We start from the raw sequence: 70125 nt of genomic DNA on the forward strand, positions 1-70125 counted from the left end.
AGCTGGGTTCCAGCTGGGTTCCAACCGGGTTCCAACCGGGTTAATGCCAGGTTCCAGCTGGGTTCCAACCAGATTCCAGCCTGGTTCAAACCGGGTTCCAGCTGGGTTCAAACCAGATTCCAGCCTGGTTCCAGCCTGGTTCCAGCTGGGTTCCAACCAGATTCCAGCCAGGTTCCAGCTGTGTTCCAGCTGGGTTCCAACCAGATTCCAACCTGGTTCCAGCTGGGTTCCAACCAGATTCCAGCCTGGTTCCAGCTGGGTTCCAACTGGGTTCCAACAAGATTCCAGCCAGGTTCCAGCCGGGTTACAGCTAGGTTCCAACTGGGTTCCAACCAGATTCCAGCCAGATTCCAGCCAGGTTCTAACCAGGTTCAAGCTGGGTTCCAACAAGATTCCAGCCTGGTTCCAGCTGGGTTCCAACCAGATTCCAGCCAGGTTCCAGCTGTGTTCCAGCTGGGTTTCAACCAGATTTCAGCCAGGTTCCAGCCCGTTTACAGCTAGGTTCCAGCTGGGTTCCAACCAGATTCCAACCAGATTCCAGCCTGGTTCCAGCTGGGTTCCAACTGGAATCCAGCCGGGTTACAGCCTGGTTCTAACCGGGTTCCAGCTGGGTTCCAACCAGATTCCAGCCGGGTTCCAGCTGGGTTCCAGCTGGGTTCCAACCGGGTTCCAACCGGGTTAATGCCAGGTTCCAGCTGGGTTCCAACCAGATTCCAGCCTGGTTCTAACCGGGTTCCAGCTGGGTTCAAACCAGATTCCAGCCTGGTTCCAGCCTGGTTCCAGCTGGGTTCCAACCAGATTCCAGCCAGGTTCCAGCTGTGTTCCAGCTGGGTTCCAACCAGATTCCAACCTGGTTCCAGCTGGGTTCCAACCAGATTTCAGCCAGGTTCCAGCCCGTTTACAGCTAGGTTCCAGCTAGGTTCCAACCAGATTCCAACCATATTCCAGCCTGGTTCCAGCTGGGTTCCAACTGGAATCCAGCCGGGTTACAGCCTGGTTCTATCCGGGTTCCAGCTGGGTTCCAACCAGATTCCAGCCTGGTTCCAGCTGGGTTCCAACTGGGTTCCAACAAGATTCCAGCCAGGTTCCAGCCGGGTTACAGCTAGGTTCCAACTGGGTTCCAACCAGATTCCAGCCAGATTCCAGCTGGGTTCTAACCAGGTTCAAGCTGGGTTCCAACAAGATTCCAGCCTGGTTCCAGCTGGGTTCCAACCAGATTCCAGCCAGGTTCCAGCTGTGTTCCAGCTGGGTTTCAACCAGATTTCAGCCAGGTTCCAGCCCGTTTACAGCTAGGTTCCAGCTGGGTTCCAACCAGATTCCAACCAGATTCCAGCCTGGTTCCAGCTGGGTTCCAACTGGAATCCAGCCGGGTTACAGCCTGGTTCTAACCGGGTTCCAGCTGGGTTCCAACCAGATTCCAGCTAGGTTCCAGCTGGGTTCCAACCGGGTTCCAACCGGGTTAATGCCAGGTTCCAGCTGGGTTCCAACCAGATTCCAGCCTGGTTCCAGCTAGGTTCCAACTGGGTTCCAACCAGATTCCAGCCAGGTTCCAGCCGGGTTCCAGCCTGGTTCCAGCTGGGTTCCAACCAGATTCCAGCCGGGTTCTAACCGGGTTCCAGCTGGGTTCCAACCAGATTCCAGCCTGGTTCCAGCTCGGTTCCAACCAGATTCCAGCCTGGTTCCAGCTGGGTTCCAACTGGGTTCCAACCAGATTCCAGCCAGGTTCCAGTCGGGTTACAGCTAGGTTCCAGCTGGGTTCCAACCAGATTCCAGCCGGGTTTTAACCGGGTTCAAGCTGGGTTCCAACAAGATTCCAGCCTGGTTACAGCTGGGTTCCAGCTGGGTTCCAACCAGATTCCAGCCTGGTTCCAGCTGGGTTCAAACCAGTTTCCATTCTGGTTCCAGCTGGGTTCCAGCCGGGTTCTAACCGGGTTCCAGCTGGGTTCCAACCAGATTCCAGCCTGGTTCCAGCTGGGTTCCAACCAGATTCCAGCCTGGTTCCAGCTGGGTTCCAACTGGGTTCCAGCCGGGTTACAGCTAGGTTCCAGCTGGGTTCCAACGAGATTCCAGCCTGGTTCTAACCAGATTCCAGCCTGGTTCCAGCTGGGTTCCAACTGGGTTCCAACAAGATTCCAGCCAGGTTCCAGCCGGGTTACAGCTAGGTTCCAACTGGGTTCCAACCAGATTCCAGCCGGGTTCCAGCCGGGTTCCAACCGGGTTCCAGCTGGGTTCCAACCAGATTCCAGCCTGGTTCCAGCTCGGTTCCAACCAGATTCCAGCCTGGTTCCAGCTGGGTTCCAACTGGGTTCCAACCAGATTCCAGCCAGGTTCCAGTCGGGTTACAGCTAGGTTCCAGCTGGGTTCCAACCAGATTCCAGCCGGGTTTTAACCGGGTTCAAGCTGGGTTCCAACAAGATTCCAGCCTGGTTCCAGCTGGGTTCCAGCTGGGTTCAAACCAGTTTCCATTCTGGTTCCAGCTGGGTTCCAACCAGATTCCAACCTGGTTCCAGCTGGGTTCCAACCAGATTCCAGCCAGGTTCCAGCCGGTTTACAGCTAGGTTCCAGCTGGGTTCCAACCAGATTCCAGCCGGGTTCTAACCGGGTTCCAACCGGGTTACAGCTAGGTTCCAGCCGGGTTACAGCCGGGTTCCAACCGGGTTACAGCTAGGTTCCAGCTGGGTTACAGCTAGGTTCCAGCTTGGTTCCAGCTGGGTTCCAACCAGATTCCAGCCTGGTTCTACCTGGGTTCCAGCTGGGTTCCACCCAGATTCCCGCCGGGTTCCAACCGGGTTACAGCTAGGTTCCAGCCGGGTTCCAACCGGGTTCCAACCAGATTCCAGACAGGTTCCAGCCGGGTTCCAACCGGGTTCCAACCGGGTTACAGCTAGGTTCCAACCGGATTACAGCTATGTTCCAGTCGGGTTCCAGCCGGGTTCCAACCGGGTTCCAGCCAGGTTCCAACTGGGTTCCAACCGGGTTGCAGCCAGTTTTCAACTGGGTTCCAACCGGGTTGCAGCCGGGTTCCAGTCGGGTTACAGCTAGGTTCCAGCTGGGTTCCACCGAGATTCCCGCCGGGTTCTAACCGGGTTCCAACCGTGTTACAGCTAGGTTCCAGCCGGGTTCCAGCCGGGTTCCAACCGGGTTCCAACCAGATTCCAGCCGGGTTCCAGCCGGTTTCCAACCGGGTTCCAACCGGGTTACAGCTAGGTTCCAACCGGATTACAGCTAGGTTCCAGGCGGGTTCCAGCCGGGTTCCAACTGGGTTACAGCCGGGTTCCAACCGGGTTCCAGCCAGGTTCCAACTGGGTTCCAACCGGGTTGCAGCCAGTTTTCAACTGGGTTCAAACCGGGTTGCAGCCGGGTTCCTGCCGGGTTCCAACAGGGTTCTAGCCGGGTTTCAGCCCAACCAGAATGATACAAAACATGGCTTTATGTTTGCAAACTGGACTGAAAGTTTTGCATGTGATTCATTTCTGGTTTTAGCTTCAGTTATTTTTGTCATTTTATCACATTAATAAGCAGCTGCAGGATTAGGTTGGAGAGTTTTAATCACTAGAAGGTTGTTGCTATGTTTTCAGTGGGATGGAATTAGAAACAAATAAAATCTGAATGAAACCAGACTCTCCAGTTTGCTGCAACCTAAATAAAAACAGCAGTTTTTGCTGTTTTTGTTTGAAAGTGACAAAATGAATCAACTGAATTATTCAAATATCATTCAGGTTGTTTTAAAAAAACATAAAAATAATTTTTTTTTTATTTTCAAAAATAAGTTGACAACTTTATTTTAATTAAATGAGGCACAAAATTACATTTAGATTCTACTCTCCAAAGGAAAGATTACAAGAAAATCTAAAAATGGGTATTTATTCTTACAAATAGTTGAGAATGTTGAACTCCTGGGTGGATTATACTGAACATATAAAAAGTTGATGCGACAGTGGTATTCCAGCATGAATTAAAGTAAAATCATGTGATGATAATTCCATCGTTTCAGATAATTTACTGAAAGAAAAACTGCATACAGTGGTGTGAGACAACATAGAAAATTTTAACATCTCAGTGATGTGTTTCGTGTCGCCATAATGCAAACAGGATGATGAAGATGTGGATGTTGCACCATTAACGTATGGAAACGTATTGGATGACTCGCTAACATCCACTGAAGTAGTTATTTACAAAAATACCATCCTCATTCATGAATATGCAAGAAAAAAGTGTGTAAATAGGTGTCCACTACTGGACCATTTTGCATGAAAGAACCTGAATATTCATACTTTTATTATAAATATTCACATTTATGCTCTTCTGCGACTTATTGTGCTGTTTCATTTTGATGATTTGGACATCAGAGTGAATGAAAAGCAGTCATATCAGTTAAATTCAGTCAGTTCACAGCATGTGTCATCTGAGGGAGCTTTAAAGCCCAGTGAACCCAGTTCAGTATAACGTGTTCATGTGAAGCTAACTCAGACCAAGTTGCTTCCAACAGATCAGCTGTTGCTGAGGCGAATGGAGACGGTGGAGAAGACATGCTTCCCTTTACCAGGAAGAAAAGCCTCCATCATAACCAGAACCAGGATGGACAGCCTGGACCAGTTACCCTAAATGGGAACTGGTCTGGGAACTGGGGATACCTGCTTAGAAAGAAGAAGAGAAAGACAAATGAATGGCCATACAGTTAATACATGGAGACGTAAGAGAAGCCCAGTGCATTGTGGGATGTCCTCCAGCAGCTGAACTAAAGGGGAGGCTAAGGGTCACCGTGGCAACCGTAACTCCAAGAAAGCTTGATGCCTTTTCAGGGTGTAAGCTTCCTGGGGGAGAGGCCTGATAGCTCACGGTTCTGCCTCCCGTTCTGCCCTCAGGAACCAAGTAAACATGCAGTCTGAGAGCGAACCGATCCACAAGCTCCCAACTGGTCAAATTCCTTCCAACTAAACTCAATCCTGAATTTAAGCCAATGGAGAGAAAATAAAAGACCTAATTCTCATCAGAGCCCCTTGCTGCATTGCTGCAGATCAGCTGGTGGCTTTTTGCTGCATATCTGGCAGAACCTGGTGATAAATATGAGACTTTTAAAATCCTGAAGTAACTAACTGTTCTGTAGTGATATCCTAAACCTGTGTTTGCTCAGGTGAGTCAGTCATGATGTGCAGTAAGGAGGGAGTTTAGTTTAAAGTAAGTTTGACATTTTACACAGAATGTTGCATCCTTCCCATGGCTGGATTATCCAACAGGCATTATGGGCCAGGAGCCAGTGCCCACGTCGGGCAAACACCAGCAGTTTGGACATGAAACAAAATATACATAAAAGCCAGATAGTTACACCACGGTGTCTGGAGTATTGCTAATGGTACCATTGGCTCAGAAATGTTGTTTCACAGAGTATCATTCACAATTTTCACAATGTTGCGGTGGGGAAGGGGGCCCTGGATCACTCTGGGCCCAGGGGTCTGTGCACTTTTAATCCGGCCCTGATCCTTCCACCCTGAAAGCCCTGGGGGTGCTCAGGGGTCCAGGTACAGCTGTCCTGGAAACGCGCACCTGAGGCATCACTGGATCAGAGGAAGACTGTGATCCCAGGAGGTCTGGTCTGGACACGCCATGTGGTCCACAGCGTGAAAAATCCACACTGAGCAGATCCACGCCGGACTCAGAGACCCAGAGACCCCTTCCCCGGACAAAGCAGCCCAAGCCTCAGAGATGAGATGGAGACTGACATGCTTAAAGGTGGAAACCTCCAAATCAGCTGCAGAGCTCGTGCTAGTGACGGACCTCCTCCTTCTCCATCATCATCGTCATCATCATCATCATCCCACCAGCCTCCTCCGCTGTTCAGCCGGTTTCTCCAGCAGCATCACCAGCAGTGGTAAACAAACAACAACATAAACAACAACATCCAGCAGGACCAGAGGGGAGCAGAGGAGACCAGGGGGACCAGCAGCAGCATGGAGGCAGGAAAAACCTCCTCCTGGTGGGGAGCAGCCCAGCGGAGGAGCTGAATCACAGAGAGGAGGCGCAGGAGGAGGAGGAGCGGATGGATGCCAGCCTAGGATCAGCCAGCAACAGCAGCAACAACAACCCTCCTCCGACTGGGACCAGCTCCGAGTTTAATCATTATTATGGGAATGGAAGAGGAGGGCCTTGCTTTGATCAACATGGCGGACAACAAAGCCCAGGGACTGGGCTAACAGCGGCGCACACGGTACACAACACCATGGATCAGGTCCACAACTCCCACGAAGGCTACAACAACAACAGCCCGTACAACCACTACCCGAACTACCGACCCGGCTACGGGAACAGTGGCTACGGAGGCATGATGAGCCCGTCGCGGCAGGGGAGCAGCCTGATGGGGCCTGCAGGCGGCGGCGGCTCGGCTGCCAACAGCCCGAGCAAAGCGGCTCTGACGGGCACCAGTTCCACGGCTGCAGGCGCTGCAGGCTTCCAGCGGTTCAGCGGACATGGTCAGCAGCAGCATCCGTCCGGGGCTACGCCAACTCTGAACCAGTTATTAACCTCTCCGAGCCCGATGATCCGCGGCTATGGAGGCGGATATCCAGATTACAGTAATCCCGCAACGCAGCAGCAGCCGGGCGTGGGACTGGCTAAAGACACGGGCTCCCAGTACGGTTCAGCTGCTCATGGCTGGGGAGGACAGCTGAGAAATCACCCGGCTATGAGTCCAGGGAACAACGGGCAGAGCAGCGGTAGATCTCAGGTAATTATCACTGTTTTAATTCAGGCTGCTGACACGCATTTAGCCACGGCTAGCCACTTAGCTTGTATTGCATCACTGTTAGCAGCATTGCTAACGTCACTTAGTGAGTACTTTTCTTTTTTTTTTAATTTGCATCGCTGACAGACTTCATTTACGCCAAACGACACACCAATTTGTGGTACTTTTGACCATTTATCAAACAAGATGCACCTGCAGTTTTCTATATGAACGAGAAAAGACAAATAAAGCTCACTCTAGTTATAATTTGTCCAGTTAAGTCAGTGTTTTCAATTCGGTGTCCAAGGTGACACCGTTTTTAGCTTGCTAGGCTAGGCTACGCTAACATTAGCCTGTTAGCCGTTTTAAGCCTATGGTTTTTAGCTTGCTAGGCTAGGATAGGCTAACTTTAGCCTGTTAGCCGTTATTAGCTTGCTAGGCTTACATTAGCCTGTTAGTCGCACAGGCCTGAAAAGCCTTCAGCTATATAATCCCTCCATTTCCAGCCATGCGTGTAAATGAAAACATTTGCAATATTTCATGTTTTGGGAAACTGATTTGTTGTGACAGGACTCGAAAGTCCAGTTGACAGTTCCAGTCCCTTCCCACACCGACTGAGCCCTTCTCATATGCTAATTAGCTTCTCTTCAGAAGTGATTAATGGCCGTCAGGATGTTTCCCACCGCTTTAGTCACCCTTTCTGCTGGCAGACAGCGGAGGGTGTGGATAACAGAAAGGTTTTATTTATTTCAGGTTTGCTTTGACCTGCTCGAGCTGCCTGTTATCCAGCCGCAACTTTTGTTTTTGGCAGAGAGCCCATTATGTCCCGATGTGCTCACAACAGCCCTGACCTTCACACATGCAGATTAGCCATGTGGCCATCAGGCATAACACTGGAGCTAAACACACAGGCTGATCCTACTCCTGGCTCCTGCAGCTGCTCCTGCAACAGCCAGCCGGAAGCCTTCTCTCCGGTCATCTCACCTCCATGCCAGGGACAACACAACTGGACGTCCAGGAGCTTTTCAGGGTTCAGAGTTTTACACACAAGGCAGCGATTATATTACTCGATTAATCCAGGATTATTTGAGATCATGCTGTGGATTTTTTTCTTTGTTTTAGTCTCAGTCTATTCTAAGTCTCCAGGTATTCTAAGTGAAATCAGTCATCTTGCTGAGCAAACTGCTGATATGAACCCTGAGATCTGCAGGAACAACAGGAGAAAAGTGAAGGTTCGGTCGCACTACAGTCCAAACAAGGATTAAAGTAAAGGTGGTTCTTGTTGACTGTGTAGTAGGTCTTTATGTATATATTTTCTGCTGTACATGGTCCTGGAGTGGTTAAGCGACCACTCCAGGAAATTTTCAGACATGTAAACGTTGGTCCAACTTAGAACCTGCAAAATGAACGTCCAGAACTGGACTAACCCATTCAGAACTGGACTGACCCATTCAGAACTGGACTAACCCATTCAGAACTGGACTAACCCATCCACATAATGTAGATAGATCAGATACCTTATGCATATAAACATTCAGCCAGACCTCGAGTCCCACATGCTGCTTAGTTTCTTAGTCTTCCCAGCAAAGCTACTCTCATGTTTGGCTGTTTTACCAGAAACCGTGGCTGGAAAGCAGCTCACTACATGTCAACTTGCTGTCACTTGTTGGAATGAGATGCAGAGGCTTTTATCAAAGTGTCATATTTGTGGGCTGCATTCACACCAGGATAGTCCGGTAGACTCTGTCCAACTGGGGATTCGGTTTCGGACCCAAACAAAGCAGGCTTGCTGAGCAACTGGATTTGGATTGGAAACAAAATGGTTGATGGGAATGTCCCCAAAATGAAACTTCTCTACAAACACAGATTAGATGTAAGCCTGGCACTGCCAGGAAGGGCTAACCTGAAAGGTGGTGGGTCAGAGCTGGTTGATGGTTTGCCTGGCTTGTGTCTGTCTGGCCAGCTGGTAGAATGTGGATCCATCCTTTAGCTTCCTTCTGATCAGTCGTATTGAACTAAAGCTTGTTCCAACTTCCACGAGAAGCCAGAACTATTTTCTTGTTCTCGAGGCCCCAAGAACAAAATGACGTCATTTTGTTCTCACAGACGCGTTTGAAGACAGTTCCGGACACATCGGGCTGGCAGAACTTTTTTCTTGCAAGGCTCCGAGAAGTATCGTGTGATTGGTCGGACATGTGAGGTGGGCGTCGTTAGCACGGAGAAAGCAGGAAGCGGAGTTGTGCTGAGTTACTGTTGCAGGTAAAACGGATTGTTTAAATATAACAGCTGATCGAGGTGGTAAGGAAGTACGAACATTTTTACATGTGGCATTAAAACACTCAGACCCTGCCGCGGACGAAGCTGCTCGTTAAATATGAAACTAGAAAAGCACTTGGAGAGCAGAAACCTCCGCCAAGCACAATGTTAAAGAATCCTTTTAAAACATTCCTGGATCCAAATGGTGATCCAGATCGCCACCAGAATTTAATCAGTTCTTCATTTTCACATTTCCAACAACTCAAATTCATTCATTCATTTTCTGAACTGCCTAATCCAATTCAGGGTCGCAGGGAAGCTGGAGCCTATCCCAGCTGGCTTTGGGCGACAGGCAGGGTACACCCTGGACAGCTCGCCAGTCCATTGCAGGGCCACACACGAACAACCACTCACGCTCACACTCACTGCTATGGGCAATTTACGGTGTGTTCAGACCAAACGCGTTTTGAGCGTCAAGAGCGGCAGGTTTCCATGTAAAGTGTATGGGGAGGCGCGGCAAGGGGGCGTCGAGCTTTCTCGCGTCGCGTTTTGAGCGTTTAGGGGCGTTGGCGTTCTGCCCGAAAATTTAAGAAGTTTTTTAAGCTCGTCGCACGTCAAAAGCCAGAGATGGACAAAGCTGAACTTTTGCCGCTTGATGCGGGGCGTCAACCAATCAGAGCGATCAGCTCGCAGCTCCTGGAGGATTCCTGAGGTGAACCCAGACACGGGGCTGAGATGCCATTACTCCGTGTAATATTTAGGATAACCATTCCTTGCCAAAAAGCTGAATGCTACTGATTTGGCAACGTAGCAGGACACGTTGCCTAGCAACGCTTTGTTTGGGGGCGGCAGCGGCTCTCTGCTGAGTGCGGCTCTTGTTGCATTAACACTGACTATTACTGCCCTACGACAACGTTCTCTAGCTTTATTTATTAAATAAAACCATGCCGTCTCTCTACTGCACCGCCATCATTCAAACTGACCGGAAGGAAAGCGCCGCCTTTCCCTCCTCTCTTTTCCGCCGCGTCTGCCGCTCGCTCCAGACACAAGCGGCAGGAGCGTTTGGGGCGTCGGACACAAAAGTGGCAGTTTGAGCGTTCACTCAAAACGCGTTTGATCTGAACACACCGTTAGAGTAGAGTGGATGGGTGGGAGGAAGCCGAGTACCCGGAGAGAACCCACGCATACACAGCGAGAACATGCAAACTCCACACTGAAAGGCCACTAACTAAACCAAACCCCAGCCAAGGATCGAACCAGTGACCTTCTTGCTGTGACCGTGCAGCCTTACTCTGGAAATGTTTATAAAAATTCGTTGGTAACCTTTTAAGTGATCTTGAACACAAAGACGCCGGAAAAAACATAACCTCCTCAGCGGAGGTAACAACCGGGTTTATGGCACATAAAGCAGACATCGCCCCCCGCAGTGACCCCTCCCCGCTGCAGACCTGCTTCTCCTGGAGGATGGATGGACCTGCCATGGAGTGTGGAACAAGCTTCAGTCAGGTTGTTTAACATGTCAGGTTGGTTAGGAACACCGCTGAGTTTTATGTTTTTAGCTGCTGTGAGGTCGCATCATGGTTTGCACCTCGGCCAGCTGTGAGGAGTTCCTCCCACAGTTCAGAAGACATCGGGTCAGGTTCAGTGGAGCCTGAATTCTCCCTGGGAGGGAGAGTGGTTGTCGGTCTGTGTTGTTGGCCTCGCAGTGGGGACCAGGAACTAAGCGTGAACCAACGAAGCGTAGGTGGATTAAGAAGTGTTGCTTTTATGAAGAACATTTTACAGATGTTTGCTTCTGGATGAGCTGATGGAAAGAAACACCTGAAAGATCACTGTAGGACATGTTTACAGATCTGATCTCGGCGTTGTTTTCTCAGAGTTTAGGGTTGGGCAGTGACATCAGACATCCGAATATTCAGTCAAATAGAAAAAGTAGATCCCAAGAGCTTTTTGACTGATCTAAGATCAAACTGTTCCACTTTGGATGGTTTTTCTCTCCTTCTGTTTACATTCAGATTATTGATCAGGCTTCTTCCTGCTTCGTCTTCTGTGTAAAAGCAGCTGCGTGGACTTGGCGCAGCTCCAAACCTGTTTGTTTACCTTTATCAGCTGACTGATGGCAACACGCCACCCAGAGAGAAGATTAAACAGCGGATTTAAATATGAACCCTTTTCTGAGTGTAAAATCTATCAGCAAATTCTATTTTTAGCTGCAGTGAAACATCTGTTCTCGTTTCTCTCGCCTGCTATTATGTCAGTGTGTCAGATACAGTGTGAAGTGCATCCAGGCATGACAGTAGCCTTCCAGGCTGTTAGACCGCGCAGGCTCTCTGATTGGTTCAGACGGAGTCGGCTGGCGGCGTTCTGGGCTTGTGAGGATTTCTGAAACCACGTCGTGGTCACCCCAGCAGGCCGACTCTGTCCCTGTTCAAGGAACTGTATGCGTCACGCTGGTGACGTTGGAAACGTTGGCCTGTTTGGATTCTTTCAGGAGCATCAAGCTCAGTCACATAATCATTCTTGTCATCAGTTGACTTAAGACTCATTTCTGTCCCGATACGTACAAATAAACCCTGACATACGTCGCCGTCTTTCACACCAGTTGGAAGCTTAAACTGTGTATAAAAAGATGGGCGGAGCCTCTGTGACGTCACCCGTAGGTTTCTGAAGAGCTGAATTGAAGCTCAGTGGGCGGTTCCTACCATCGCCATCTTGGCAGGGGCATGCGACTCTACAAAGTGGCGTGAGCACTATGTAGGGAATCGTTTGGACGTTCGGACACAGTCAGTGGTTTTGCTGTTCGCAGCAGCCTCTGCATCTTCTTCAAGTGCTTTTTATTTGGCGGTCTGGTCGTTGTCTTGTACCTGTTGTTCCTCTCTGGTTTGTTCTTTTTGCTGATCAGCTGTGCAACTCAACACTGCCCCCGTGGTATTACTTAATTTTCTGTCGCGATGGACAGATAAACTCCTTGAAAACAGACTGAATTATGTGTGTAACCACTCCTGACAGACGGATAAAACTGTGTAACCTTCTTCTCTGTCATGTATGAATGTAGCACACCGCTGGATTAACCAGCTGGGTGGGGGTTTCAGTTTCAGATCGCATGCCCCTGTGTTCTGTCGTATGGACCAGGAAATAAATGGCAAGTAAAACTGGCCATTGTGGTTGCAGGCATCTGGTTTTCTGTTGATTATATTCATCCAACGTACTTGAGAAGAACAACGGCCTCAACACGGGACCACCCTCACTCATCCATCCTTCTCCCATCACTAGAAAACGCTGCTCTGTGGGATTCTCGTCCACGTTGTGTTTGATCCTTCAAAAAAGTCAGCTTAACGTTCGCAGAAATTCTGCCGAAGTTTAAATATTTGTCTTCCTCAGGTGCCATCCATGGACCCGATGTCGATGAAGCGCTCGCAGCTTTACGGAATGAGTAACCTTCCATACTCCCAGCAGCAAGCGGCGCCATACCCAGGCCAACCATACAGCTCCCCTCCTCCGCACAGATACCCCATGGGGGTGCCCGGCAGGGCGCAGATGGGGATGGGAGGGATGCAGTACCCACAGCAGCAGGTAGGAGGCGCTGTATCCACCATGGAAGCAATTGCTTTAGTTGGACCCAAACTGCTTTCCCTTAATCTGGTGGTACCGGAACATGTTGGTCAGTGGGACCCTCACCCCGACTTCCACCAATATTTAGAGCCAAAAATCTGGCAGAGAAAAATCTATGAAGCTCGTCAGGAGATATCAGGACAAAAAAAATGTCGTTGTGTGGCCACAGATTACCACATGCTCTGATTACACATTGCTAGGTTGTCCAATTATTCTGATCCAAACTGTGCTGAGTTCAGCTTTTCCTGCTAATTTTGCACTTAACTCCTTCAGGCCTGAATGTATTTACAATTATAAAAAAAAATAGCATAAATGGCATAAACTAAGACAAATACTAAAAAGAAAAAAACAATAGAAAAAAATACAATTAAATTTAATATAGATTTGTAAGTAGATAAATTATATAACAATAAATAAATAGTGGTAAAAAAAATTAAAATGAAAATAAAATTAATAAAATGAAAAATGAAGTGGCTTGTTACGTATTTCTGACACAAGCATCACAATGTTTAATCCAGCCAACGATTAAAAGATAAAAAGATAAGGCAAAATGATCCATGAATGTTGTAGCATTAAACAAAGTCATACACAATCTTCTGGCTCCAGTTTCATCACCACGTCATCCGGGAAACTAATCTGTGGCCAAAAGTTAGTTATTTTCATGTTCATCTGTGCCCATGAATTTATTTTCATAATGCAAAAAGATTTTATCTCTTTGTGGTCATGTATGTAGAAGCTCAACCTCTTAAACCCCAGTCAGCATGCAGACGTGACGTCTCCGTGCGGACGTGACGTTTCCGTGCGGACGTGACGTCTCCGTGCGGACGTGACGTTTCCGTGCGGACGTGACGTCTCCGTGCGGACGTGACGTTTCCGTGCGGACGTGACGTCTCCGTGCGGACGTGACGTCTCCGTGCGGACGTGACGTCTCCGTGCGGACGTGACGTCTCCGTGCGGACGTGACGTTTCCGTGCGGACGTGACGTCTCCGTGCGGACGTGACGTCTCCGTGCGGACGTGACGTTTCCGTGCGGACGTGACGTCTCCGTGCGGACGTGACGTCTCCGTGCGGACGTGACGTCTCCGTGCGGACGTGACGTCTTTATGCGGATGTATGAACAGATAAAGCAGCATAAAGAGCAACCAGAAATTTGTAGAAATACCGCACATAGATCAGCAGTGACCAAGCCTTTTCTCATCTGCACATCTTTCTCTAACGTCTGAAACACACACACACACACACACACACACTCTGTTTCCATGTTTCCACACGTCTTCCTGCTACTATCTACCTGCTGTCCTCACTGCAGCACCTCCACCTCAGCTGCATCCCAAACGTCTACTTGGCTTTATTCCAGCCATAGAGGATCATTATTTTCTTGCTTTTCTCATCACTTGTTGATCTTTGGCTGCTCCTGATTGGACATTACTGTCAGTTTAAGCTCTCTGATTGGTGGAAAGGTTGTTAGGAGTGGCTGCAGGTCTCTTCGCAACATAATAGTGATAATGATCTTTTTTATTATGAAAATGCGATAAATAATGGTGTTATCATTGGTCATTGTGTATTTTACATACAGAGTTGCTGAATAAACATTACGTTTAGTGTTGGGAAGATTTCTATAGATCACCTAAAGAGTAAGCTATCGATTACAACTTAACCCACATAGTTTCACAGCATCGGGCTGAGAACCAGTTGGTGATATGAGGAGTAACCCTCAGAGCACCGACTATCTAGCAGAGGGTAGATACACTTCCTATTGACGTCTCCAACGTAGTAAATGTGACTGGTGGACAGAAATCTGACTTAATAAGATGCATCACACTGCGGTGGAGTTAATCAGACACACCATTAGCTGCTCAGAGGAATCTGTCTGGTTGTGGTTTTAGACAATTATCTGTTTCCTCCACCGCGGTGAGCCTTCGGCAAGCTGCTGCTGCATGGAGTGGAGGTTTTTTCTGTGCATCTGCTATATCTTGAGTGTTTTTCAGTATTTTCTGTTGTTCCAGCAACACGCAGTGTTTGGCGGCTTCATGTGCATTTTAATGGTGAAATGAAAAGCACAAACCTTGGAGGACTGGCAGGGTTTAGTGAGAAGCTGCTGCTTCTTCTGGCTACATGACATCATAAGCCGGTGGCTTTGCTGTTTCCTGCAGGCTTTCTTTATTTTTTCATTTTCTAGCCCGCTCTGTGGATTATTGCTGTCAGTTTCACAGCCTCCATGTCAGCTGCTAAGGTCAATAAATGTGTTTCCATGGAGATAAAGAGAGCAGTGTTGACTCTTACAGCCCTGAGCGCAGCATCCGATGGCGATCAGAGCTTGCCAACATGTGGCTCTTAAATACTTTTCCACTGAAGTCAAAGGCTGGGTAGTGAATTGATCAACCAGTGAAAAAAGGCTCCCTCCAGTTCTTCAGTCGTCTGTAGCATCTGGAGGTTCTGTTCTTATCTGCTGGTGTTGGATCAGGCCTCGGGCTCTGGCCCTGTCAGGTATTTGTCCTGTACAGATATTTAGATTTACCACATGTATTCAGGAGTAATTCAACTGATGGCGTCAGACCACAAGACTGCTGCAGAGCGGGTCAGACCTGGCTGCTCCTGGTCCGGCTATTCCTGGCGCCGGCTGTGTTCAGGCTATTTTTTAGTTCCCAGACTGCTGATTAGGTCTGGTGCTGCTGCTCAGAGCAGAAGGACTGACTGAATATCACACACTAGCGAGGAGTTGTTGCATCTACAACACAACTGGCTGCGTGTCAGGGAGTCACAGTTGCTGAGGCTTTGTGATATAGTTTGGTATTCCCCATTTTGGGTCAAATTTGAACGTTATTCCAGATCCCAGCGTGTATCCAGAGATCTGAGGTGGCTGATTGTTGGATCAGAGTTAATAACACTATTGGACACTGTTGTTTGTCCTTCATCTACTGTTTCGGACTATGTGGTCATTAAAATGTGATTGAGTTAAATTGTGATTTGGAATCGGTTTCTATGGCAACTGATAGAGCTTCTGTAGGTCGGTCCTTGCATGAATTAGTGAGTGTAGACATGGTGGTTGCGTTTGTGCAGGGGGGTGTTGGCATGTTGCGGTGCAGCGCTGCATACCAGCCCTCCATTCATCCTTAGCTCAGCTGAGTGTTGATTACTCATAAATACACTGAACAGCGGTGTTCAGTGTCCAGGTCACCTGATCACATCTGCAGCCAAAACTTCCTCATCTCCACTTTCCAACCAGATGATTGGCTGTCTCAGAAGGATGGAGGGATTGACTCAGGCATGGATGGATGGATTGATGGACAGAGGGACAGATGGAGGGATGGACAGAGGGATGGATGTAGGGTTGGATGAAGGGATGGGTGGAGAGACGGATGTGTCCGTGTAAACAGGGCTGCTGGGTCTGAAGTGTGTTTCTTCTTGTCTAGTTGTGGCGCTGCTTTTATTCCTCCACCCAATGAGAGCGGAGACGGAGGAATGTGATCGTTACTGTCTGTTGGCAGCGCAACCTGAAACAACTCCCAGCAGGGTTTTCTGAGACCTGTTGGGGCATGTAACAGGAAGAACCTGTCAGGCTCCGGTGTGGATCAGGTCGGCTTGTCAAAGCCTTGCAGGAGATGAACTTTAGATAGTTTCTAACTGGGAAGGTCCGCGTCTAACTGGGAAAGTCCACGTTACATCATTACAGGTTACTTTACTGCCGTCTGTCCTCGTAGTCACATCACAGAGACGTGCATGACGACGACCACACAGAGAGGAATGGCTTTTAACTGGGAGTTGGAGCCCAGATTGTTCCAGAACGTCTCTGATTGTTCCCACCAAAGTGGAGGTCAACTAATCTACTGGGGTGTCTGTCTGACCATCCATCAGTCTGTCTGACCATCCATCAGTCTGCCTGACCATCCATCAGTCTGCCTGACCATCCATCAGTCTGCCTGACCATCCATCAGTCTGCCTGACCATCCATCTGTCTGCCTGACCATCCATCTGTCTGTCTGACCATCCATCAGTCTGTCTGACCATCCATCAGTCTGTCTGACCATCCATCAGTCTGTCTGACCATCCATCTGTCTGCCTGACCATCCATCTGTCTGCCTGACCATCCATCTGTCTGCCTGACCATCCATCTGTCTGCCTGACCATCCATCAGTCTGTCTGACCATCCATCAGTCTGTCTGACCATCCATCAGTCTGCCTGACCATCCATCTGTCTGCCTGACCATCCATCTGTCTGCCTGACCATCCATCAGTCTGTCTGACCATCCATCTGTCTGTCTGACCATCAGTCTGTCTGACCATCCATCAGTCTGTCTGACCATCCATCAGTCTGCCTGACCATCCATCAGTCTGTCTGACCATCCATCAGTCTGTCTGACCATCCATCAGTCTGTCTGACCATCCATCTGTCTGTCTGACCATCCATCTGTCCATTTGTCCGTCTGGATGGATTTTTGCGAACTATTCAGGAAATCTGAGGAATAAGGACCAGGTAAACAGATTTTGGGGGTGATCCGGATCTCCGCCTGGATGCAGGAACTGTTAAAAGGATCCTTCATCATGTGGAGCTGCGGACAGGTTCGCCATTAGAGCTTCTGACTCGACACTGATGGCCAGAATTGCTGGCAAATAAAAATCTGTATCTTGCAGCTTTGTGTTAACAGCCAGGTTCCAGATGAAACTGGATGTGGACCAGCTTTCCTCTCTGGACTGACTGGTTTCAGCAGGTTTCCCACTGCAGAGAACCTTTTTAGCTTTACGTTCACGTTCTTGGACTGAAGCTTTGCTGAAGAAACCTGCAGAAATGGAGTGTGATGCTTCCTGAAAGTACATGAAAACTGAACAGGAGATGTTCCACTGCAGCCATGTTTGGTTCTGCTGTTCTGGGGTCAGTCGTAGCCTGAGAATCTGCTGTAATCCCCGAGCCGCATTCTTCCAGCATAAAGTCATTCTGAAACGCTTATTTCAGTTCAAAAGTGGGACAGACGGAGTTGCAGCGATGACATGAAGCAAGTTTCTGTTGACATGTTTGGTATCGGAGAGGGTGTCGGGATGTTTCTTCTGGAGTTCCGCACCCGTTCAGCAGATCCAGTCTGGTTACAGATCATTCCAATCCAGTCTTTATGTAAGGAAACAACAGATCACATCAAACGGGCCGGGTGGAGAGGAGAACCTCCAGCAGAACCAGAAGCAGAGTCAGGGAGAGTTCAGATGAGCTCCAGCTAGACTGGATTGGTCAGGCTGTTTCTGTCCGAGTCGCTGCTGACTCAATCAGCCGTGGTCGGACAGAATTTTCAGTCCAATCCTGGCGTGGTTTAAACGATCGGATACACAGGAAAATTTCTCCACGTTTACAAACTGTTTTCTCCAATGGATGTCGTTTAACCTTCAACACGCTGCCGCGGCATTCATGCAAGCGCTCGACAGCATGTGCACAGTTCACTGTTGGTGAACTTACATGGCTACATTTAGAAGACAACGATGTGTCTGAAGGGGAACTGTTTGAGTGATTCTTCGATGAAGAGATCATCGCTCTGTTCGAGAATAATCGGTATGCAGAGCAAGTAAAAGATGCAAAGGCGGACAGAGCAGGATGATCGAGTCGTGTTGTTCACTTAGAATTTCCAGGTAGAACACACCCCTGATCTTTACCAGCAAAAAGTTCCAAAGAAAAACTGTAAATAAATCTTTGTTTGTGGGTGGTTTTTTTTTTTTTAAAAAAAACAATAAAACAGACACAATGAACATATTTTTCATTCTTTATTACAACAATAAACAAGAAAGATGTGTGCTTTTGAAACGGGTAGACATAATTTTATTTGTTTGTGAAAAAGAATGCAGTTTTATAAGGAAAGAACATAATGTTTTATGCAGTGTGATGAAGGTTAAAGTAGGGAATTTCAGGGAGACTTGAAAGATGGCAGCAACCAGCACGTCTTTATATAAAAATGACTGCAACTTTTTCTGACCCTGCGGTTTAACATGCAAAACGAAAAACATGTAGTTGAAGTTGAACTGTACTCCTGACAGCTTGTAGACAACGACCGGCACCGATCGCATCTTTTAGGGAATGTTACACGCATGCATTTGTCTGTATTTAGTCATTTTTATCATGGCTTATTGCTTGGGCTAATGGTGCGAGGTGCTGAGTAAATGCTTTGTTCCGTCACGTTTCATTCATAATGGCCCACGTTGGAGAAGTTGTAGGCAAAAACGGACAGGCTCCCCATCCACGTCTGCGGTTTGTAGATGCCTCCTACGCTGCAGGACCTGCGACGTGACTCTTACATACTGTGATGACGATCCTTAAGAGCTACATTATGCAGCTCCAGTGGAATGGGACCGTATCGGATACGACGATTGAAAATTGTAGAACTGAATGATTATTAATCATCTAAGTTAATCATCTAAGTTAAAACCTTAATCTTCTTCTAAACTGGCATGCGTTGTGGATGTCACAAGCATTATGATCGTATTAAGTCTTTCCAGTACGTAAACAGATCATTTTATCATGTAAACGTGCCAGTTGGGATCTGATGGATCCAGTATGTGTCCATGTAAACATGTCAGCTGGGATCTGATGGATCCAGTATGTGTCCATGTAAACATGTCAGCTGGGATCTGATGGATCCAGTATGTGTCCATGTAAACATGTCAGCTGGGATCTCAGATGGATCCAGTATGTGTCCATGTAAACATGTCAGCTGGGATCTGATGGATCCAGTATGTGTCCATGTAAACATGTCAGCTGGGATCTGATGGATCCAGTATGTGTCCATGTAAACATGTCAGCTGGGATCTCAGATGGATCCAGTATGTGTCCATGTAAACATGTCAGCTGGGATCTGATGGATCCAGTATGTGTCCATGTAAACATATCAGCTGGGATCTCAGATGGATCCAGTATGTGTCCATGTAAACATGTCAGCTGGGATCTGATGGATCCAGTATGTGTCCATGTAAACATGTCAGCTGGGATCTCAGATGGATCCAGTATGTGTCCATGTAAACATGTCAGCTGGGATCTCAGATGGATCCAGTATGTGTCCATGTAAACATGTCAGCTGGGATTTCAGATGGATCCAGTATGTGTCCATGTAAACGTGTCAGCTGGGATCTCAGATGGATCCAGTATGTGTCCATGTAAACATGTCAGCTGGGATCTGATGGATCCAGTATGTGTCCATGTAAACATGATGTCAGCTGGGATCTGATGGATCCAGTATGTGTCCATGTAAACATGTCAGCTGGGATCTGATGGATCCAGTATGTGTCCATGTAAACATGTCAGCTGGGATCTCAGATGGATCCAGTATGTGTCCATGTAAACATGTCAGCTGGGATTCAGATGGATCCAGTATGTGTCCATGTAAACATGTCAGCTGGGATCTCAGATGGATCCAGTATGTGTCCATGTAAACATGTCAGCTGGGATCTGATGGATCCAGTATGTGTCCATGTAAACATGTCAGCTGGGATCTCAGATGGATCCAGTATGTGTCCATGTAAACGTGTCAGCTGGGATCTCAGATGGATCCAGTATGTGTCCATGTAAACATGTCAGCTGGGATCTGATGGATCCAGTATGTGTCCATGTAAACGTGTCAGCTGGGATCTCAGATGGATCCAGTATGTGTCCATGTAAACATGTCAGCTGGGATCTGATGGATCCAGTATGTGTCCATGTAAACGTGTCAGCTGGGATCTCAGATGCATCCAGTATGTGTCCATGTAAACATGTCAGCTGGGATCTGATGGATCCAGTATGTGTCCATGTAAACGTGTCAGCTGGGGATCTCAGATGGATCCAGTATGTGTCCATGTAAACGTGTCAGCTGGGATCTGATGGATCCAGTATGTGTCCATGTAAACGTGTCAGCTGGGATCTGATGGCTCCAGTATGTGTCCATGTAAACGTGTCAGCTGGGATCTCAGATGGATCCAGTATGTGTCCATGTAAACGTGTCAGCTGGGATCTCAGATGGATCCAGTATGTGTCCATGTAAACATGTCAGCTGGGATCTCAGATGGATCCAGTATGTGTCCATGTAAACATGTCAGCTGGGATCTCAGATGGATCCAGTATGTGTCCATGTAAACGTGTCAGCTGGGATCTGATGGATCCAGTATGTGTCCATGTAAACTTTGGTGGTGTGGTTGTCGTCTCTATCTGTGGTGCCTGACCTCGTGGTCCCTGAGGGGTCTGCGGGCTTCTGACTGTAGCCTGCTGACTGTCAGGGTTCAGTTGTCTCTTTAATGTTAATTTTAATGAATCTACAGAAGAAAAAAAACGTTGCAGGAAACAACTTTCAGATTTTTAAGCTGCCGTTTGCGAATTGTTTTTTCCAACGGAGGCTGTTCTCATCACAATGCTGAAGCTCTTGGTTGACAGAATGCAACATGGTGGTGGTTCAGAGGTCATTTGTCCTGCCTGATGTCCTCTTTCACACTGCAGCTGGTACCACAACCAGGTCTGATGGGTTCCAGGGGATCCATTTAGCTCCAGGATCCTGGTGTCCATGGAAGTGCACCACCCAGTATGGAGCTGAGCTCTGAAGGAAGTGCAGAATACGTTTGATGTCATCATGAGCATCATGTTACTCTCCGGTGGAGCTGCACAGACTCAAACCCCCAGCAGGCCAGGGGTTGGAGGTCGTCAGGGTCATGGGAGCTCTGTTGATGTCAGAATGGGAACATGTTGGCGTCCCGGAGGAAGTCAGACACTTCCAGAGAAGGAAAAGTTTAGTCACTTTCCAGGAACACACAGTTTTCTGAACAGAGGAGCTTGAAGAAAATGGATGTAGTTTCTGTTCCTGAATCAGTTTAAACTCTTCTTCTGTATGTCTCCTGTGTGGACAGTCTCTCCTTTTCCCTTCATAAGCCTGTCTTTACATTACCGCCGGCTGTAATACCCACAATCCTCAGCGGCATCGTTGGGTTTAACGTTGACCTGAGTTCTGCGAGGATCCACGTTTGTCTCAGAATTCACATGCTGCAAATTTTCCAGTGAATCAACGGAACAGACTGTTTAGTTCTCCAAAGTTTCCCATTTCTCCTGCAGGTGGTCTTTGTGTTCCCCGTTTGCCACATGCCTCTTTTTCTGCTCTTCATCGAGCCGCTTTGGTGTCTTCATCAGTAACGTTTGGTTTAATCTACAAGTGAAATGGAGAGATTTTTGGTTTTGACTTCAGCTGTGATGCAACGCCGGGAACTTCAGACTGGTTTACAGCTTAATGAAAACATGACCAACTTTTTCTTGGTTTGGGAGCTAAAACCTGTCGACGATCCTCCATCTTAATGCTGTGTTGAAAAGACACGTAAGAAAACAGCTACAACTACCGTTGCTGTTAGTTTAAATATCTCGGGGTCTTGTTCACGAGTGAAGGAAGGATGGAGCGCGAGATGGACAGACGGATCGGTGCGGCGTCTGCAGTAATGTGGACTCTGCGCTGGTCTGTCGTGGTGAAGAAGGACCTGAGCCAGAAGGTGAAGCTCTCGATTTACCAGTCGATCTACGTTCCTACCCTCACCTATGGTCATGAGCTGTGGGTCGTGGATGGATGGATGGATGGAAATAAAACAGTTTGTGTAATCTTTTACCGACGTCTAAGATCTTCCAGAGGAAAGTCAGCTGGCTTCTTTGTACCCCAGTGGAAGTAATCCGTCCATCTGCAGCTGGGATAGTGGGTTCTGGCAGGATTTATAGGATTTAACTTATGGTTTTTATGGTTCTTTATGGTCTGGACACATTCATCTTGATGATCCTCCAGCTGAAACTTTGAGCTAGAGATTCTTCTGTGGTGACGGATTCTGACCGGCTCAGACTGGAGGAAGAGCGACTTCCTCTCTTCCTCATCTTTTCTCCTCTTGAAGATGTTTTTCTTCTGATGTATTTTTGTTTAATTTTTCTGGATGTTTTCTCTTATTGCTTCTTCATCATCCTTCATCTCTTTGTTCCAGCGTGGCTTTATGGGAGCTTTATGAATAAAACTGGCAGTAAATGTGAGATGTTGTGAGAATGGCGCCTCCTGCAGGTGATCTCCAGTGACAACTGGTTCTTCTCGTGTCTCCTCAGATGGGTTCTCAGTTCGGCTCGCAGCAACAGAACATGGGTGGGTACGGTCAGCCGGGCCAGCCGCCGTACTTCAGCCCGCCACAGCAGCAGCCTGCCGCACCCAGCCAGCCGCCCTACATGCAGCCCCGCCCCCTGCCACAGCAGGTAGGCTGACACACACACACACACACACACACACACACACGAGTGAAAGTGTGAGACTGAAACTTCTTGGTTTTATTTGGACCCACATGGAGAAGAACCGACAACAGGTTCTTTTTCTTGTGTCAGATCCATGAACCTTCAGTCGAGGTTTCCAGAGTTCAGGTCATCCTCCTCCTCTTCAGTCGGGTCAGAACCTGCCGGACTGGTCTGAGCTTTCGCCCAGTATGTCTTCACTGGGAGCAGATGAAGCTGCAGACCAGTCAGCGTCTCAGCACCATGATTTCCTTTCAGCTGGATCATCTACTGGTTTCTGTTTTCCATCCTTTAACGTGTGTGAAGAAGTGACTGTTCCCAGCAGAACCAGTCCAACGACACCACGCTGCTGCATCTCAGAGACACGTCCACCCAGAACGCTCTGCTGGATCTCTGCTGCACCCTGACAACGTCGCTGATATCACCCTACTGGTGGAACGGCAGCGTGGAACGGTGATGGTCATGTGACCCTCCAGCTGGTCTACGGAGGTTTTCCAGCATTTCTATCCGTCCAGGAGGTTTACAATCCAGATGTAGTGTTTATTCAGAGACTCTAGATGGTAAATCCACAACAAGCGGATGAAACAGGTGGAGCAAAATGGACTCTGAGTTCCACCTGGAAAAGCTTCCAACATGAAGCTGAAAACACCAAGCATTGTGTGTGTGTGTGTGTGTGTGTGTGTGTGTGTGTGTGTGTGTGTGTGTGTGTGTGTGTGAGTGTGTGAGAGAGAGAGAAGTCAAGTGCGGTCATGGCAACATGAAGCCAGATTTCTCCCGAGACTCTGAGAAGAAACTCCTCCTGATGGTCAGGAGCGGTTAATGTCCATCCGTCCTTCCTCTGCTGCAGAATCAGAGCCGGGTTCTGGTTCTGGTCCAGCAGAACAGTAATGTTTGTCTAATAGCAGAGGCCATTTATCTGTCTGTCTGTGCAGGAGGTGCCGCAGGAGGCGTATGGGGGGAGGGGCAAGTCTGCCGCTATGACTCCTGGGAAAGCGAACCATGAGGACATGAGTCTGAGCCAACAGGAGAGACCGTCCAGCCTGCCGGTGAGTCCCGCTGGTGTCTCTGCAGAGCAGCTGGACCCAGCAGGTCTTTCATTTCCAGTCTGGTCTGCTTCACAAAGCTCCACGCTACGTTTACACGGAGCTTTAATTCAGAATAAAAGTTCATTCTGCTTTAAACAACCATGTAAACGCTTCATTCCTGATGCAAATTTCTATCTGGAACTTAATTCTGATGTAAGTTTACTGGTTTATTCTCATTTTAATTCCAAAGTAGTATGCTCATGTTGAGCTGCTACTTCACATTTAGAATAAAAATAGCGGTGAAACTGGAACTAATTATGTAGTTTTTACAAGTTACAACTGACAATACGAGAAGCAGGGAGCCAACTTTGTTTATAACCGGTATATATGTCATACATATGTACAATCAGAACCCTTCCCAACCCCAACCATATGTACAATCAGAACCCTTCCCAACCCCCGATGATGTTTGACAAGCAGACAGTTCCGCCGCCTGTCGATGTTTCCGTCAGATCACCATGATGTCTGCACATCCATGTTTTCATTGCTTCACTCCAGAGATGTAAAAACTAAAAATAAGGCAACTTTCCATCTGAAACCCAGTAATAGTCCCTCAGTTCACTCTGGCTGGCTGTGTTTCGTCCTGTTGACACACCCGGATGTGTGTACAGTTGGTTTGTTGACAGAAAATGCTCATGAACATCCGAGACCTGAGTGTCACACCTTCATCGTGCTTCATCAGTCTGTTAGAAACCGTCAGACAGCTTTTTTTAAATTGCTTAAATGTGATCACCTGCAGCTCCAGCTGTGAGCTGCCCTCTTTCTTTCTGTCTCCATCCATCTCCACCTTCCCTTTCCCCTCCACTCCTCTCTCCATCCCTCTCCATGCCCCTCGTACTGCCTGCTGTCCCTTTCCACAGCTTTGGCTCTCTGAGGCCTCTTCTGAAGTCAGGGTGCTGAGGCAGTTGCCATGGCGACTGTTAGTGGAGGAGAGACTGTTCTATTTGCAGGAAGAGAACATAAAGAAACCGAGCTGAATCAGCTACACCCAAACGTCTCACAGATTCTTAAACGACTTGACTTGACATCAGACGCCGTCGTATTTGATGGCCGGTGTCGTCCAGTTCATACAGTTCGGTCTGAACTCACTTCTGCATGATGACTGCATCCTGTCACATCACGGGAACCATGACAACCAGGTCGTCGAGGGAGTGCACACACGCACACACACAAAAAGACCTGAAGGTTTATGACCTGGAGCTCAACTGGACCGGTTGGTCGTTAGAAAACTGAGAGCCAGACCTGCAGCGGGCTGGAAAAGCATCTCCATGGATCCACTCTGCTTTTCCACGTCTGTACGCAGAGATCCCGCCTCCCGTTGTTGCATGGAGGAACCAGTATAACCAGTACAGGTGGACGCCAGTGGGATGGGTTACACCCAGGAGAGATTCCAGAGTGTGTCCATCTTACCGTCCGTCTTTCTGTCCGTCTGTCTTTCCGTACATCCTACCGTCCGTCCGTCTTACCATCCGTCTTACCGTCCGTCCATCTTACCGTCCGTCTTACCATCCGTCCATCTTACCGTCCGTCTTACCATCCGGCTTACCGTCCATCTTACCGTCCGTCTTACCATCCGTCCATCTTACCGTCCGTCTTACCATCCGTCTTACCGTCCATCTTACCGTCCGTCTTACCATCCGTCTTACCGTCCGTCTTACCGTCTGTCTTTCCGTCCATCTTACCGTCCGTCTTACCATTCGTCTCACCATTCGTCTCACCATTCGTCTTATCGTCTGTCCATCTTACTGTCCATTTTACCGTCCATCTTACCGTCTTTGTTACCGTCCATCTTACCGTCCGTCTTACCATTCGTCTCACCATTCGTCTTATCGTCTGTCCATCTTACTGTCCATTTTACCGTCCATCTTACCGTCTTTGTTACCGTCCATCTTACCGTCCGTCTTACCATTCGTCTTATTGTCCATCTTACCGTCCATCTTACCGTCAGTCTTACCGTCCGTCCATCTTACCATCCGTTTTACCGTCCTTCCATCTTACCGTCCATCTTACCATCCGTTTTACCGTCCGTCCGTCTTACCGTCCATCTTATCATCCGTCTTACCGTCCGTCCATCTTACCATCCGTTTTACCGTCCGTCCATCTTACCGTCCATCTTACCATCCGTTTTACCGTCCTTCCATCTTACCGTCCATCTTACCATCCGTCTTACCGTCCGTCCATCTTACCATCCGTCTTACCGTCCGTTTTACCGTCCGTCCATCTTACCGTCCGTCTTACCGTCCGTCCATCTTACCGTCCGTCTTACCATTCGTCTCACCATTCGTCTCACCATTCGTCTTATCGTCTGTCCATTTTACCGTCCATCTTACCGTCTTTGTTACCGTCCATCTTACCGTCCGTCTTACCATTCGTCTTATTGTCTGTCCATCTTACCGTCCATTTTACTGTCCATCTTACCGTCCGTCTTACCGTCTGTCTTACCGTCTGTCTGTCTTAACATCCGTCTTACCGTCCATCTGTCTTAACATCCGTCTTACCGTCCATCTTACCGTCCGTCTTACCGTCCGTCTTAACATCTGTCTTACCATCTGTCTTACCGTCCGTCCATCTTACTGTCCGTCTTACCATCCGTTTTAACGTCTGTCTTACCGTCTGTCCGTCTGTCAGTCTTACCGTCTGTCTTACCATCTGTCTTTCCTTCTGTCTGTCTTAACATCTGTCTTACCGTCCGTCTTACCGTCCGTCTTACCGTCTGTCTTACCGTCCGTCTTAACGTCTGTCTTACCGTCCGTCTTACCGTCTGTCCTTCTTACCGTCCGTCTTAACATCTGTCTTACCGTCCGTCCATCTTACCGTCCGTCTTACCGTCCGTCTTACCATCCGTCTTACCGTCCGTCTTACCGTCTGTCTTACCGTCCGTCTTAACGTCTGTCTTACCGTCCGTCTTACCGTCTGTCCTTCTTACCGTCCGTCTTAACATCTGTCTTACCGTCCGTCCATCTTACCGTCCATCTTACCGTCCGTCTTACCATCCGTCTTACCGTCCGTCTTACCGTCTGTCTTACCGTCCGTCCGTCTTTCTGTCCGTCTGTCTTTCCGTACATCTTACCGTCCGTCTTACCATTCGTCTCACCATTCGTCTCACCATTCGTCTTATCGTCTGTCCATCTTACTGTCCATTTTACCGTCCATCTTACCGTCTTTGTTACCGTCCAGCTTACCGTCCGTCTTACCATTCGTCTTATTGTCCATCTTACCGTCAGTCTTACCGTCCGTCCATCTTACCATCCGTTTTACCGTCCTTCCATCTTACCGTCCATCTTACCATCCGTTTTACCGTCCGTCCGTCTTACCGTCCATCTTATCATCCGTCTTACCGTCCGTCCATCTTACCATCCGTTTTACCGTCCTTCCATCTTACCGTCCATCTTACCATCCGTTTTACCGTCCTTCCATCTTACCGTCCATCTTACCATCCGTCTTACCGTCCGTCCATCTTACCATCCGTCTTACCGTCCGTTTTACCGTCCGTCCATCTTACCGTCCGTCTTACCATTCGTCTCACCATTCGTCTCACCATTCGTCTTATCGTCTGTCCATCTTACTGTCCATTTTACCGTCCATCTTACCGTCTTTGTTACCGTCCATCTTACCATCCGTCTTACCATTCGTCTTATTGTCTGTCCATCTTACCGTCCATCTTACCGTCCGTCTTACTGTCCATCTTACCGTCCGTCTTACCGTCTGTCCGTCTTACCGTCTGTCTTACCGTCTGTCTGTCTTAACATCCGTCTTACCGTCCATCTTACCGTCCGTCTTACCGTCCGTCTTACCATCTGTCTTACCATCTGTCTTACCGTCCGTCCATCTTACTGTCCGTCTTACCATCCGTTTTAACGTCTGTCTTACCGTCCGTCCGTCTTACTGTCCATCTTACCGTCCGTCTTACCGTCTGTCCGTCTTACCGTCTGTCTTACCGTCTGTCTGTCTTAACATCCGTCTTACCGTCCATCTTACCGTCCGTCTTACCGTCCGTCTTACCATCTGTCTTACCATCTGTCTTACCGTCCGTCCATCTTACTGTCCGTCTTACCATCCGTTTTAACGTCTGTCTTACCGTCTGTCCGTCTTACCGTCTGTCTTACCGTCTGTCTTACCATCTGTCTTTCCGTCTGTCTGTCTTAACATCTGTCTTACTGTCCGTCTTACCATCCGTCTTACCGTCCGTCTTACCGTCCGTCTTAACGTCTGTCTTACCGTCTGTCTTACTGTCCGTCTTACCATCCGTCTTAACGTCTGTCTTACCGTCCTTCTTACTGTCCGTCTTACCATCCGTCTTAACGTCTGTCTTACCGTCCGTCTTACCGTCCGTCTTAACGTCTGTCTTACCGTCTGTCTTACTGTCCGTCTTACCATCCGTCTTAACGTCTGTCTTACCGTCCGTCTTACCGTCTGTCTTACCGTCCGTCTTAACGTCTGTCTTACCGTCCTTCTTACTGTCCGTCTTACCATCCGTCTTAACGTCTGTCTTACCGTCCGTCTTACCGTCCGTTTTAACATCTGTCTTACCGTCTGTCCGTCTTACCATCTGTCTGTCTTGCCATCCGTCCATCTTACCATCAGACTGGAGAAGAAGTTGGACTGACAGGCAGAAACTTCCCTTTTAATATCCAACCAGCATTGAGCTGCGTAGTGAAATTAGTCTGCTGGCTGCCATGACGACCTGATTCCTCCGCTCTGACATCAGGTTTCATCACCCATGAATTCTCTGTTCAGGCCTCTATTCTGTAGAGGAGACGGCGAGATGGAACTGGTGCATGCTCATGGTGACACCACACGTGTTACTACCTCACACACACACACACACACACAGTGCCGTGGTTTATGGTTCTAATTAAGCAGGTTCTTATCCTGACTCTCCACCAGCGAACTGAGCAGTAGAACGCTCCAAACGACCCATATTGCATAATGTGTCGCTGTTTCTCTTTTGCACAAACTGACTGAAAAATATTTACACTCAAATTTAGTTTAGATAAATAAATAAAACGTTTGCTTCTCTGAATCTGATGAAACTGAACACACACAACTGTCAGTGGGATCATGGTGTGTGTGGTGAGAAGGTGGACTAAACGAGGCGGAGCTGCAGACTGCTTCTCTGAAACCGGAGTGTGTCCTCACAAAGATAGAGTTACACACACACACACACACACACACACACACAAACACCAGGACTGGAGCTGCAGAGAAACACACTCTGACTCTGCAACTCACCCTTTATAATTAGAAATGTGTGTGTGCGCGTGTGCACAGTGCAGCACAGCAGCTGATTGGTCGAGCTGTTGGCAGGGGCGGAGGGAGACAGGAAGAGAGGGTTGGTTGCTCAGCTGTGATTGGCTGGCGTCATATCCTCGCTTTATTCCTCCTCTCTTCCTGTCCATGATCAATAACTTGCTGATCAGTGCGATCTGATAATTAGAGATGGCAGCCCTGCCGCTGATGGAGGTTCTGATCCATCAGGGAGGAGAGGAGGCTCCACAGCATTCTGCTCCTTTTTCTGTCTGGATGAGCGACGAGTCTGTTTGTCCAATCAGAGGCTTTGATGGAAGACGGTAGTTATCGCCATAAATCTGTGAGCTGCAGGCGAAAGCTTCCGTCTGAACGTTTCCAGTCTGCTGAAACGTTTCCAGTCTGCTGGAACGTTTCCAGTCTGCTGGAACGTTTCCAGTCTGCTGAAACGTTTCCAGTCTGCTGGAACGTTTCCAGTCTGCTGGAACGTTTCCAATCTGCTGGAACGTTTCCAGTCTGCTGGAACGTTTCCAGTCTGCTGGAACGTTTCCAGTCTGCTGGAACGTTTCCAGTCTGCTGGAACGTTTCCAGTCTGCTGGAACGTTTCCAATCTGCTGGAACGTTTCCAATCTGCTGGAACGTTTCCAATCTGCTGGAACGTTTCCAATCTGCTGGAACGTTTCCAGTCTGCTGGAACGTTTCCAGTCTGCTGAAACGTTTCCAGTCTGCTGGAACGTTTCCAGTCTGCTGAAACGTTTCCAGTCTGCTGAAACGTTTCCAGTCTGCTGAAACGTTTCCAGTCTGCTGGAACGTTTCCAGTCTGCTGAAACGTTTCCAATCTGCTGGAACGTTTCCAATCTGCTGGAACGTTTCCAGTCTGCTGAAACGTTTCCAGTCTGCTGGAACGTTTCCAGTCTGCTGGAACGTTTCCAGTCTGCTGGAACGTTTCCAATCTGCTGAAACGTTTCCAGTCTGCTGGAACGTTTCCAGTCTGCTGGAACGTTTCCAATCTGCTGGAACGTTTCCAGTCTGCTGAAACGTTTCCAGTCTGCTGAAACGTTTCCAGTCTGCTGGAACGTTTCCAGTCTGCTGGAACGTTTCCAATCTGCTGGAACGTTTCCAGTCTGCTGGAACGTTTCCAGTCTGCTGGAACGTTTCCAGTCTGCTGGAACGTTTCCAGTCTGCTGGAACGTTTCCAGTCTGCTGGAACGTTTCCAATCTGCTGGAACGTTTCCAGTCTGCTGAAACGTTTCCAGTCTGCTGAAACGTTTCCAATCTGCTGAAACGTTTCCAGTCTGCTGGAACGTTTCCAGTCTGCTGGAACGTTTCCAGTCTGCTGGAACGTTTCCAGTCTGCTGGAACGTTTCCAGTCTGCTGGAACGTTTCCAGTCTGCTGAAACGTTTCCAGTCTGCTGAAACGTTTCCAGTCTGCTGGAACGTTTCCAATCTGCTGAAACGTTTCCAATCTGCTGGAACGTTTCCAGTCTGCTGGAACGTTTCCAGTCTGCTGGAACGTTTCCAATCTGCTGGAACGTTTCCAGTCTGCTGGAACGTTTCCAATCTGCTGGAACGTTTCCAGTCTGCTGGAACGTTTCCAATCTGCTGGAACGTTTCCAGTCTGCTGGAACGTTTCCAGTCTGCTGGAACGTTTCCAATCTGCTGGAACGTTTCCGGTCTGCTGGAACGTTTCCAATCTGCTGGAACGTTTCCGGTCTGCTGGAACGTTTCCAGTCTGCTGAAACGTTTCCAGTCTGCTGGAACGTTTCCAATCTGCTGGAACGTTTCCAGTCTGCTGGAACGTTTCCAATCTGCTGGAACGTTTCCAGTCTGCTGGAACGTTTCCAGTCTGCTGGAACGTTTCCAGTCTGCTGGAACGTTTCCAATCTGCTGGAACGTTTCCGGTCTGCTGGAACGTTTCCAATCTGCTGGAACGTTTCCGGTCTGCTGGAACGTTTCCGGTCTGCTGAAACGTTTCCAGTCTGCTGGAACGTTTCCAGTCTGCTGGAACGTTTACAGTCTGCTGAAACGTTTCCAGTCTGCTGAAACGTTTCCAGTCTGCTGGAACGTTTCCAGTCTGCTGGAACGTTTCCAGTCTGCTGGAACGTTTCCAGTCTGCTGGAACGTTTCCAATCTGCTGGAACGTTTCCAATCTGCTGGAACGTTTCCAATCTGCTGGAACGTTTCCAGTCTGCTGGAACGTTTCCAGTCTGCTGGAACGTTTCCAGTCTGCTGAAACGTTTCCAGTCTGCTGAAACGTTTCCAGTCTGCTGGAACGTTTCCAGTCTGCTGGAACGTTTCCAGTCTGCTGAAACGTTTCCAATCTGCTGGAACGTTTCCAATCTGCTGGAACGTTTCCAGTCTGCTGAAACGTTTCCAGTCTGCTGGAACGTTTCCAGTCTGCTGGAACGTTTCCAGTCTGCTGGAACGTTTCCAATCTGCTGGAACGTTTCCAGTCTGCTGGAACGTTTCCAGTCTGCTGGAACGTTTCCAATCTGCTGGAACGTTTCCAATCTGCTGGAACGTTTCCAATCTGCTGGAACGTTTCCGGTCTGCTGGAACGTTTCCAGTCTGCTGGAACGTTTCCAATCTGCTGGAACGTTTCCAGTCTGCTGGAACGTTTCCAATCTGCTGGAACGTTTCCAATCTGCTGGAACGTTTCCAGTCTGCTGGAACGTTTCCAGTCTGCTGGAACGTTTCCAGTCTGCTGGAACGTTTCCAATCTGCTGGAACGTTTCCGGTCTGCTGGAACGTTTCCAATCTGCTGGAACGTTTCCGGTCTGCTGGAACGTTTCCGGTCTGCTGAAACGTTTCCAGTCTGCTGGAACGTTTCCAGTCTGCTGGAACGTTTCCAGTCTGCTGAAACGTTTCCAGTCTGCTGGAACGTTTCCAGTCTGCTGGAACGTTTCCAGTCTGCTGGAACGTTTCCAATCTGCTGGAACGTTTCCAATCTGCTGGAACGTTTCCAATCTGCTGGAACGTTTCCAGTCTGCTGGAACGTTTCCAGTCTGCTGGAACGTTTCCAGTCTGCTGAAACGTTTCCAGTCTGCTGAAACGTTTCCAGTCTGCTGAAACGTTTCCAGTCTGCTGGAACGTTTCCAGTCTGCTGGAACGTTTCCAATCTGCTGGAACGTTTCCAGTCTGCTGGAACGTTTCCAGTCTGCTGGAACGTTTCCAGTCTGCTGGAACGTTTCCAGTCTGCTGAAACGTTTCCAGTCTGCTGGAACGTTTCCAGTCTGCTGGAACGTTTCCAGTCTGCTGAAACGTTTCCAGTCTGCTGAAACGTTTCCAGTCTGCTGAAACGTTTCCAATCTGCTGAAACGTTTCCAGTCTGCTGGAACGTTTCCAGTCTGCTGGAACGTTTCCAGTCTGCTGGAACGTTTCCAGTCTGCTGGAACGTTTCCAGTCTGCTGGAACGTTTCCAGTCTGCTGAAACGTTTCCAGTCTGCTGAAACGTTTCCAGTCTGCTGGAACGTTTCCAATCTGCTGAAACGTTTCCAATCTGCTGGAACGTTTCCAGTCTGCTGGAACGTTTCCAGTCTGCTGGAACGTTTCCAGTCTGCTGGAACGTTTCCAATCTGCTGGAACGTTTCCAGTCTGCTGGAACGTTTCCAATCTGCTGGAACGTTTCCAGTCTGCTGGAACGTTTCCGGTCTGCTGGAACGTTTCCGGTCTGCTGGAACGTTTCCGGTCTGCTGGAACGTTTCCAATCTGCTGGAACGTTTCCGGTCTGCTGGAACGTTTCCAGTCTGCTGGAACGTTTCCAATCTGCTGGAACGTTTCCAGTCTGCTGGAACGTTTCCAATCTGCTGGAACGTTTCCAGTCTGCTGGAACGTTTCCAGTCTGCTGGAACGTTTCCAGTCTGCTGGAACGTTTCCAATCTGCTGGAACGTTTCCGGTCTGCTGGAACGTTTCCAATCTGCTGGAACGTTTCCGGTCTGCTGGAACGTTTCCGGTCTGCTGGAACGTTTCCAGTCTGCTGGAACGTTTCCAGTCTGCTGAAACGTTTCCAGTCTGCTGGAACGTTTCCAGTCTGCTGGAACGTTTCCAGTCTGCTGAAACGTTTCCAGTCTGCTGGAACGTTTCCAGTCTGCTGGAACGTTTCCAGTCTGCTGGAACGTTTCCAATCTGCTGGAACGTTTCCAATCTGCTGGAACGTTTCCAGTCTGCTGGAACGTTTCCAGTCTGCTGGAACGTTTCCAATCTGCTGGAACGTTTCCAGTCTGCTGGAACGTTTCCAGTCTGCTGAAACGTTTCCAGTCTGCTGGAACGTTTCCAGTCTGCTGGAACGTTTCCAGTCTGCTGGAACGTTTCCAGTCTGCTGGAACGTTTCCAGTCTGCTGGAACGTTTCCAGTCTGCTGGAACGTTTCCAGTCTGCTGGAACGTTTCCAGTCTGCTGGAACGTTTCCAGTCTGCTGGAACGTTTCCAGTCTGCTGGAACCACCTCCCCCAGTTTACACCTTTCCCTGTTTTCTTTCTGACCACACACGGCTCCTCCCAGTTGGTCTTTAACTGGGAAGTCTGGTTCCCTGTCAGGAACAGAATGTCCCACTGATGCTACTGCCTTCATGTGAAAATCTACAACTGGTCTGATGCCGGTCTGTCCTCTGTTCCAGGATCTGTCCGGCTCCATCGATGACCTTCCCACCGGCACCGAGGCCGCCGTCAGTTCAGGGACGTCGGGATCCGGCAGCGCTCAGGGCGACCAGGGAAGTCGAGGGGTGCACTCGCCTTTCTCCCCCCACGTCTCACCCCGCCTGCCCCCTCCAGCTCGCTCGGGACCCTCTCCCTCTCTGTCACCATCCCCCGCTGGTTCCGGCAGCCAGTCACGGTTGGGGCCGCTGTCCCCCCCCGCCGGTGGGCCAGGTGGGACGATCAGGATGAAGATCGCTGCATCTCTTAATGCGAACTTTGTATTAACTGTGTGTGTGTGTGTGTGTGTGTGTGTGTGTGTGTGTGTGTGTGTGTGTCAGGCTCCCAGCTGACCCCCCAGGTCTCTGGTCCTGGGTCAGATGTTGGACCTCATTCCTCCCAGTCCGCCATGAACCAGGACAGAGGTAGGATGATCAGTAAACACCGTTTTCCATCAGAAGTCCAGTTTACATTTCAGGACCTGATCAGTAGTTAAATTTCCGTTTCCAGTCTCTGCATGTGAACGTCTCATCCTGGTCATCGTATCGTCTCTTTCTCAGGTTTCACCCCTTCAATGCAGTGCAGCACCTCGGGGAACCAGTTTGGTCTTCAGCCGTCTGCCCCCCCCATGTCCCCCCACCCAGCACCAGTGGGGCCCCTGCACCACAGCGCCTACCAGCAGAGCAGCCACTCCTACGGCCAGTATGGCCCCCCAGGTACGACCTACTGAAACTGAGCTAAAGTGGCATATGTAGGTGTCTTTGTCTCACATCTTGCATCACCCCATCTCAGGTAATTACCCCCGGCCCCCCCACTACGGCGGGACACCCAGTGCCAACTACAGCGGCCCTGGCCTGGGGCCCGGCCTGACCAACAGTCTTGGGCTGAACGCCAGCAGCCCTATGCACGGCCAGGGCCCCTCCACGCCAAGCCGTGGCCCTGGGCCTGGCGCGGGGGGGCGCCCGTATCCTACAGGAGCCGGCATCACAGGCCCCACCTCCCCCAGCATGCCTCAGCCTGCCGGGCAGGACATGAGGCCTCCGGGGCCCAATGCCAGCTACAAACCACATGAGATGGGCCCAAACGCCGGACCAAGTGCCAACTCATCATCCTCGTACACGACTATCGCTCAGAGCAGGTGAGACGGTCAGAGACCCCCCACCCCCCCGATGTGTGGAGCTCAGACATGAAGGTTTATTTCTGTGTGAAACCGGTTGCTTAGCAACCAAATAAAAGAACGTCCAACCTGAATGTAGTTTCTTCTCAACTTTCACACGTCCTCCATCATCCCTCCATCTTCCCAGGCCTCCCTTCACTCATTCACCCGTCTACAAGCAGTCCTGGCAGGGGGGTCTGCCCGCCCTCTCTCCCACCCGTCCCCCCTCCCACACTCCTCACCCTCAGCACCACCACCATCCTCCTCTACCTCACTCTCCTCACCACTCCCAGCAGGGCACCAGTGCTCAGCCACAACCCCCCGTGCAGCCCCCCTCAGGGCATTATGGGTAGGTTTGTCTAACAGCTGCTTCTTTCAGATAGTGCACGTGCGTGTGTGCACGTGTATTAGCACAGTGAAACGCAGGCTGCTGAGAGCTTGGTATTGGTACTGGACACGGACTGATGGGATGTTTTCCAACCCGGACCACCAGAAGCTGCATGCTGTCAGACAGACTGCTGCTGCTGCTGGTGTGTGTGTTTGTACATGCACTCATGTTTTCTTCCGCTGGTTGCGGTCAGCAGGTGGCGCTACAGCAGGCTACTTTCGCAGCGAGGTGGCGGTGATGAATAAATCTGGTTTTCATGTTGCATCACGTCAGACGTTTCCTCCCCGGAGGCAGAAACAGTTGATCCATCATGTGACGAGTTCTTCACATCATTCAGGGAAGTTTCCATCCCAACTTCTAAACAAGTCATGACGACAAAATACCAAAAAGAGGGAGAGAAACCAGCAACAGACCTGAAATGAGTGGAGGAAACTGGTTCCCAGTCAGTTTGAGTTGGTCCCAGTCAACGGTGGACAAATGATTGAATCAAACGCCTCTCATGCTCGTCCTGTTTCTGAGCCTGAACTTGTCAGCAGGATTTAGAACAGACTGGTTAGTGGGTCTTAAGCTGCATATTCTATTCTATTCTATTCTATTCTATTCTATTCTACAGTCATTTAGCAGATGCTTTTATCCAAAGCGACTTACATATGAGCGAGAACAAAATCAAACAGTAGAGGACATCGTAGGAAGGTGCTGGTGGACTGTCCAGTTGGACGCAGGTCCCTCCATGAAGTGCTACAGGCTTTCTTTTTTTGTTTGTTTACTCACTTCCCACCTTATAATATCACCTATGTTGTAATACAAAGAATTAATACCATAATGTTTGTTTCAAAGAACTGGGCTAAGTTCTCCAACTTTCCAACAAATACCAAGTGTTGAAGTTCTCCTTGAAGAGCTGAGTCTTCAGGTTGCTCTTAAAAGTGGACAGGGACTCTGCAGAGCGGACAGAGTTTGGGAGATCATTCCACCATCGTGGAACAACAGAGGAAAAGAGTCTAGCTGGTGTTTTTGTCCTATGTATTGGTGGTAACACGAGGCGTCTTTCACTGGTGGAACGTAGCTGTGGAGAGGGACTGTAGGTCTGGATTAGGGTGTGAAGGTAGACGGGAGACGTTTCAGTTATTGTTTTGTAAGCCAGAAGCAAAGCTTTATATTTGATGCGTGCTGCGACCGGAAGCCAGTGAAGAGCGATTAGCAGCAGAGTGACATGAGCTCGTTTGGGTTGGTTAAAAACCAGATGTGCTGCTGGTTCTGGATCATCTGCAGAGGTTTAACCAGCATGCAGGCAGACCTGCCAGTAGGGTATTGCAGTAATTGATGCGTGAGATGACCAGAGCCTGAACCAACAGCTAAGTCGTGTGTTCTGTCAGGTTCGGTCTGATTCTCTTGATGTTGTAGAGAGCATATCGGCAGGTAGGGCAACCGAGGCAACATGGACCTTAAAGGTCAACATGTTCCCCAGTTGTTCCATCCTGTCACTGAGCTGCACTTTCTTTCCTCCTAACGGCACATATAATGGACACTGAGGCTTTCCTGCAAGTCTGTTCTTCTCACAATAACCTCTGACCTTAAATATTTCATCTAAACCGACGTCTCACCATATAAATGTTCTCATTTTGTCCTGCTCTGTGTGTCCAGGCAGGGCAGCTACCCGGGCCTGGCACCAATGGGAGTAATGGGTCCTGGAGGTCCTTACAGCCAGCAGCCAGGCAGCAACTCTGGGAGAATGATGCCACAAGGACTCCCTTACACCTCCTCCTCGTCAGGTAGGACCATGCTCAGAATATTCTTCAGGATTTGATCGCTTCAGGGACCATTGGCCGATCTGGGTCTTTCTCTTTCAGGAGCCATGATGATGGCAGCAGAGGGGGTCGGACCTCATGCAGACACCAAACAGAGGCTCGAGCTCAGCAAAGAGGCTGTTGGCCCAGCTGTCGATCCACCCAAGCCGAAGGTTGGTCTGCTGTTAGCGCTTAGCAGCGTGTTTCTAACAGCTCTGCGTGAGTCTGTGAGCTGACGCAGACGCTCCCGGACAGTATATGTTACTGAACCAAACCGTGTCAGATGATGCTCCAGACATAATCACACCAACATGAGACAAACTGAACGTGAACACATCAACAGTATGTTCTGCTCAGACACTTCTCAACCAAAAATGTTGGGTGCTTGAAAGGTTGATTGTTTGAGACTGCAGCTGCTTTTTTCCGTGGCAATCTGAGGAGGTCTTGCTGCTCTGCTCCTTCAGCTGGTTGATTGGCTGCCTGGGTTTGACTGAGATGCTACTGGGAATCCTCAAGCGGTCCGACATGTTTGGAGCTGCAGGTCCTTTCAGACAGTAACGGTGAAACCAGGAGATCCTGCAGGCAGCTCCTGTGCTTGGATGGCTAAGGTCCGGGTGATGTGGCTGCTGAGTGTAGCGAGACATCTTCTGGTTCTGGAACAAGTTGCTTCCAGAGGATTTCATGCAGCAGACCTCCTCTGACCCATCAGAGACCCTCCATCTTCCAAGCGATTGGAAACCCGGGTGGAGTCTGAATCTGCTGGAATCACGCTGGGAACCCTGAAGATCCAGGGTTTCAGTGGAGGTGGGAATCTTCTGGCATTTCACTGTCTGATTAGGCGATTGTGTGGCCAGGATGTGACTGCTGCTCTGCTTTCTGAGTGGAAACCATTAACAGGGTTTCTCATGTTTGTTGTGACAAACAAGTCAGAAGAAAAGTGTCTCATTGTGGGTGAATGCAGGACCATGTCTGTTCCCACCACGTCAGAACACGCTGTCTCCCCACATTTCTCCCCGTCAGGTTCGTCTGTTGTCCATCACGCTCGTTTACCCACAATGCCCTTGGGTTTGGTTTCTTCCAGTGTGTGTTTCACTAGAAGTGATCAGAGACTATAAACTGGCAGGAATTTTTTCTTCTTCTTTATATTTTCCTTGTGTCGTTGCCCTCTGCTCATCTCGCTCTCCTCAGCTGGAGGAGGTGAAGATCTGGCCGTGATCCCGGCCACCATGGATCGGTCATGGCTGTGGCTCGGCTCGTAGCCGAGCTGTTTTGTTCCTGCGGTTTGCGTTGCTGCGGCTCAGTTTTAGCTCCGCCTCCTTGACGGTTTTCATTTTTCATGTCGGCTGTCAGAGAAGCAACAAAGTTTGTGCTGCTTGTTAAATTCCCAGTAAAACCTGATGGTTTATGTTGCTGCTAAAAGAAGTAAAGTCTCCACTATGAAGACATTGAGTCAGGATTTCTCACATTTCTTACAGGAAATAGCTGTGAAACATGAGTTAAAAAGAGGGAGGAAGTTATAAAAAATCACTCACGTGAAGTCTAAATATGGAGCTGGGACACCAGTGAAATGTTCCAGTGTCGTGCAGCCAGGTGAGTCTCCTCTGCGGCTCACACAGTCTGGGGAGTTTGAATGTGCAGAAACATGCGGCATCTGTGCTGCTGAGCAGGATATCCTACTGCGTGACAAAGTGTGTTCATAACTGTCCTACTGCGTGACAAAGTGTGTTCATAACCGTCCTACTGCGTGACAAAGTGTGTTCATAACCGTCCTACTGCGTGACAAAGTGTGTTCATAACTGTCCTACTGCGTGACAAAGTGTGTTCATAACCGTCCTACTGCGTGACAAAGTGTGTTCATAACCGTCCTACTGCGTGACAAAGTGTGTTCATAACTGTCCTACTGCGTGACAAAGTGTGTTCATAACCGTCCTACTGCGTGACAAATTGTTGATAACCGTCCTACTGCGGAACAAAGTGTGTTCATAACCGTCCTACTGCGTGACAAAGTGTGTTCATAACTGTCCTACTGCGTGACAAAGTGTGTTCATAACCGTCCTACTGCGTGACAAATTGTTGATAACCGTCCTACTGCGTGACAAATTGTGTTGATAACTGTCCTACTGCGGAACAAATTGTGTTGATAACCGTCCTACTGCGTGACAAAGTGTGTTCATAACTGTCCTACTGCGTGACAAATTGTGTTGATAACTGTCCTACTGCGGAACAAATTGTGTTGATAACCGTCCTACTGCGGAACAAATTGTGTTGATAACCGTCCTACTGCGGAACAAATTGTGTTGATAACCGTCCTACTGCGGAACAAATTGTGTTGATAACCGTCCTACTGCGGAACAAATTGTGTTGATAACCGTCCTACTGCGGAACAAAGTGTGTTGATAACCGTCCTACTGCGGAACAAAGTGTGTTGATAACCGTCCTACTGCGGAACAAAGTGTGTTGATAACCGTCCTACTGCGGAACAAAGTGTGTTGATAACCGTCCTACTGCGGGACAAATTGTGTTGATAACTGTCCTACTGCGTGACAAATTGTGTTGATAACTGTCCTACTGCGGAACAAAGTGTGTTGATAACCGTCCTACTGCGGAACAAATTGTGTTGATAACCGTCCTACTGCGGAACAAATTGTGTTGATAACCGTCCTACTGCGGGACAAAGTGTGTTGATAACCGTCCTACTGCGGGACAAATTGTGTTGATAACCGTCCTACTGCGGGACAAATTGTGTTGATAACTGTCCTACTGCGTGACAAATTGTGTTGATAACTGTCCTACTGCGGAACAAAGTGTGTTGATAACCGTCCTACTGCGGAACAAAGTGTGTTGATAACCGTCCTACTGCGGAACAAAGTGTGTTGATAACGGCCCTACTGCGGAACAAAGTGTGTTGATAACGGCCCTACTGCGGAACAAAGTGTGTTGATAACCGTCCTACTGCGGAACAAAGTGTGTTGATAACCGTCCTACTGCGGGACAAAGTGTGTTGATAACCGTCCTACTGCGGAACAAAGTGTGTTGATAACCGTCCTACTGCGGAACAAAGTGTGTTGATAACCGTCCTACTGCGGAACAAAGTGTGTTGATAACCGTCCTACTGCGGAACAAAGTGTGTTGATAACCGTCCTACTTCGGAACAAAGTGTGTTGATAACCGTCCTACTGCGGAACAAAGTGTGTTGATAACCGTCCTACTGCGGAACAAAGTGTGTTGATAACCGTCCTACTGCGGAACAAAGTGTGTTGATAACCGTCCTACTGCGGAACAAAGTGTGTTGATAACCGTCCTACTGCGGAACAAATTGTGTTGATAACCGTCCTACTGCGGAACAAATTGTGTTGATAACCGTCCTACTGCGGAACAAAGTGTGTTGATAACCGTCCTACTGCGGAACAAATTGTGTTGATAACCGTCCTACTGCGGAACAAAGTGTGTTGATAACCGTCCTACTGCGGAACAAATTGTATTGATAACCGTCCTACTGCGGAACAAAGTGTGTTGATAACCGTCCTACTGCGGAACAAAGTGTGTTGATAACCGTCCTACTGCGGAACAAATTGTGTTGATAACCGTCCTACTGCGGAACAAAGTGTGTTGATAACCGTCCTACTGCGGAACAAAGTGTGTTGATAACCGTCCTACTGCGGAACAAAGTGTGTTGATAACCGTCCTACAGCGGAACAAAGTGTGTTGATAACCGTCCTACTGCGGAACAAAGTGTGTTGATAACCGTCCTACTGCGGAACAAATTGTGTTGATAACCGTCCTACTGCGGAACAAAGTGTGTTGATAACCGTCCTACTGCGGAACAAATTGTGTTGATAACCGTCCTACTGCGGAACAAAGTGTGTTGATAACCGTCCTACTGCGGAACAAATTGTGTTGATAACCGTCCTACTGCGGAACAAATTGTGTTGATAACCGTCCTACTGCGGAACAAAGTGTGTTGATAACCGTCCTACTGCGGAACAAATTGTGTTCATAACCGTCCTACTGCGGAACAAAGTGTGTTGATAACCGTCCTACTGCGGAACAAAGTGTGTTGATAACCGTCCTACTGCGGAACAAAGTGTGTTGATAACCGTCCTACTGCGGGACGATGCGTGTTGATAACCGTCCTACTGCGGGACGATGCGTGTTGATAACCGTCCTACTGCGGGACGATGCGTGTTCATAACCGTCCTACTGCGGGACGATGCGTGTTGATAACCGTCCTACTGCGGGACGATGCGTGTTGATAACCGTCCTACTGCGGGACGATGCGTGTTCATAACCGTCCTACTGCGGGACGATGCGTGTTCATAACCGTCCTACTGCGGGACGATGCGTGTTGATAACCGTCCTACTGCGGGACGATGCGTGTTCAGAACCGTCCTACTGCGGGACGATGCGTGTTCATAACCGTCCTACTGCGGGACGATGCGTGTTCAGAACCGTCCTACTGCGGGACGATGCGTGTTCATAACCGTCCTACTGCGGGACGATGCGTGTTCATAACCGTCCTACTGCGGGACGATGCGGGTTCATAACCGTCCTACTGCGGGACGATGCGTGTTCAGAACCGTCCTACTGCGGGACGATGCGTGTTCATAACCGTCCTACTGCGGGACGATGCGTGTTCATAACCGTCTTACTGCGGGACGATGCGGGTTCATAACCGTCCTACTGCGGGACGATGCGTGTTCATAACCGTCCTACTGCGGGACGATGCGGGTTCATAACCGTCCTACTGCGGGACGATGCGGGTTCATAACCGTCTTACTGCGGGACGATGCGGGTTCATAACCGTCCTACTGCGGGACGATGCGGGTTCATAACCGTCCTACTGCGGGACGATGCGTGTTCATAACCGTCCTACTGCGTGGCATCGGTGTGCTGTGGCGTGTAGAGGCTGGGCATGTGTGCGTCATGGTCATGTGATGGTGCGTTCTGCCATGGCCAGGTAGCACAGAGCATCTCCTCCAGACGTGTGAATGTGCTTCATGGCTTTGTTGTTTTGTTCCTGGTGAATAAAAAGGGAGTAAACTGCTTTCTGTGTTTGAAGATGATTGCTCAGGCGTTTCTCCTGCAAGCTGATGTGAAAATGAAAAGTCTGGTTGGCATCAGCTCGGAGGAAAAGGAGCGTTTTACTGCCAATGTTCTAACTAGAGGCTCGGTTCTTCTCGACACTCTGCTGATTCTGCATCACTGCCGTCGAACGGACCTACAACCAGATGTGAGGGGTGTTGGGCACATCTGGTTGTTCTTCCCTGAGTCTCTCTCCCGTTGTGACGTCCTTCTGGGAGCTGAAACCTGTTTCATGTCTGTCTCTGCAGAAGCCCAGCGTGGCCACCATGACCAATGAGAAGATCGCCCGGCTGTATGACATGGGCTCGGAGCCCGAGAGGAGGATGTGGGTGGACCGGTACCTGTCCTTCATGGAGGAGAGGGGAACCCCCATCCCAAACCTGCCGGCTGTTGGGAAGAAGCCTCTGGACCTGTGCAGGCTGTACCTGGCTGTCAGAGACATCGGAGGTCTGGCCATGGTGAGACGGGACCACCTGGGACGCCCGGCCCGTCCTCCATTTGACGAAGAGTTCATGTTTCCTGCTTCTCCTCTCAGGTGAACAAGAACAAGAAGTGGCGGGAGCTGTCGTCCCTGCTGAACGTGGGGACGTCCAGCAGCTCGGCCAGCTCTCTGAAGAAGCAGTACATTCAGTACCTGTTCGCCTACGAGTGCAAGGTGGAGCGGGGGGAGGAGCCTCCGCCAGAGACCATGGCTGCTGTAACAGATGGCAAGAAAGCCCCATCCCTGCAGGCCAAGATCCAGCCCCCCTCCCCAGGTGAGAAGGCCGTGTTAGCTGCAGCACTAAATCTCCACATTGTCTCTTTGAGAACAGCATCGACTAAACGTTCAAGAACACGTAGGATTTATTTATTCTTTCCAAAGCCGGAGGTTTACTTCACTTTTCTTCCAGATTATTTTACATTGGCATCAAAAGATGCAAGTAAGTCCAGTCTGAAGAGGTGTGAGGGGGGCTGCGGTGGTTTACACTTTTATCACGTTGGATTATAAACTAAATCCCAAAATTTAGATTATTTCTCTGGCTGCCATCGTACCACAGAAGTCTGGGTTCCACCAGAACCACGGGCCAGAACCCGACAAGAACTGGTCCAGCACGTTTCAGTTTGACTGTGAAAAGACTCTCATTGATTTCTCTCACACACACACACACACACACACACACACACACACACTGACACATCTAATTATGTAACCTACTCAGTGAGTCATTGTAAACATGACTGACCTCAGTCTGACCTAATTCCCACGGAGCCTCCCTGATTCCAGACACACACACACACACACACACACACACAAAAAGCACAGTTTCACACGTGCATTAGGGCGTGCTTTCCATGCGCTCCTGTTACCATGGCAACGTGCACATCTTCAGGGTGTTGACATGAACACAAAGAGGAGCTCCACCCCTTTTCTTTGCATGTTGTGCAGGACACGAGGATGCGACCACAAAGCCGTCCGCTGCGACTGACTTTCCTCGGTCGCTCCGAAACACATCACCTTCATCTCGTCTGCATTGTTTCATCGCTCGGCGTGTCTGCCGGAATATTTCCTGTTGCGTCTGAGCACAGCGACGCTGAATGTTGCTTCCTGTTCGTCGCTTGTTCTGTAGAATCTCAGATCCAGATGTTTGGTTTCATCTGGTTTCACCCAAATGGAGGAAGTTGACATGAAAGCAGCAGATCATCACGTTTGAACCAGAAACCTTCTTGCGTTTTATCAAAACTGAGAAATGTCTGCGAGTTTATTTATCTCAGTCTTTCCTGGTTCTGAACTTGTGTTTTCATGACGTATTTGTACCGTCGCCTCATGTCGGCTGTGGTGTGACGCCATGTTTTCTGTGTGCTTCCTGCAGCAAACTCAGGCTCCTTACAAGGGCCCAACACGCCTCAGTCCAGCAGCAGCTCCCTGACCGAGGCCCCTGTAGAGCTGAAGCCCCCGACCCCCGCCTCCACCCCGCACAGCCAGATGGTCCCCCTGCCTGGAAGCAGGTAGGCTGGCCGGCTCATCCACACCTCCAGAGTTCAGCTCTTCTTTGGGAAAACTGGTCTGGTTTACTGGTAAAGCTTCAGGAGGAGATTCAGTCTGATTAAACTGGTTTTATTTAATCTTGTCTGAACTGGAAAAGCTCAGTGGGGCCCATCATCGAGCTTTGGTGCGCACCACAGACTGTTTCTAGCCAGGTTGCACATTGTGTTGTGTGTGTAGGGTGGAAGCCGCTCCAACCAGCCGTTGGAGCTGGTTGGAGCGGCTGAACTCGCCGCTCCAACCAGCGGCGCTGTCATCAGTCAGCTGATTGTGCAGCTGTTATGTGACCTAACGGCTTCTCCTCCAGCACGAAGCAGGAAACCTGATCATATCCAGCGAAGGACAAGCCGTAGATTAACCACCATTTCTCATCTGGTCTCAGGAGCATGGGAGGCGTGAGTGTCCAGGACCCCTTCTCTGAAGGAAGTGATCCTGCCTTCAACAACAAGCGAGGTCCTGGACCCGGTGGTGGCCCCTACCAGCCGGGAGGAGGCCCAGCAGACCCTTCCATGAGGATGCCGTATGATGCCGGCAAGGACTCGTATGGAGGCTCAAGGAAGGGTAAGGAGACCAAACACCAGGATCTGCACCGGGTGCTGAATCCTGTTTCTTGGTTCAGATTCACCTGCTGGTCCAAACCTGAGTTTCTCTGGAAGGGTCTCTGCTGGTGGGTTTCAGGTCCCTGTAACCCAGAACCAGACCCAGCCACCAGGACTGAACCTGTTCTGTGTGTTCTGCTGCCCCCTGCTGGTGGAATTGGTCTGGTTCAGGTCCACGTCCCTGATGGAGGGTTTGAATTGTATTCTCTGCTCCTCAGGTCCAGGATCCAGTGAGGCTTTCACTCCCAGGCAGATGCCCAGTAGTGCCATGCAGGACCTGTACCCCCGTGGGCCCCCCTCCAGGCCCCTGCCAGCGATGGGCCCCAGACCGCAGTATCCCTACGAGCGGAGGTGAGATTTCCAGTTACAGAACTACTCCTCATCTTCCTTCTGCTCAAACCCAGCGCTTCCCGTCAACATCCTGATACCCGTCTGTTCCCTTGCCCGTGTCCTGCAGGCCGGAGCAGGGGATGGGTCCGGAGGGAAGCATGGCCCCTGCCGCGGGGCAAAACAGCATGGGTCAGTCTGGAAACGAGGCCAGCATGTATCCCAGCAGCAGATACGCACATCAGAGGTGAGAGGAGCTGGAAAACATCCTCCTGTCAATTTGAAACTGCAAAACGCCAGAGCTCACGTGCACACCAGAAGATTTTAACATTTCAGAACTAAAGCTTCAAGGTTTGCAGCAAGACGTCTGAAGCTCTGAAGATGTCGGGCAGGAACTCTGGAATACCCATGTTTTACTGATGAAAAGTAAAAAATCTAGTTCAAAGCGATGCTTGCAGAGATTCTAACTTTCTTTTATTTAATCTACTTTTCAGGGACTTTCAGGGTTTCTAAAGGTTTTCTTTCAGTCTCAGATTAATCTGGAACAGATTGTAATCCTGTAATAATTCACCCTGGTGACACCTGATGACCTTCAGCTTGCATCCCACATCTCCAAGATGTTTGTTTGGCGCTGTGGAGTTTCACTGGTTCAGGTGTAAACATGCTCGGTTTGCCAGAATGCACCAGGGTCCTGCGACCCTGGACCAGAACAGAACCAGAACAGTGTCTTAGGTCTGGGTGATTAATCAGATTTTAATCTCAACTACGATCTGGGTTTCCAACGATGATAAAAATAAAAGGGTGGGATTATTTCTCTCTCTGCAGTTTCCTCTCCTGCTGTCTTCAGCTGCTAATCAAGCGTCTCTGGCATTGCAGCGCTGTGCTGTAAACTCCTCCCACAGCCGCTTTGCTTTCATTCAGACACTGTTGCCAACTTGGCGACTTTCTCGCTTAATCTGGAGACTTTTTTTGTTAAAAGCGACAAATCTAGCAGCTTTTACTGGAGTTATTAGAGACTTTTCTGGTGTTTTGGCGACTGACTTGAAGGCACATATTGTTCTGCAGTTACTGTAAGGAAGAAGCAGCGGGAGCCTCTCCCGTCTTAAAGCACTCCCAGGCGGCCAGTCTCAGTCGGCTCCGACAGCAGCTATGTTGTCTGGGGCTTTATGTCTAGGGGAGGGACCAGACCAAGTACGGCTCACAAGACCCCTATGATGAACACAAACTCGGGCAGAAATGTTCCCTTGCCCGGACGTGGGTTACCGGGACCCCCCTCTGGAGCCTGGCCTGGAGGTGGGGTACGAGAGCGAGCGTCTGGTGGCCGGGCCTTCGCCCATGGGGCTCAGCCCGAAAGGGTTACATGGGCCCCACCTCCTGTGGGCTCACCATCTGCGGGAGGAGCCGTAGGGGTCGGGTGCAATGTGAGCTGGGCGGCAGCAAGGGGCGGGGACCCTGGCGGTCCGATCCCCGGCTGCAGAAGCTGGCACTAGGGACGTGGAACGTCACCTCTCTGGTGGGGAAGGAGCCTGAGCTTGTACGCGAGGTTAAGCGGTTCCAGCTAGATATAGTTGGACTCACCTCGACGCATGGCTTGGGCTCTGGAACCAGTACCCTCAAGAGGGGCTGGACCTTCTTCCACTCTGGAGTTGCTCATGGTGAGAGGCGCCGAGCAGGTGTGGGCATTCTCATCAGCCCCCAGCTTGGTGCCTGCACGTTGGGGTTTACCCCGGTGGATGAAAGGGTAGTTTCCCTCCGCCTCCGGGTGGGGGGACGGGTCCTGACTGTTGTCTATGCTTATGCACCGAACGGCAGTTCAGAGTACCCACCCTTTCTGGAGTCCTTGTAGGGAGTGCTGGAGGGTGCTCCTTCTGGGGACTCCATAGTTCTGCTGGGGGACTTCAATGCTCACGTGGGCAATGACAGTGAGACCTGGAGGGGAGTGATTGGGAGGCATGGTCCCCCTCCTCTGAACCCAAATGGTGTTTTGTTATTGGACTTCTGTGCTCGTCATGGATTGTCCATAACGAACACCATGTTCCAACATAAGAGTGTCCATATGTACACCTGGCTTCAGGATTCCCTGGGCTGCAGTTCGATGATGGATTTTGTAGTCGTATCGTCGAACCTGCGGCCACATGCCTTTGACACTCGGGTGAAGAGGGGGGCGGAGCTGTCAACTGATCACCACCTGGTGGTGAGTTGGCTCAGATGGTGGGGGAGGAAGCCGGTCAGATCTGGCAGGCCCAAATGTGTTGTGAGGGTCTGCTGGGAACTTCTGGCTCAGTCCCCTGTCAGAGCGAGCTTCAACTCCCACCTTCAGCAGAGCTTCTAACATGTCCCGAGTGAAGCGGGGGACATTGAGTCTGAATGGGCTGTATTCCGTGCCTCTATTGTTGAGGCGGCCAGCCGGAGCTGTGGCTGTAAGGTCGTTGGTGCCTGTCGTGGCGGTAATCCCAGGACTCGTTGGTGGACACCAGCAGTGAGGGATGCCATCAAGCTGAAGAAGGAGTCCTATCGGGCCTTCTTGGCCTGTGGGACTCTGGAGGCAGCTGATGGGTACCGACGGGCTAAGCGACAGGCGGCTTTGGCTGTCGCCGAGGCAAAAACTCGGGCATGGGAGGAGTTCAGCAAGACCATAGAGAAAGACTTCCGGACGGCTTCGAGGAATTTCTGGTCCACCGTCCGGCGGCTCAGGAGGGGGAAGCAGTGCTCCATCAATACTGTGTACAGTGGAGATGGGGACCTGCTGACCTCAACTCGGGACGATGTGGGTTGGTGGAAGGAATACTTCGAAGACCTCCTCAATCCTACCAACACGTCTTCCGATGAGGAAGCAGAGCTGGTGGACTCAGGGGTGGACTCTCCTATCTCTGGGGCTGAAGTCGCTGAGGTGGTCAAAAAGCTCCTTGGCGGCAAGGCCCCAGGGGTGGATGAGATCCGCCCGGAGTTCCTTAAGGCTCTGGATGCTGTGGGACTGTCCTGGCTGACATGCCTCTGCAGCATTGCGTGGACATCAGGGGCAGTACCGCTGGATTGGCAGACTGGGGTGGTGGTCCCCCTTTTTAAGAAGGGGGACCGGAGGGTGTGTTCCAATTACAGGGGAATCCCACTCCTCAGCCTCCCTGGGAAGGTCTATTCAGGGGTCCTGGAGAGGAGGGTCCGCCGGATAGTCAAATCCCGGATTGAGGAGGAGCATTGTGGTTTTCGCGGAACAGTAGACCAGCTCTATACCCTCTTTGGGGTCCAGGAGGGGGCATGGGAGTTTGCCCAACCAGTCTACATGTGCTTTGTGGACCTGGAGAAGGCGTTGGACCGCGTCCCCTGGGGGCTCCTGTGGGGGGTACTCCGGGAGTATGGGATACCGCACCCCCTAGTGTGAGTTGTCCGGTCCCTGGATGACAGGTCCAAGGACCACATTGCTGGTAGTAAGTCGGATTCGTTTCCGGTGAGGGTTGGACTCCGCCAAGGCTGCCCTTTATCACCGATTCTGTTCATAACTTATATGGACAGAATTTCTAGGCGCAGCCGAGGTGTTGAGGGGATCCGACTTGATGGCCTCAGGATTGGGTCCCTGCTTTTTGCAGATGACGTGGTCCTGTTGGCTTCATCTGGTCGTGATCTCCAGCTCTTGCTTGAACGATTCACGGCTGAGTGTGAAGCGGCTGGGATGAGAATCAGCACCTCCAAATCTGAGACCATGGTCCTCAGCCGGAATAGGGTGGATTGCCCTCTCCGGGTCGGGAGTGAGGTCCTGCCTCAAGTGGAGGAGTTTAAATATCTCGGGGTCTTGTTCACGAGTGAGGGAAGGATGGAGCGTGAGATCAACAGACGGATCGGTCCGGCGTCTGCAGTAATGCGGACTCTGCGCCGGTCTGTCGTGGTGAAGAAGGACCTGAGCCAGAAGGCCAAGCTCTCGATTTACCAGTCGATCTACTTTCCTACCCTCACCTATGGTCATGAGCTGTGGGTCGTGACCGAAAGAACGAGATCTCATATACAGGTGGCTGAGCTCGGTCATCCGGGAGGGGCTCAAGAGTAGAGCCGCTGCTCCTCTGCATCGAGAGGAACCAGTTGAGGTGGCTTGGGCATCTGGTCAGGATGCCTCCTGGACCTCCCTGGTGAGGTGTTCCAGGCACGTCCCTCTGGGAGGAGACCCCGGGGGAGACCCAGGACACGCTGGAGGGATTATATCTCTCGGCTGGCCTGGGAACGCCTTGGGATCCCCCTCGCAGAGTTGGCAAATGTGGCTGGGGAGAGGGAAGTCTGGGCTTCCCTGCTTAGGCTGCTGCCCCCGCGACCCGACCCCGGATAAGCGGCATGAAGATGAAGTAGTTCGGCGAGTTAAACACTGTAATATCCCTCCGTTACAGGGTGTTACCATAGCAACGCCTTAACCACCTGGTTCAGATCAGCTGTCTTTTAACAGGTGAATGAGAGAAATGCGCTGCAGCCTGACAGCAGTTGTTTGGCATGAAACGTACATCCAGGCCGACATGAAAAAGTTTCTATACTTCAGCAAATGTTATGGAAAAGAAATGATGGTATAAGTAGATTAAATAACTCATAACCGTGTGTTAGACGGTTTTAATGCACGGCGCGGAGTCTAGAACACCACAACCCGCAGCCTTGGTTAATCCTTACTTATATTTATCTATTCAGTTTATATCAGTATTTTCACCTTGTCAAGACAAAGCTTCATGTTATTTGTTGGAATCCTAAAGACTTTATTTAAAAGCCAAAGTTTAATGTTAAATGCATTAATTTTGTTCAAGATAAAAGGATAATCGTGTTAAATAATGGATATCTCAATTTCAGTCAAAATAATCCTGATTATAATTTTGTCATCATCGAGCCGCCCTAAAGCGTCTGTGTGAACAGACGTGAGCCGGAGAGATGCTGTTCTCTTCCAGCAGAGGGCGCTTCAGCACGCAGATTTAGATCCTGAGACCATGTGACCCGTACCTAGCCCAGCCGCTAAGTCTCGTCCCGACCTCTCCGCTTTCTTCCTGATGAGATCCTTATTTTTGCTGCCATAAAAAAACTTCAGCTTTTTTCTCTGCTTTTTCTGAGAAAACAATCCTTTAGCAAAATATACCGAAAGAGTCACAACTCCGTCTGAGAGCTTGTCCAGAACCAAAACCGCTAGAACACTAGAAGACACCGCTCTGACCCGACCCAGAGGAGTCCAGCTTCCTGATGTTCCTGTTTGTGAATGAAATCAGTTTAACGTGTTTCTTTCTGAAACCTCGACTCTTCTTCCCTTCAGGCATGGACACGATGCTTATGGACCCCAGTATCCTCAAAGCATGGCCTACACTTCCCATCAGCCCCTCTACCCTCAGCAGCAGGTAAGCCTCTCTGGTCTCTGGCTGGGTCCTGGTCTCTGGCAGGGTCCTGGTCTCTGGCAGGGTCCTGGTCTCTGGCAGGGTCCTGGTCCCTGGCAGGGTATGGGTCTCTGGCAGGGTCCTGGTCTCTAACAGGGTCCTGGTCTCTGGAAAGACCTGGTCTCTGGCAGGGTCCTGGTCTCTAACAGGGTCCTGGTCTCTGGAAAGTCCTGGTCTCTGGCAGGTTCCTGGTCTCTGACAGGGTCTCTGTTTCTGCAGGGCTACAAGCGTCCGATGGAGGGGCTGTACCCCCCCACCAAGCGGCATGAGGGTGAGGCGTTGGGTGTGCAGCAGTTCGGCGCCCAGCAGCCCGACGTCTTCGGCCCGTTTGGGGCAGGAGGGGGGGGCTTCATGGGCCCCGAGCGCCGACCCACCCAGTATCCTTATCAGTACAGCCGGGACCGGCAGGGACCCCTGCAGCACGGCATGATGGGCTCAGGACCACCTGCGGTGTCTGGAGGGCCTGGGGAGGGGCCGCAGTCAAACGTGTGGCCCCCCAGGACCGATACGGGGTACACGTACAGTCGGCAAGGCCAGGGGCCCCCCTATCCCGGGATGAACCGAGGGGATGAACAGGAAGGAGGGCCCCCCCAGGACAACCAGTGGCCCCCCAGTCTCCTCAACCAACGCCAGTCTCCATTCCCCCCACACTCGACCTCCTCCTCCTCTCCCTCCATGGCCCCCCTGTCATCCAGACCGCCCCCCTCCTCCTTCCAGGCCACGCCCACTGTCCCTAACCATGTGGCGCGCTCCCACAGCCCCTCCTCTTTCCCCCGACCCCTCGGAGGGTCTCTGTCGCCCAACAGCGCCCCCTACCTGTCCTCCATGAAGAAAGCGGCCCTGCCAGGGCCCCCGCCCGGACCCCTGCCCCCCCAGGGCCTCCCACTCGTCCACAGAGAGTTCAGCTTCCCTCCCGGCTCTGTGGAGGCCACGCCCCCCAATCTGAAGCCACGGCGACGACTGACATCCAAGGACACAGGTCAGACCTCCCACACACACACACACACACACACACACACACACACAGACACGCGTACACACTGAGACCTACTCACAGCTTGGCCTTGTGGTTGACCAGGAACCCCCGAGGCATGGCGAGTGATGATGTCGCTGAAGTCGGGCCTGTTGGCGGAGAGCACCTGGGCGCTGGACACCATCAACATCCTGCTGTATGACGACAGCACGGTGGGCTCCTTCAACCTCACACAGGTGAGCTGTACCACACACACAAACACACACACACCTAACCGCCGCATGTCAGCAAAGGTTTCTGTAACCGTGGCAACGGTGTGTGTCGTCCTGCAGCTGCCAGGCTTCCTGGAGCTCATTGTAGAGTTTTACCGCCGCTGCCTCATCAAGATCTTTGGTATCCTGAAGGAGTACGAGGTGGGGACGGAGGGCCAGAGGACTCTCCTGGGCCCCTTCCCCGAGGAGCAGGAACTGCTGAAGGAGCCACCGGCTCCTGCTCCTGAGTCGGGGGAGGAGCGCGGGATGCAGAGGAGGTCAGCAGAGGAGGCTGAAGAGACGCCACCGGCACTCTCCACTCCACAGGAGATGGAAGACAGGAAACCGATCATAAAAGAGGAGGTGAAGCAGGAGCAGGAGGAGCCACGCCCCAAACAGGCCAGCAAATACGACAAGCTGCCAGTTAAGGTGGAGGAGTTGGGGGAGGGGTGGGAGGAGGTGGAGGAGTGCTGGGCCAAACTCAGCCGACCCAATGGTTTCATCAGCGGCCTCCTGCACTGGAAGGCCGGAGGCGGAGACTCCACCACCCACATCCAAACGCACTTAGAGCCGCAGACAGGAGACTTCACCCCCCCAGACCCGCTGTGGAGGGAGGAGCCGATGGAGGAGGTGGCAGGAGACGAGGGGAGGAGTCCAAGAAGGGAGGCAGCGGAGGAGGATCAGGCAGACAGAGGTGTCGAGAGGAGGTTGCCGTGTGAAAACCCAGAAGGTAAACACGTAAACTACCCAAATATTTCTTTTAAATCAATAACTGATTCGTTTAATAAACCAGTCTTAAGGTGAGACGGCAGAGTTCGCACTCCAGCTGTACCGTCAAGCTCCGCCCACTATCATTTAAATTTTAGCCGTTAGTTTAGATGTGGGCGAAGCCTAGCGATCCATCACATGATGCATCTACATAATTCATAAAAACATTTGGGTATAAAAAAAAAATCAAATATCAGACAATGAATAAAAATCCACCTTAAAAGACGTCAGATGCTAATATGAAAGCTTACTGTTAGCATCTATGTTAGCAACGAGCGTAGAAACACAGCAGTGGACATGTTAGCTTGTTGCTACCTTTGTAATTCATAACAGAATTATTTACTTTTCTGTTTTCTGTCAAAAACAGAATAATTGTCCACTAGTGGGATTATTAAAGTACTATTAAGTATTAATAAGTCATGTTAACTCCTCAGATTAGCATGAATATGTTAGAAGAAAAGAAATGGCTCCTGATCAGATGTGGAAGAACTGTAGACTGTAAAAGATGGGCGGAGCCTCCGTGACGTCACCTGTAGGTTTCTGAAGAGCTGAATTGAAGCTCGGTGGGCGGTTCCTACCATCACCACCTTGGCAGCAGCATGCGCGTCGTCTCGCCCGGAAAATACAAATATGGGCAAAGAGGTGGAGCTGAGAGGGGGGCTGTGAGCGTCATGGTGGATGATTGACATCGAGTGAACTCCGAGCTTTCTGTAGCTAAGAGCTAACGGAGCTAACCTGGAGATTACAGCAGCTAACCAGCTAACGGAGGTAAGTAAAGTCACGTTGCTAACCGGCTAAAAACCGCGGTTGTTCTACGTTCTTCTGACTTGAAGCGGGAGATCGGGTACCTGTCAATCAAAAGGACACGCCCCTAAATATGCTGAACTATGCTGTAAACATGTTTATTCCTGCTGTAAACGTGTTTATTTCTGCTGTAAACATGTTTATTTCTGCTGTAAACATGTTTATTTCTGCTGTAAATGTGTTTATTTCTGCTGTAAATGTGTTTATTTCTGCTGTAAACATGTTTATTCCTGCTGTAACCTACAACTTGACTTGGACTCGTAGAAAATTACTTGTTTCCTCTTATGTCCTGTTTTCCAGATTCCTCTCCAGAGGTCAGAGGTCGGCGGTCGCCAGCTCACGGCGAGGCGGCTCAGAGTCCCATCAGCCAGCTGGAGGATGAAGCGCGCTGTTGGGACGAAGCGCCGCTGTCCATGGCTGAGTCCTGGCAGGACTCTCTGGCCCGAAGCTGCACCTGCATCTCCAACGTGGTGCGCGGCCTCTCCTTCGTCCCCGGAAATGACGCCGTCCTGTCGCGCCACCCCGGCCTGGTGTTGATCCTGGGCCGGCTGGTGCTGCTGCACCACCACCACCCCCGCAGGAAACGGACACCCCCCACCTACCAGCGAGAGGAGGAGCAGGGTCTGGCCTGCAGCCGGGACGAGTGGTGGTGGGACTGTGTGGCGGCGCTCAGGGAAAACACGCTGGTGACGCTGGCCAACATCTCTGGCCAGCTGGACCTGTCGCTGTACCCCGAGAGCATCTGCCTGCCCATCCTGGACGGGCTGCTCCACTGGATGGTGTGTCCGTCCGCCGAGGCCCAGGACCCCTTCTCCTCGGCGGGGGGCTTCTCCTCGCTCACCCCCCGCAGGCTGGTGCTGGAGTGTCTTTGCAAACTGAGCATCCAGGACTGCAACGTGGACCTGCTGCTCGCCACGCCGCCCTTCAGTCGCCAGCAGAAGCTCTTCTCCACACTGGTGCGCCTGGTGGGGGAGCGGAAGAGCCAGGTGTGCCGGGAGATGGCGGTCGCCGTGCTGTCCAACCTGGCGCAGGGCGACCCGACCGCGGCGAGGGCCATCACCCTGCAGAAAGGCAGCGTGGCGGCTCTGATCGGCTTCCTGGAGGACAGCGTGGCCATGGCTCAGTACCAGCAGAACCCGCACAGCCTGCTGCACGCCACCGTGCCGCCAGAGCCGCCCAGCATCAACATGATGTGCCGCGCCGCCAGGGCGCTGCTGGCCATGGCGAGGTTGGAGGAGAACAGGACGGAGTTCGTTCTGTACGAGAACCGGCTGCTGGACGTCTCACTGGCGGCCGCCCTCAACCCATCCGTGGCGGCCGTCATGTGTGAAGTACTGTTTAAAATGAGCCGCTCGTGACGCAAATGGAGCGCGCTCAGTGGCGCTGCGAGCAGCTCCGCGTGACAAACTGGCTTCTATTCTATTTTTATTTAAGAGCGGAAAGTTTTTACCTACAGATGAATATATAAAGAATCTATCGGCTCCATCTGCACACCTTTATTTGGGTTTTTAAATCATTTTAATACAAAAATATTTAATACTTGGATTTGAATTTTTTAATTCTTTAGTTTGAAGCGAAGTGTGACGGTGGTTCTGGCTTTGTTTCGGTTCTTTGGGATGGGGGGGGGGGGCAGCGGTATTTAAATGTTGTAGATAAACGTTTCTGTCGTGCTGAAACAGGAAACACTGATGTTCAGTCACATCCTTCGTTCTGGTGCAATACCTTTTGTTTTTTAAATGTGAATTTTTTAACATCTGCAGTTTGACCATCAGTATTTTGCCAAACCACAGCAGTGTCAGATGAGGGGGGGGGGCGGGGCTTTTTATGACTCCTCCACCAATCGAATCCTCCACCTTCATCCTCCTGTAAATAGATGATGTACGTTGGAGCTCCAGCAGGTGGCGTCCGGTTCTGAAGACCTCAGTTTCAGGATGTTTTCTGGAGTCTGATGGGGGTGGGGGGCTGTGTGTTTCGGATCGGGGGGGCGGGACTGTCCTGACACCAAACATGTTGTAAGAAATGTACAGACAGAAAACGGCGTTGTTTCTTCAGAATGAGATCTTTCTATGTTCCACCATGTTAAATAAACGTACATGAACTGGTTGAACACTGTGAACGCAGCTCGGCTGGGTTTCTCCCGGTCTCCACGGAGACCTCAACATCCTCACCGGACTCAGGACATGCTGGATCGTTGGGATAGACCCGTCTCCACACCTGACAGAAGCCCTTCCTCTGGACTTAGAGGGTTTTGTAGTCTTCATCTGAAACGAGCCGAGTCTTGACCAGGGTTTCATTGCAGTCTTCGTCCGGAACGGAGCGAGTCTCCACCAGGGTTTTATCGCGGTCTTCGTCCGGAACGGAGCGAGTCTCCACCAGGGTTTTATCCCGGTCTTCGTCCGGAACGGAGCGAGTCTCCACCAGGGTTTTATCGCGGTCTTCGTCCGGAACGGAGCGAGTCTCCACCAGGGTTTTATCCCGGTCTTCGTCCGGAACGGAGCGAGTCTCCACCAGGGTTTTATCACGGTCTTCGTCCGGAACGGGGCGAGTCTCCACCAGGGTTTTATCCCGGTCTTCGTCCGGAACGGGGCGAGTCTCCACCAGGGTTTCATTGCAGTATTCGTCCGGAACGGAGCGATTCTCCACCAGGGTTTTATCACGGTCTTCGTCCGGAACGGAGCGAGTCTCCACCAGGGTTTTATCCCGGTCTTCGTCCGGAACGGGGCGAGTCTCCACCAGGGTTTCATTGCAGTATTCGTCCGGAACGGAGCGATTCTCCACCAGGGTTTTATCACGGTCTTCGTCCGGAACGGGGCGAGTTTCCACCAGGGTTTTATCGCGGTCTTCGTCCGGAACGGAGCGAGTCTCCACCAGGGTTTTATCCCGGTCTTCGTCCGGAACGGGGCGAGTCTCCACCAGGGTTTCATTGCAGTCTTCGTCCGGAACGGAGCGAGTCTCCACCAGGGTTTTATCACGGTCTTCGTCCGGAACGGGGCGAGTTTCCACCAGGGTTTTATCGCGGTCTTCGTCCGGAACGGAGCGAGTCTCCACCAGGGTTTTATCCCGGTCTTCGTCCGGAACGGGGCGAGTCTCCACCAGGGTTTCATTGCAGTCTTCGTCCAGAACGGAGCGAGTCTCCACCAGGGTTTTATCGCGGTCTTCGTCCGGAACGGAGCGAGTCTCCACCAGGGTTTTATCGCGGTCTTCGTCCGGAACGGGGCGAGTCTCCACCAGGGTTTCATTGCAGTCTTCGTCCGGAACGGAGCGAGTCTCCACCAGGGTTTTATCCCGGTCTTCGTCCGGAACGGAGCGAGTCTCCACCAGGGTTTTATCCCGGTCTTCGTCCGGAACGGGGCGAGTTTCCACCAGGGTTTTATCGCGGTCTTCGTCCGGAACGGAGCGAGTCTCCACCAGGGTTTTATCGCGGTCTTCGTCCGGAACGGAGTGAGTCTCCACCAGGGTTTTATCGCGGTCTTCGTCCGGAACGGAGCGAGTCTCCACCAGGGTTTTATCGCGGTCTTCGTCCGGAACGGAGCGAGTCTCCACCAGGGTTTTATCACGGTCTTCGTCCGGAACGGAGCGAGTCTCCACCAGGGTTTTATCACGGTCTTCGTCCGGAACGGAGCGAGTCTCCACCAGGGTTTTATCACGGTCTTCGTCCGGAACGGAGCGAGTCTCCACCAGGGTTTTATCACGGTCTTCGTCCGGAACGGAGCGAGTCTCCACCAGGGTTTTATCACGGTCTTCGTCCGGAACGGAGCGAGTCTCCACCAGGGTTTTATCGCGGTCTTCGTCCGGAACGGAGCGAGTCTCCACCAGGGTTTTATCACGGTCTTCGTCCGGAACGGAGCGAGTCTCCACCAGGGTTTTATCACGGTCTTCGTCCGGAACGGAGCGAGTCTCCACCAGGGTTTTATCACGGTCTTCGTCCGGAACGGAGCGAGTCTCCACCAGGGTTTTATCGCGGTCTTCGTCCGGAACGGAGCGAGTCTCCACCAGGGTTTTATCGCGGTCTTCGTCCGGAACGGAGCGAGTCTCCACCAGGGTTTTATCGCGGTCTTCGTCCGGAACGGAGCGAGTCTCCACCAGGGTTTTATCGCGGTCTTCGTCCGGAACGGAGCGAGTCTCCACCAGGGTTTTATCCCGGTCTTCGTCCGGAACGGAGCGAGTCTCCACCAGGGTTTTATCGCGGTCTTCGTCCGGAACGGGGCGAGTCTCAACCAGGGTTTTATCGCGGTCTTCGTCCGGAACGGAGCGAGTCTCCACCAGGGTTTTATCGCGGTCTTCGTCCGGAACGGGGCGAGTCTCCACCAGGGTTTTATCGCGGTCTTCGTCTGGAACGGAGCGAGTCTCCACCAGGGTTTTATCGCGGTCTTCGTCCGGAACGGAGCGAGTCTCCACCAGGGTTTTATCGCGGTCTTCGTCCGGAACGGAGCGAGTCTCCACCAGGGTTTTATCCCGGTCTTCGTCCGGAACGGAGCGAGTCTCCACCAGGGTTTTATCGCGGTCTTCGTCCGGAACGGAGCGAGTCTCCACCAGGGTTTTATCGCGGTCTTCGTCCGGAACGGAGCGAGTCCCCATCAGGGTTTCATTGCGGTCTTCACTCCAAATGTGCGGGTTCACCTGGGACTTCTCTGTCCTGATGGTTTTGATTCAGGACTTTGTTTTTGTGTTTGGGTCTTTCTTTGGAACCTGAAATCGAGAACGTGAAGGTCTTGACTAAATCTAGACCTCGTGGTTTTAGATGGAACTGGACCTGAGACTTGTCGGTATTGACTGGTTGGAACCAAATGGTTCGTTCCCACTTTGCTAACACTAACATTATCATTATCAAATCAAAGATATTTTATTCATGCCCGAGGGAAAATTCAAGGTTCAAACCAGCTCGTCCAAGGTTAGACATACAGTAGCATGAGTCAGACCGCCAGGAAAACCGGGTCCAGTCCATCTCTGATGGGTCACATGGTAATCAGGATGTTAACCTCCTGCAGAACAGATGTGGTTTCAGCTCCTAGTCTCCGATTCCAAAGTTGATTCTGCATCAGTTTGTCCAGTTTCTGCAGACTGGATCTATCCGACGATGGGGGTCCGAGCCCCTCTGTGGGATCTGGATCTATCCGACGATGGGGGTCCGAGCCGGTCTGTGGGATCTGGATCTATCCGACGATGGGGGTCCGAGCCGGTCTGTGGGAGCCGGTCTGTGGGATCTGGATCTATCCGACGATGGGGGTCCGAGCCGGTCTGTGGGATCTGGATCTATCCGACGATGGGGGTCCGAGCCGGTCTGTGGGATCTGGATCTAAAATGGATCCAGTTGGACTTCTGCTGGGAAAAAACCTCCTTTAACCTAAACTTTCAAACGCGTTTCTCTCCGCGTGCATCAGACCGCCGTGCGTCTTGTTGCCCTGAAGACGTGCAGCTTTCTCCTCAGCCGTCGACGTTTTCCAAACCGCGCCACTCCTCCGTCCGTCCGTCCGATGACTGCACAGTAAAATTCTGACTTGTTTCTAGATAAATCGTCACTACAAGCAGCGAGGTTTTAGACATCTGGCTTGTCAGACACATGCAGACAGAAAGGAAGAAGCCTTCTACTGGAAACACGACTCGGACGTGGAGTCGGATGTTTAGTCGCTTTGCTCGCCACGAAGCCGAAGACACCATCCGAGGTGTCAGCAGCAGGCAGCGCGCCTTATTCCTGCCGTTTCTGGGATGTTTCATGCTTTTGTCGCCCCCATGAGGCTGAATTATTCATTACACCTAAAATCCAAATGTTTGTTTTTAGTCCAACAAAACTTTTCAGAATCACAGATGTGATGTCAACAGGATGACGTCATCATTAAGCGCGACATCCTGGTTTCATGAAACGGGCTGAAAAATCTGACATGTTTACTTTTAATTAGCATGACGTCATGGTGACAGAGTCCGACGTGAAGCGAGGTTCCTGAATGCAGCACGTTGTGCTGAATCCTCCTCAAAGTTCTGACCCGACCTGCAGAGCATCAGCTGAACTAACAAGCAGTTCTGAGGAGGTTCGGTTCTGCCTGCAGACCCGGGCGTCTCCCATCCCCATTGACAACTGGACCGATCCAGATCACGGTCCGGTCTGCATTCTCTGATCTGGATCACTTGGACTTAAACACGGAGTCCCAGTCCAGCGGTTCTGATCCAGCAGGCTCCGGGTTCTTGGGGATGGTCGGGAAGAGGTTCTGCATCTTCTGCCTGAACTCTGCAAACTGAAGAAGAGACGAAGCATCAGAAGAAGCCGGCGGTTCTCCGTAAACTGGAGATTTAATAAGAACGTACACTATGAACGTCCAGAGCTTTCCACACGGTGACGCTGAGCAGACCCACTCCACACCAGGCGAACAGCGACCCCCACCCCAGAGCTCTGAGCGCCAGAGAGGCTCCGCTCTCCGGGGCCGCTGCCGTCGCCATGACGCCCTGCAGGAGGAAAACACACAGGTGAGGTTGTGTGGAACGCTGTGAAAGCTGCGAGTGTGGACCAACGGGGGGGGGGGGGGGGGGGGGGCTGTAACCATGGTAACTGTGATGAATAGATGGCTCATCGCCGCTGATGAAACAGCCAATCGTGGCTCGGAAAACTGCAGAACTTGGTGAAGCTAAACCTGAGCGTTAATCCCGCCATCTTCCAGGAGAGCGGCGGTTTCCTGGAAAGGCTCGTGACCTCTGACCTCCGAAACGTCCCGCAGGTTTTCCAGCGAAATCAGAAGCAGACCGCGGCGTCAGACGTCACGTCCGAGAGTCGCAGCAGACAACCAGGACGGGAAACAGCAGAGGTGCAGTCGCTGGGTGGTCCACCGCAGACACACACATACACACGCGCGTCCACCGCAGACACACACATACACACGCGCGTCCACCGCAGACACACACACACGCGCGTCCACCGCAGACACACACACACGCGCGTCCACCGCAGACACACACACACACGCGTCCACCGCAGACACACACACGTCCACCGCACACACACACACACACACACACGCGCGTCCACCGCACACACACACACACACACACACACACGCGCCTCCACCGCAGACACACACACACACGCGCCTCCACCGCAGACACACACATACACACGCGCGTCCACCGCAGACACACACACACGCGCGTCCACCGCAGACACACACACACGCGCGTCCACCGCAGACACACACACACGCGCGTCCACCGCAGACACACACACACACACGCGCGTCCACCGCAGACACACACACACACACGCGCGTCCACCGCAGACACACACACACACACACGCGTCCACCGCAGACACACACACACGCGTCCACCGCAGACACACACACACGCGTCCACCGCAGACACACACACACGCGTCCACCGCAGACACACACACTCACACACACGCGTCCACCGCAGACACACACACTCACACACACGCGTCCACCGCAGACGCACACACACACACACACGCGTCCACCGCAGACACACACACACGCGTCCACCGCAGACACACACACACGCGTCCACCGCAGACACACACACACACACACACGCGTCCACCGCAGACACACACACACGCGTCCACCGCAGACACACACACGTTCCACCGCAGACACACACACACGCCTCCACCGCAGACACAGACACGCGTCCACCGCAGACACACACACACGCGTCCACCGCAGACACACACACGCGTCCACCGCAGACACACACACACGCCTCCACCGCAGACAGACACACGCCTCCACCGCAGACACAGACACACACGTCCCCTGCAGACACACACATGTTTGCGTGCGTCACCGTTAATTGCAGCGCAGCGTCGTCTCGACACAGCGGCGGTCTGCAGCTCGTCTCCTCTCAGCTGTTTTCAGGCTGACCTCCAGAGGAACGAGACGAGGAGGAAGAGCGGACGTCATCAGCCGCACATCATTTCTCACACACACACACACGTATTTCTCACACACACATACACACCTCTTGTTTCTTCACATCAGAGCAGCTGAACTGTGAAACGTTGATCTGTTTTTAGCAAATCAGCTTAAAATTAACTATTATTTTTCATTGCTCTTTAAAAAACACTCGTTTCCATGGTAACGTGTTCTCCTACTCACTGGTGTGTGTCTCACACACATCCGTCAGTCTTCCTAACCCGTCAAAGCCTCTCCAACGTTATCATGGTTTTTATTTATCAACTTTAAATTAAATTACTGTGTGTGTGTGTGTGTGTATGTGTGTGTGTGTGTTACTGAAAACTTTAATCCTAGCACATTATTGTACACACAGTGAAGTGATTAAAGTTGAATAAAGACACGTGCAGGACTCGTGTTTCAGCGCGCGCGCGCGTGCGTGTGTGTGTGTGTGTGTGTGTGTACCTTGTTAAACCACTCGGGGCTCTTCTTCTTGGCCAGAGCCAAGGTGGACCCGAACCCTGCAACCATCCCTGCAGAGGCCACCGAGGTCAGAAACGCTGCACCTGCACACAGGAAGTCAGCTGCAGCGTGACGTCACTTCCAGCTGTTCATGCAAACAAAGCGTCACGCAGACCCGACTGGTTTCAGACCCGACTGGTTTCAGACCCGACTGGTTTTAGACCCGACTGGTTTCAGACCCGACTGGTTTTAGACCCGACTGGTTTCAGACCCGACTGGTTTTTAGACCCGACTGGTTTCAGACCCGACTGGTTTCAGACCCGACTGGTTTTAGACCCGACTGGTTTTAGGTTTTAGGTACTATCATGGTGTAGATCAGTGTTTATTCAACCTTTTTTGAGGCACAGAAAAATTGCAAGGCACACCACAAACCAAAATGTTTTTTATTTGTTTTTTGTTTTTTAAAGTCCTTATTATTAATATAAAGTCCATCTAGTCAAAGCCTCTTGTATAGAAATCAAATAAACACAAGAAGAAGGAATTTTATCTTTTATTATCTTTCACTGGGGTATGAACACAGAGCTGCTTTTTATACTAATCAGGTGAAATTGGATAATTTCTCAGGACATATCTGATGATCTCCCACGGCCCAGTGGTGGAAAACCACTGGTGTAGACCATGCCTGGTGAACCAGAATGGTGAGTGTCTTTATAGAGCAGGTGAAATGGGATGTACCATGTGTAGACACCTTGAAGGGGTGTTTCATGTTCATGTGACAGATCATCTCTGAATAATCTATTTTTATATGTACATATCAAACCATGTTGGATTGTTTAAAACTTTAGCTAAATGTGAATGTAATGTTGGTTTGTGTTGTAGGAGGGGGTTCCAGTATAAAGCTGGAGGAGAAGCTTCAGGTGTCAGAGAGCATTTTGTTGGGATGGAGCCTCTGGATGTTGTCCAGCTGCTCCATCTCACTCAGGGTTTTATTTGTGACTAATTAAGACAAAGTTAAAGCGCTGAGCTTCTTTTCTCCTCCCACCAGAGCCTCGCAGCTACATTCTGCCAGATCTCTGGAGAAGGAGGACACGTTTTATGGGGGGGGCGACATTGGTGTGACCTCAGAGATGCAACACCAACAAAGAGCTGCGCGTGCAAACAGAAGCTAACATGTTAGCATGCACCTCACCTTTTAATGTCTGCAGTTTGGTTTCTTCATCTGTTTCTGCTTCCAGCTGCGATGCTCCACCAGCTTCCTCCTCCACGGCCGTCATGTTGCTCCGGTCCGTCTGCACAAAACCACCGAGCAGAAACAAGCGAACTGTGACATTACCTCATTTATTTTAGAACAGAATTAAAATCTGAAAAGATGTATTAAGTTTGTTTTATATAAAATACATAATAGTAATTGTACATCTTTGAGTTGGACGTGATTGTTTTTGGGGACTTTGTTTACTTGTTTCGTTCAGACGCACCGGAATGCTGAACCAAAGATCGTCTATTAACTCTCAACGCTGCTTAAAGTTGACATAAAATGGAGGAGATCTCACTCTGCTTCGACAACTCAGCGAACCTGATGTGATTATTTGGAACATATTGGTGAAACTTTAAACTGTTGACTGGCTGAAACGGTTAAATAAATGTAGCTGAGCTAAAAGCGTATTTTAAAGTAATGCAGAGATGTATAAACTCAAGCCATTTTATCACAACTGTTCACATTTATTACTACTGATGTGTTAAGACAAAATATATTGATTACGATCTGTTTATCAGGTTGTGAAAAAAAGAACATAAGAGATGAAGTAAAGATTCACTCACATTAAAATGCTCTCACCAAATGTTACTTAATCTCTAACAATAAATGTATATTTTAGTTTTCTCCATTCAGGAATCCCCAGAGTTTTTCCAATTACAAATAAATATATAGTTAGTCAGAAACTGAGCCATAAAAACTCACTGCTTTTGTGGTAAGGATTAGTCCCGACCTGGTTTTATGAGTTGTCTAGGTGGAAATAATCAGACTTTTATTATACTGTTGGGAGAAACGTAAATTATGAAAAAGACCACAGAATTGGATTCAGTTCTGTCTCTAAATGTATCCAGAATTTTCCCCCTGAACATAGAAAGTACATTTTAATATAGAGGAGCATTTTAAACCTCAGAAACTCTGTTAATCCGATTTTACCTTCATTTAATGATTGAAACCTGAAGAGAGCCTAAAACATGAAATCCAGGAAGGAGATCAGTCTCGTTTCTTTATGAAAAATTCGGCGTTGACGAAAAGGTATTCATTTAAACTAAACACAAATTAGTAAATCAAGTTTCCATTTTTTTTTTCCTTTGCGGAGTGGGCATCTACACTTATAGACGATCTCTGCTGTCTGAGCTCTGCGGATGATCGGGATGCTCTTCACCTCCTCCTCCTCTTCCTCCTCCTGCTCCTCCTCCTCCTACTCCTCATCCTCTTCGACACAGACTACCTGAATCTCCAGGACCACGACTGTCTCCCTCCCCGGAACACACCTGATCCCGCCCAGAACCGGAATCACAAACCTGAGGAGTAAAAACTGGTCCAGAAGGACGCGGACGCGCGTGACGGGGGTGTAGTGGAGGGCTTCCCGGCGCGCGTGCGTCCAGCCACGAGTTGCTGTTTGTTTACGGAATAATAGGGAAAAAAACATGTTGGGAAAAATGACGGTTTGGTTTCTGCTCGTGCGCGCGCCAGAGAAGCGGGCGCGCGGATTCGTGCTGGAGGCGGATTGAATCTGTGGTGGAACCGAGCCAGCCGCTCGCGCATACACCGACGCTCTTCCTCGCGCTTACCTGCCAGGACGCATGTCTCAGGTCCAGCATCCGGGCCAGTACACCCAGGTCTGCACGCGCAGCAGCAGCTGCTCCTCCCCGGCCGCCGCACCGGGCTCCGAGGAACCCTCCTGGCCGGCCCACCGGGACCGGACCCCCCGCAGGAAGTGGCAGGTGTTCCCCGGACGGAACCGGTTCTTATGCGACGGGAGGGTCATGATGGCGCGGCAGACCGGGGTGTTCTACCTGACCCTGCTCCTCATCCTCCTCACCTGCGGACTCTTCTTCACCTTTGAGTGAGTAAAACACGTTCAGTCCGGAATTTGTGATCCACGCGAGGTGACCTTTGACCCCAAAACTCAAATTTTTCTCCACTGACCCCTGATTCTGTTGGTCCCTTATTCTGTTGGTCCCTCACTCTGTTGGTCCCTCACTCTGTTGGCCCCTTATTCTTTTGGTCCCTTATTCTGTTGGCCCCTCACTCTGTTGGTCCCTCACTCTGTTGGTCCCTCACTCTGTTGGCCCCTTATTCTTTTGGTCCCTTATTCTGTTGGTCCCTTATTCTGTTGGCCCCTCACTCTGTTGGCCCCTTATTCTTTTGGTCCCTTATTCTGTTGGTCCCTTATTCTGTTGGCCCCTCACTCTGTTGGTTCCTTATTTGGTTGGTTCCTTATTCTGTTGGCCCCTTATTCTGTTGGCCCCTCACTCTGTTGGTCCCTCACTCTGCTGGTCCCTCACTCTGCTGGTCCCTTATTCTGTTGGTTCCTCACTCTGTTGGCCCCTTATTCTTTTGGTCCCTTATTCTGTTGGTCCCTTATTCTGTTGGCCCCTCACTCTGTTGGTCCCTCACTCTGCTGGTCCCTTATTCTGTTGGTCCCTCACTCTTTTTGTCCCTCACTCTGTTGGTTCCTTATTCTGTTGGTTCCTTATTCTGTTGGTCCCTCACTCTGTTGGTCCCTCACTCTGCTGGTCCCTTATTCTGTTGGTCCCTTATTCTGTTGGTCCCTCACTCTTTTTGTCCCTTATTCTTTTGGTCCCTCACTCTTTTTGTCCCTCACTCTGTTGGCCCCTTATGCTGTTGGTCCCTCACTCTGTTGGTTCCTTATTCTGTTGGTCCCTCACTCTTTTGGTCCCTTATTCTTTTGGTCCCTCACTCTTTTTGTCCCTCACTCTGTTGGCCCCTTATGCTGTTGGTCCCTCACTCTTTTTGTCCCTCACTCTGTTGGTTCCTTATTCTGTTGGCCCCTTATGCTGTTGGCCCCTCACTCTGTTGGCCCCTTATTCTTTTGGTCCCTTATTCTGTTGGCCCCTCACTCTGTTGGTCCCTCACTCTGTTGGTCCCTCACTCTGTTGGCCCCTTATTCTTTTGGTCCCTTATTCTGTTGGTCCCTTATTCTGTTGGCCCCTCACTCTGTTGGCCCCTTATTCTGTTGGTCCCTTATTCTGTTGGCCCCTCACTCTGTTGGTTCCTTATTTGGTTGGTTCCTTATTCTGTTGGCCCCTTATTCTGTTGGCCCCTCACTCTGTTGGTCCCTCACTCTGCTGGTCCCTCACTCTGCTGGTCCCTTATTCTGTTGGTTCCTCACTCTGTTGGCCCCTTATTCTTTTGGTCCCTTATTCTGTTGGTCCCTTATTCTGTTGGCCCCTCACTCTGTTGGTCCCTCACTCTGCTGGTCCCTTATTCTGTTGGTCCCTCACTCTTTTTGTCCCTCACTCTGTTGGTTCCTTATTCTGTTGGTTCCTTATTCTGTTGGTCCCTCACTCTGTTGGTCCCTCACTCTGCTGGTCCCTTATTCTGTTGGTCCCTTATTCTGTTGGTCCCTCACTCTTTTTGTCCCTTATTCTTTTGGTCCCTCACTCTTTTTGTCCCTCACTCTGTTGGCCCCTTATGCTGTTGGTCCCTCACTCTGTTGGTTCCTTATTCTGTTGGTCCCTCACTCTTTTGGTCCCTTATTCTTTTGGTCCCTCACTCTTTTTGTCCCTCACTCTGTTGGCCCCTTATGCTGTTGGTCCCTCACTCTTTTTGTCCCTCACTCTGTTGGTTCCTTATTCTGTTGGCCCCTTATGCTGTTGGCCCCTCACTCTGTTGGCCCCTTATTCTTTTGGTCCCTTATTCTGTTGGCCCCTCACTCTGTTGGTCCCTCACTCTGTTGGTCCCTCACTCTGTTGGCCCCTTATTCTTTTGGTCCCTTATTCTGTTGGTCCCTTATTCTGTTGGCCCCTCACTCTGTTGGCCCCTTATTCTGTTGGTCCCTTATTCTGTTGGCCCCTCACTCTGTTGGTTCCTTATTTGGTTGGTTCCTTATTCTGTTGGCCCCTTATGCTGTTGGTCCCTCACTCTTTTTGTCCCTCACTCTGTTGGTCCCTCACTCTGCTGGTCCCTTATTCTGTTGGTCCCTCACTCTTTTTGTCCCTCACTCTGTTGGTTCCTTATTCTGTTGGTTCCTTATTCTGTTGGTCCCTTATTCTGTTGGCCCCTCACTCTGTTGGTCCCTCACTCTGCTGGTCCCTTATTCTGTTGGTCCCTCACTCTTTTGGTCCCTTATTCTTTTGGTCCCTCACTCTTTTTGTCCCTCACTCTGTTGGCCCCTTATGCTGTTGGTCCCTCACTCTGTTGGTCCCTTATTCTGTTGGCCCCTCACTCTGTTGGTCCCTCACTCTGCTGGTCCCTTATTCTGTTGGTCCCTCACTCTTTTTGTCCCTCACTCTGTTGGTCCCTTATTCTGTTGGTCCCTTATTCTGTTGGTCCCTTATTCTGTTGTTCCCTTATTCTGTTGGTCCCTCACTCTGCTGGTCCCTTATTCTGTTGGTCCCTCACTCTTTTGGTCCCTCACTCTTTTTGTCCCTCACTCTGTTGGCCCCTTATGCTGTTGGTCCCTCACTCTGTTGGTTCCTTATTCTGTTGGTCCCTCACTCTTTTGGTCCCTTATTCTTTTGGTCCCTCACTCTTTTTGTCCCTCACTCTGTTGGCCCCTTATGCTGTTGGTCCCTCACTCTGTTGGTCCCTTATTCTTTTGGCCCCTCACTCTGTTGGTCCCTCACTCTGCTGGTCCCTTATTCTGTTGGTCCCTCACTCTTTTTGTCCCTCACTCTGTTGGCCCCTTATTCTTTTGGTCCCTTATTCTGTTGGTCCCTTATTCTGTTGGCCCCTCACTCTGTTGGTCCCTCACTCTGCTGGTCCCTTATTCTGTTGGTCCCTCACTCTTTTTGTCCCTCACTCTGTTGGTTCCTTATTCTGTTGGTCCCTCACTCTTTTGGTCCCTTATTCTTTTGGTCCCTGACTCTTTTTGTCCCTCACTCTGTTGGCCCCTTATTCTGTTGGTCCCTCACTCTTTTTGTCCCTCACTCTGTTGGTTCCTTATGCTGTTGGTCCCTCACTCTGTTGGTTCCTTATTCTGTTGTTCCCTTATTCTGTTGGTCCCTCACTCTTTTGGTCCCTTATTCTGTTGGTCCCTTATTCTGTTGGCCCCTCACTCTTTTGGCCCCTCATTCTGTTGGCCCCTCATTCTGTTGGTCCCTCACTCTGTTGGTCCCTCACTCTGTTGGTCCCTTATTCTGTTGGTCCCTTATTCTGTTGTTCCCTTATTCTGTTGGTCCCTCACTCTTTTGGTCCCTCACTCTGTTGGTCCCTCACTCTGTTGGCCCCTTATGCTGTTGGTCCCTCACTCTGTTGGTTCCTTATTCTGTTGTTCCCTTATTCTGTTGGTCCCTCACTCTTTTGGTCCCTTATTCTGTTGGTCCCTTATTCTGTTGGCCCCTCACTCTTTTGGCCCCTCATTCTGTTGGCCCCTCATTCTGTTGGTCCCTCACTCTGTTGGTCCCTCACTCTGTTGGTCCCTTATTCTGTTGGTCCCTTATTCTGTTGTTCCCTTATTCTGTTGGTCCCTCACTCTTTTGGTCCCTCACTCTGTTGGTCCCTCACTCTGTTGGTCCCTCACTCTGTTGGCCCCTCACTCTGTTGGTTCCTTATTCTGTTGGTCCCTTATTCTGTTGGTCCCTCACTCTTTTGGTCCCTTATTCTGTTGGCCCCTCACTCTGTTGGTCCCTTATGCTGTTGGTCCCTCTCTCTGTTGGTCCCTCACTCTGTTGGCCCCTTATTCTGTTGGCCCCTCACTCTGTTGGTCCCTTATTCTGTTGTTCCCTTATTCTGTTGGTCCCTCACTCTTTTGGTCCCTCACTCTGTTGGCCCCTTATACTATTGGTCCCTCACTCTGTTGGTCCCTCACTCTGTTGGTCCCTTATTCTGTTGGTCCCTTATTCTGTTGGACTCCGACTCTTTTGGGCCCTAAAATTCCCGTCCCCCATTCCCAGATGGGACGTTTAACTCTTGGATTCCCTCGTGATTCCCAGTTCCTAGGACCCGGGACTCTTTGGCTCATGACTGTTTCTTTTCCTGTTTCCCTAAATCTGAACGCTTTTGACAAATAAATTATATCATCAGTTTTCTCACATCAAAAGTAAACATGTTCGTCCTCCAGACAATTTATTTTCTGTCACATCTTTACTGCACATTCCCAAAAGTAGCATGCAAGTGTTTCTATGGTAACCCTTTATGCAGCCAGTGTCACCACGGTAACAGTGGTAAAAGCAGGAAGTTGAACATTAGACTGATGAAAAGTTTAGTTTCAGTTTTCTGTAAAAGAAGCTGTTTATTCACCATGATGAATTCAGAACAGGAAAAAATTCAAGAACAATAATTTTTTCCAGAACAGGAATTCATTTCTTTCCGATTAAAAAAGGAAAAGAAATTTCTGGAATGACCCAAAACGATCGGTCCAAAGCTCCATCAGGGATCTGTTGTCTGGAACGTGTTTTCCAAACACAACAAAGCAGTTTAGACAACAAATAAACATGTAAACTGAAGCCCTGGAGACGTGTGTTTGCCCTTCCAGACGTGCTCTCTGATTGGTGGAGACCCTTAGTGCGTCCTTCTCTCTGTGTCCTCAGCTGTCCCTTCCTGGCGTCCAACCTGACCCCCGCCATCCCGGCCGTCGGCGGCGTCCTCTTCATCTTCGTGATGGGGATGTTGTTCAGGGCCAGTTTCAGCGACCCCGGCGTCCTTCCCCGAGCCACGCCGGATGAGGCCGCTGACCTGGAGAGACAGATAGGTAACCATGGAGACGCAGATCAGATGTTGAGCTGTGTGGGACCAGGAAGATGTCCGTAGAGTCAGGAATTTATTTAGTGACGCACACGGAGCGAGTCTCCAGCAGCTGATGGGAGGACAAAACTGGCGTGAAGAGAACGTTTCTGTCCAGGAAAATCCTCCGATCTGGGCTTTACTTCTTTTTATTCTGAAGCTGTTCTGTTGTTTATGAAGGTAAAAATGAAAGTAAGACATGAAGGAAATAAAGATCAGACGTACTTAAATTGACTGTTTCTACGTTTGAATCTTTTTATTTATTAGTTTAATTATTTAGTGCAGCTTTAGAACGATGTGGCCGCCTGGGTGTTCCGACAGCTCCTGCATCTCCTTCTTCAGCTGCGTTTTCCACAGAGCGAAGCTGCGATACAACCCGACTCTGTTACAGGACAGAATCATCACACTTTGACTTTTACATTGTTTAAAGGAGGGCCGTCAAACTCCGGTCCTGGGGGGCCGGTATCCGGCAGGTTTTTGCTGTTTCCTCTACCAACACAG

At 50.4% G+C, this 70125-nt stretch overlaps 3 protein-coding genes across 5 annotated transcripts in view; 2 read left to right on the top strand and 1 right to left on the bottom strand.

Annotated features, from left to right (window-relative positions):
• Positions 1 to 5854: 5854 nt before the first annotated feature.
• On the top strand, positions 5855 to 54902 carry arid1b (AT-rich interactive domain 1B). 3 transcript variants are annotated; one of them, XM_079255822.1, is made up of 22 exons: positions 5855 to 6721; positions 12356 to 12547; positions 22644 to 22787; positions 23753 to 23866; positions 33768 to 34017; positions 34125 to 34208; positions 34344 to 34499; positions 34576 to 34921; positions 35088 to 35288; positions 36969 to 37096; positions 37175 to 37284; positions 42442 to 42651; positions 42729 to 42948; positions 44044 to 44179; positions 44599 to 44777; positions 45034 to 45166; positions 45273 to 45389; positions 50409 to 50490; positions 50746 to 51505; positions 51605 to 51735; positions 51832 to 52480; positions 53623 to 54902. In XM_079255822.1, the coding sequence occupies exons 1-22, from the start codon at positions 6038 to 6040 to the stop codon at positions 54678 to 54680; spliced, it is 6084 nt and encodes a 2027-aa protein (XP_079111948.1). In that variant the 5' UTR covers positions 5855 to 6037; the 3' UTR covers positions 54681 to 54902. The 3 variants fall into 3 exon arrangements, with proteins under 3 accessions (XP_079111948.1, XP_079111949.1, XP_079111950.1); XM_079255823.1 differs by having other exon boundaries at positions 51904 to 52480; XM_079255824.1 differs by lacking the exon at positions 35088 to 35288.
• A 3487-nt stretch (positions 54903 to 58389) lies between these two features.
• Positions 58390 to 62966, bottom strand: tmem242 (transmembrane protein 242). The gene is made up of 4 exons (XM_079255873.1): positions 62872 to 62966; positions 61686 to 61786; positions 59623 to 59760; positions 58390 to 59552 (listed from the first exon to the last, which is right to left on the bottom strand). The coding sequence occupies exons 1-4, from the start codon at positions 62954 to 62956 to the stop codon at positions 59442 to 59444; spliced, it is 435 nt and encodes a 144-aa protein (XP_079111999.1). The 5' UTR covers positions 62957 to 62966; the 3' UTR covers positions 58390 to 59441.
• A 1443-nt stretch (positions 62967 to 64409) lies between these two features.
• LOC306767744 (palmitoyltransferase ZDHHC14-like) overlaps positions 64410 to 70125 on the top strand; it is a gene marked incomplete at its 3' end in the record, with an annotated part of 26332 nt that continues 20616 nt past the window's right edge. Inside the window, exons 1-2 of the mRNA XM_079255847.1 lie at positions 64410 to 64780; positions 69432 to 69592. Coding sequence (XP_079111973.1) covers positions 64518 to 64780; positions 69432 to 69592 — 424 coding nt within the window. The 5' untranslated portion in view covers positions 64410 to 64517. The remainder of the gene's footprint in view (positions 64781 to 69431; positions 69593 to 70125) is intronic.

Source organism: Telmatherina bonti (assembly GCF_933228915.1).
Source record: "Telmatherina bonti genome assembly, chromosome: 16".
Lineage (NCBI taxonomy): Eukaryota > Metazoa > Chordata > Actinopteri > Atheriniformes > Telmatherinidae > Telmatherina > Telmatherina bonti.

Coding starts and splice junctions, on each gene's coding strand:
- arid1b (XM_079255822.1), top strand. CDS start 6,038: ATGGATGCCAGCCTAGGATCAGCCAGCAACAGCAGCAACAACAACCCT. Junction 37,097..37,174: donor TTACACCTCCTCCTCGTCAG/GTAGGACCATGC, acceptor TTTCTCTTTCAG/GAGCCATGATGATGGCAGCA. Junction 44,778..45,033: donor GTATGGAGGCTCAAGGAAGG/GTAAGGAGACCA, acceptor TCTGCTCCTCAG/GTCCAGGATCCAGTGAGGCT.
- tmem242 (XM_079255873.1), bottom strand. CDS start 62,956: ATGACGGCCGTGGAGGAGGAAGCTGGTGGAGCATCGCAGCTGGAAGCA. Junction 61,787..62,871: donor CAAACTGCAGACATTAAAAG/GTGAGGTGCATG, acceptor TCCTGTGTGCAG/GTGCAGCGTTTCTGACCTCG. Junction 59,761..61,685: donor GCCCCGAGTGGTTTAACAAG/GTACACACACAC, acceptor TTCCTCCTGCAG/GGCGTCATGGCGACGGCAGC.